This window comes from Microtus ochrogaster, chromosome 16, assembly GCF_000317375.1.
Source record: "Microtus ochrogaster isolate Prairie Vole_2 chromosome 16, MicOch1.0, whole genome shotgun sequence".
Classification (NCBI taxonomy): domain Eukaryota; kingdom Metazoa; phylum Chordata; class Mammalia; order Rodentia; family Cricetidae; genus Microtus; species Microtus ochrogaster.
The window spans coordinates 39,181,660-39,253,748 of record NC_022018.1 but is presented as its reverse complement, the minus strand read 5'-3'; the positions used below and the strand labels follow the sequence as shown (position 1 = coordinate 39,253,748).

At 46.4% G+C, this 72,089-nt stretch overlaps 1 protein-coding gene across 1 annotated transcript; it reads left to right on the top strand.

The window, feature by feature from the left end:
* Window positions 1–38,434: 38,434 nt before the first annotated feature.
* Pxdc1 (PX domain containing 1) lies at window positions 38,435–64,172 on the top strand. The gene is made up of 5 exons (XM_005355032.2): window positions 38,435–38,819; window positions 53,104–53,195; window positions 54,289–54,406; window positions 61,136–61,247; window positions 63,113–64,172. Exons 1-5 carry the CDS (start codon window positions 38,564–38,566, stop codon window positions 63,228–63,230), a joined length of 696 nt encoding a protein of 231 aa, XP_005355089.1. The 5' UTR covers window positions 38,435–38,563; the 3' UTR covers window positions 63,231–64,172.
* The last annotated feature ends 7,917 nt before the right edge of the window (window positions 64,173–72,089 follow it).

Genomic DNA, 72,089 nt, shown 5'->3' with positions numbered 1-72,089 from the left:
AAAGATGTTAGAAAATGTACTACCTAACAAGATAATAATGTGCCCCCATCTATTCATATAGCCACCCCCCACCCGGCAGTGGGGGAGGGGGGAGAACCTTAGTCATCAGAGAAAGGTACATTAAAACTACATTGAGATATTATTTTGACACAGCTATCAAATGTTGGTAAGGATTTGGGGCAAAGGTAATTGATGCGCACTGCTTGATGGGATGTAATTCAGTCCAGCCACTGTATAAACTGGCGTGGAGGGTTCTCAGAAGGCTTAAAATAGAATTACCATATGACCCAGCCTTACCACTGTTGTATGTCCCTGAAGGACTCTGAGTCAATGTAGCCCAGAGACACTTTCACATCCGTGTTTACTGTAGTGCTGTTCACAACAGCCAAGTTACAAAAACAGCCGAGCTGCCTTGATAGGTGGAGAAAATGTGATCTATAAAACAGTGAGGTTTTATTAAGCCCCAGAGAGGAATCAAATACCTTTATTAACTAGAAAACAGATGCAACCTGAGATTAACGTTAAACAGAATGCACCAGACGCAGACAAGTGTTGCAAGTTTTCTCTCTCTTTTTGGGGCACCTAGATTATATACAGCACATAGAATAATTTTTATATACATGACAAAAAGCAGAAGTAAGACTGTCTGGGGAAGGAAAGGACTAGCAGAAGGGGGAGAGAGTAAGGGGAGAGGGTGGAGGAAAAATATGATATGCTTGAAAGAAAAAGTCTTTATGAAAACCATCACTATACATAATACACAAAACATGTACCACTTTTTATATTAAATCTTGATGAAGACAAAATCAGTCAATTCCGGCTAGAAATCTGAGATCTCTCTCTTTGAAGCTAACTGCATTAATTTGTGAACAGCACACACACACACACACACACACACACACACACACACATACACGCTTGCTTGTTTAGCTTCTGTATTCCCAATGATTTGTAAACAGCACACACACACACACTTGCTTGTTTAGCTTCTGTATTCCCATTCATTTGTAAACAGCACACACATACACAGACACAGACACAGACACACACACACACACACACACACACACACACACACACACACACACACACTTGCTTGTTCAGCTTCTGTATTCACAGGGCCAAACCCAGAACATATTTTTAGCATCTTTCGCAGCAGCCACAGGCAAATGAGAACCCAACCAAAATACTGTACTTCAAGGGTAGATCTAACTATTAACCAGCTCATTCAGTTCAAACCTCTTGTCCCCACACTGGCAATCAGGAACAGGTAAGTGAGCCTAATTACAGGGAGGTCAAGAAGAGAGAAGAGTAATGAGAGAGAAGCCAGATGAATGTGACGTGTCCCCTTCCCTAGTGAGGCCCACACGTTGCCCTCAGCTGGAGAGTAATTGGGCTCCTCTCCTCAGCTCAGATCTCAGGATCATCTCACCTGCCTTGAGAGCTTATTGCAAGCACCGGTGCCTCCTCCCTGCCCATGGTTGGGTTTTCTTTCCTCTTCTCTTCAGTCCCTACACTGCCACATTTATCAATGTAAGCACTGGGGGTTCCAGAACAATGGCCCTTGCCTCCAAGAGTCATGCTTGCTCTCAGGAGGGTTTTTCTCTGTCTGCAAAGACACTCGGTCTTTCCAGCGCTCTGAGAAGAAACTGTCCCTGTCCTCTCCTTCCTTAGAGCCCTTTCTGATCACTCAGAAGTTGTCAGCCTCGGCCTACAACCCAACACAACCTAGCTTGTTCAGAGAATGTGCAACTAAGCTGTTCTCAAAAAACAAATAGAAAGAGCGGGAATTCCAGGAGGCCCATATTCCATCACAGTGCCATATTTCTCTGACAGTCTTTAATCTCTTTGTCTCAAGTGCTGTTTCTTGTCAAATTACTCAGCTTCTACTTTACTAAATTTTTATCTACTAATGATTAAATTATCTGATAGAGGCTTATTTTAGCTAAGTCTACTGATGATCATGACTTCTTTTTTGTTTGTTTTGTTTTGTTTTTTCAAGACAGGGTTTCCTTTGTGCCGAGTTGATGATCATGGTTATGAAAACATTTTTTTAAATAGATTTTTAACTTTCCAAGCTCAATACTGCTCTGTCCACTATGATTGACTGGATTCTTTTTGCTTCCTATGGCAGCACTGAATAAAGCAACTGACAATGTTCTAGTAAATTACTAAATCAGAAAGGAGGTTCTTTTGAGATGTATTGTCTCAGATTCCCTTGAAAAAATATTGCCTGAATATAGGAATGTTTGGGGCAGAAAGGTATAATGTGTGTTTTGGGTTCCATGACATCTTGGGTGAAGTATGAATTCAAGGTCTGCAGAAAAGGATAAGATGGCCTGGAAGCAGAGTTTCTACACTTTGGGTGTTATCCTCCCTCCTACCACTTTTCCAGGCCCCATCCCTGTCCTGTAGATTCCATTTCCTTAATTTCATCCAGCTGTCTCCTTATCTCTATCCCCACTGGCATCTCAGAATTGAGTCCACACCATCTCGCTGGACAAGAATATGGCAAAATCTTCTTCAGGTTCAGAACCTAAGTGCCATCAGATACCAAGGGATGACACTGGGGTCAATGATAGACCTCATCTATGATGGTGGTCCCGTACGATTATAATGAAGCTGACAACTCCTCTGGCCAAATGACATTGTAGGCATTCTTATAGAGCATAACCCATCATTCACATGTTGTGGTGACACGGGAATAAATATTTGTGTAAGCACCACAGCCATAAAAGCACAGCACGTGTAATTAATTATGCACAGTGGCTGGTACTTGAGAATGATAATAAATGACTCTGTTGCTGCTTTATGTATTTACTATACTATATTTTATCATTGTTTTAAGAGTGTTCCTTGGACTTATTAAAAAGCATTTGTTGCAAGCTTGGTGGTGGTGGCACATGTCTTTAATCCCGGCACTCAGGAGGCACAGGTAGGCGGATCTCTGTGAGTTCAAGGCCAGCCTGGTCTACAAGAGCTAGTTCTAGGATAGGCACCAAAGCTACATAGAGAAACCCTGTCTCAAAAAAAAAAAAAAAAAACCCTTTGCTGCAGAACAGTCTGTGTTTCTGTGTTTAGGCTTTGTGGATATATAATTTCTATTCGTCTTGCTTGTATCAACCCAGTTTATCAAACCATTAACATGAACAGTTGTGGCAATGGTCCATAACCCAGGGTTCAGGCTGGTCTGGGGCCTAAGGCTGTGGTTTGCCAGCTTTGGGTAGCAGTTTTCAACTACTCTATTCCCAATTCTTGGCTTGTGTTTTAATCTTTTTTATACCCTCAGGACTGTACAGAGTGTCTGGCACCTGTGAGATAGTCAATAAAAGTTTGTTGAAAGAACAGATGAGGCCCCAGCCCACGCATGCACACCGATGATATCATCCCATAATAAATCTGCCCACTACTGCTTCCAGTCTCATTAGCTTGAGATAAAAGAGTCCATACCCCTTTGAGATTTGCTAGAAATTAGGAATACATGTTGCTTCTTAATGCCACCGTCTTATTCGCTTATTGTTCTATGCACAGTTTGAGAAATGGACATGCCAGCACCTGGTAGTGTTGGCATTTTAAAACATTGATGGGGGTTCATGGGATAAGTCCCATTATGGCTTAAACAAGAAGTGTTTTGTTTTGTGTTTAAACAAGAGCATCTCAGACCTGGGCGAATGGTGCAAAGGCCTAGCAGCTGGCATCAGGAAAATCACTCCATTCAACTTGGTGTTTTGGTCAGACATACTTTGCATAGCTGTGGGGCTACTCATTCTTGGAAGGAAGTTCTTACCTTGTTGCTCTAAGTCACAGCCAACAGGCTTTGCTTTAAGGCTTGCTTTCATAAAGAAGGTGCCATGAGCTACCCAGCTTACCTCTGTCACATGTGGCTTGAAACAGACAGGATGCGTGCCCACAGGAACTAGCATAAAGCCCAGATATCAAACACTGATTGGGCACAGCTACAACCAGATGGAACCTCGGAGTCAGAATAAGATCTAGATAAATTATCCACTGGTCACTTCCACAAAATCTTCTAAAACACCTCCCTCTCAAATGTTTTCCTATCTTTTTATGCATGGTTGGGACTAGAGCCTGGGCTTTAAGACTTATTAGGCAAACACTTTAACCCTGAGCTAAACCCCAGCCCAACACTACTTTTAACAAACGGTGTCTCATAAAAACCAGGCACTAAAGAGGCAAACTGGGTTTGGGGCTAGACCCCTAATATACCCTACTGGTAGATGTGGGAGTTGACTTCGAATAGCCTATAAACGGCAAGTGTATCGTTTCTTCTCAGTGACTTCTCCCTGGTGACGTGAAATCAGAGAAGGAAAGTGTATACACAAGGGAAATGGACAAGTAATGGGAATTTGGTCTTTAGGCCCAGGGAGGTTGATGTTCAAGGTTTCCTGGCAACACCGCTGACTAACTCCCTTGTAACGTCAATTTTTCTCAGCCCCCAATCCTGAGATGAGAAGTTGAACCACTCCGCACTTGCTTTGTTGTCTAGGAAACAGGAGTTGCTACTGTTTTAATGCTCTCCCCAAAGCCCTGGTAAGAGTCTATCGTTATTGTGAGACCTTAGGAGATAGGACTCGGTGAGCTTCTTATGAGGTGATTCGGTTCTCAGGGCTTTTCCCTTGTAAAGGGTTCATTCACTCATGTGTCTGTGGATTGGCAACTGTTTTTGCAGTAGCTTTGGGACACCGTTGAGCTCTCTGTGGCACGCTGGCAGCATCTCAGTAAAAGCTGGCACCATGTTCTTGAGTTCTAGTCTCAGAACTACAGAAACATCTATATACTTTTAAAGATTTATCTTTAATTATGTGTATTTGTATCTCTCTCTCCAGATGTGTGTGTGTGTGTGTGTGTGTGTGTGTGTGTGTGTGTATGCATATAAATGCACTGGATCCCCTGAAACTAGAGTTACAGGTAATTGTGAGCCATCAGATGTAGGTGTTAAGAACCAAACTAGGGTTGTCTGCAAAAGCAGCAAGTGCTCTTAATGACTGAGCCATCCCCTAAAAACTTGTATTTTATAAATTACCCGTGGCATTCAGTTTACAGCAATAGCAAACAGGAGTGAAAAAAAAAAACCAACATCACAAGGGAGACAAGAGGATTAAATTAAATGTCAAAGAGCATCTCGCTTGTAACAATGATTGCATTCTTTAAAGGTGGCTGATATTATTATAGATAAACTAGAAAAAGAAAAGGAGGGGTAAGAAGAGTAGCAGGAAACTAAGATCTGAGGCAGTAACTTTAGAGACCATAGATGCCTGAAGGATCTCCATCAGGCATCTGATCTACTGATGAGGCCCAAACAGCATGAGGAGCTAGAATGGGGAAACTTGGCTCTGGGGCTGCTTTTCCCACACACCACTTGAGCCTGTGACTTCAGGCTTCTCTGACAGCCTTGCCAATCAAAGGGCTCAAAGCAGAATCAGGAGAGGGACAACTATTACTGAAGCTCTTCGGATGGCCCCAGTCAAGGCCTCAGGAACCTCCTCCAGCACAAGCTGATGTAAAGGAGGAAGGCGACAATGCGTGAGGCTTACAATAGAGTTGGTGTCCATGGAAGCAGGAAAGGATCATACGATGGCTGGAGAGCATTCTGAATTGGCTGGTTCTGCACCGTGCTTTAGCTACGGTAACTAGGTCACTGTGGGCATTCTGAGCAGCCACAAAGGACGAGCTAAGCTCTGGTTTCCTTCCAGGAAGGAGAAAAGACCGTTTCATGTCTGATCGCGGAGGTTTCCGTGTAATTGAGTTTCACTCAACAGAAGTTAGATGAACACGAGGGGCGATGTTCTGATGTCTTCACGTCCGTACTCAGTTGCTGTAACCACCCAGATGCTCAGAGGACAGCGAGTGGTGTGCTAACCATGGGCTTCTTTAGCCAGCTCTATCCATGTTGCCACTGGATGTTGATTTTTTTTTGTCAGTCACAAAGCAGCGATGCTATGGTTCAATGTCCTCTTCAAATTTCAGGTGTGGCCAGTGTGATACTGTGAAGAGGTGGAGCCATGAGGCAGGGACCTTAAGAGGTTCACACAGTGATGGGGATCTAGGCCTATGTAGAAGAGGCACTATGACACATTCAGTTAAGGCGTTCTCCCAGTGAGCACAGAACATTCCTCCCCTCTGGGGGATTTAGACTTTACCAGGCAGTTGATCTTGCCAGTGGTCTTAGAATCTGCAGCCTCCAGAACCATGGGAAATAAATCGCTATACTTCATAAACGACCTCAGCTCAGACATTTTGTTATGGCAACACAAACAGTCTGAGACAAATAGAAGACAATTAATTTTGCTAGTTTAATGAAGTGAGAATTTGCTTAAAGGAGCTCAAAAAGTCTTGGCTTAGAAGCTGCAGTCAGGGACCTTTCTCTGCCAACCACTCTAAGTAATGCCATCACTGTTGGATCAGGGCACTGCCACCTCCAGCCACACTGCTGACTTGGGGCATCTGTAGACTCCACATGCAGCTGCAAGTAGAATCACTGTCGCTGCTATTCGTGGAAGCTGAATGTCACCCCTGCCACCTTCGCTAGCATGGGTTCTGCACCAGCTGTTTCTACACACACCGACTTCTGCCTCCAAACTCTGCATGGGTGCCCATGCTTGGTAGAGCCAAGCTAATATGCCCATTCCCAAGTTCTCTGGATTCTGGCCTTTTCCAGCAATTGGCGTCTGGTGTTCTGCCACTTAAGGTGGAGATGCTGTAAATACAGGGAAAGGGTCTGGATACATGGGAATGATTGGGTGGTAAGTCACAGAATATCCAACTAGAAGTGACTTCAAGATGAAGCACTTATTTTTCTCATAAATGAGAAGTCCGAAAGGGAGTGGTTTCAATTTTGGGATGTTTATCCACAATGAATATTATAAAAGAAATAGACTTGGCCTGCTTCTGTGCACCACCACCCGCAGCCAACACCTTTCACCTCTAGATACTTATATTTACAAGATGGCAGCCATAAGTGACTCCTTTAAAAGCTCACAGCCATGTTTTAGTTGGGCACTACCCTTTTCCTCCGTGCCCCACTCCCGCTTAATGTCTGTGCTTCACTCTATATAAAACCTTTCTTAATAAATAGCTACTCACTTTCAAAACAAAATAGTGGTTGAGGTCAGAGATTACATCCCCACACAAGCAAGGCCCAACTGTATCCGCTATGTTTCTCTCTGCCCGTATCTTTTACCAGGAAAAAAATAAAATCATGACCAGGGGTCATGTAGGAAGCATCTCTTTATGTTTCCTTGGCCAGAGCTAGAAAAGGTGATGCTGTAACTGCAAAAGAGGCAGGGGATGGAAGTATTACGTGGATTCTCCGAGGAAGAGATAGGTGAGTAGCTGGTAAGCAGAAAACAAACAGGTATGCATGCCACCACCATCTTCCACAGAAAAGCTTCCTGCTGTCCAGGTTGCTCCTTGACCACACTTTTGTAGCCTGAATCCTTGGCCCAGAATAAATGTTCATTGTAAGCAATAACAGATAAAGTAGAAAAGCAGTTGTGAAGCGTTCCAAAGGCTTCTCCTGCTTCCTGCAGGGGAGCCTGCCCTTACCTCGCTCCCACAATACATTTTGCTCCTGACACACAGCAATATTTGGTGTAGTCTTACATGTTGCAGGATAAGAAGTAGCTTATTAATTTGGTCCTTCTTAGAGCATATAATTACAAAGAAAATTATTAAGAGCAAGCACTCATGACAGCCACAGCTATCTACAACAGCTAATGATAAGTAACACAATACAGTAAACGTTCTAAAGCATCGGAGTCTACATGTTATTACTGTAAGTTTCCTGAGTGACAACAGCCCTGGGAGTCAGTCAGTGTGGCTAATAACAGCAGCCAGCTCTATGGAGTGCCTCCAACCTTCCAGTCACCATGTTGTTTACACAATTCACCTTGCATTGATACCAAGATGACTACTGTTTTCCCATCTGTCGGATGAGAAACATTGACACCTAAAGAATTCAAGTAACTTTCCTAGGTCCATATTATTTTTGGTTGCTTATGGTAGGTTTTTTTGGTTTGTTTGTTTATGGAGATGGGGTCTTATATACAACCTATTTTGCCTAGAAATTAAGAAACCCTCCTGCCTCAGTCTCCTGAAATGCTGGGATAACAGATGGACGCCATCCCACCTAACATAAAGTCAAATTATTTATAAATGTTAGAACCTAGATTCAAATACACATCTGCTTCATCCTACAAAGCTAAGCTCTTACCCACTATTTCTAGCCTTCTTTATTGTTATTATTATAATTTTAGTGTTGGTATTACTCCTATATTGGTAAATTAAAGAAACTTGGCTGCTAAAGGGTAGAGTCACTTAAGATTTCTTAATTAATTAATCTTTCTGATTAGTCTCTAATCAGAAGGGTCCGGACAGAATGCAGGGCCACAGCTTTTGCAGAAGCTGTCAGAAGATGGGGTACAACTGATTGTCTAGTGCATGAGATGTTGTCCTTCATTAAAGTTCCTAGATGAAGTGCTGTATAACATAGCTAAAAGGAAATAATTGCTCTTAAAAGTGATACCTATGCCCAATCATGCTTTGCCATCTTTGCCATGCTCTGGTGTGATATTTCTTTTTTTGGTTTTTGGAGCCTGTCCTGGAACTAGGTCTTGTAGACCAGGCTGGCTTCGAACTCACAGAGATTCACCTGCCTCTGCCTCCCAAGTGCTGGGATTAAAGGCATGTACTACCACTGCCTGGCTTCATTTGTATTTTAATAAATAAATCTTGCCTGAAGATCAAAGAGTAAAACAGCCCACTGGTCAGCCTTACAGACCAGGCAGTGATAACACACACCTTTAATTCCATTAGCCACACTAGTTTGCCAGAGAAACCAGGTGATACATGCCTTTAATCCCAGTGGTGCATACCTTTAATTCCATCCCTAGAGAGGAATATAAGACAGGAGGAGACAGCTCACAGACAATTTCATTCTGAATTTTCTGGAGGCAGGATCATCATTTTGGACTAAGGTAGAGGTAAGAGCCAGTGGCTGGCTGTTTTACTTTTCTGACTTCCAGGCTGAACCCCATTCTGTCTCTGGGTTTTATTAACCGAGTTACAACACTCTACTCTGGGACTATTTCAGGGGCCAAAGAGTCCTTCTCATGATTTTTCCCGCATGGGGATTGACTAGAAGCCCTGGGTATTTTCACACTTTTGTAGCACATTCATCTTAGATACTTTGGGCTTTATGAAATGAAGATGGACTGCTAAAGACACCTTTGTCTTTGTGACTGCCATTGAATGGCAAGCCTGAAGGGTTTTATTCAGATCTGAAGTACTAGGGGAGCTCAGACCTAGCAGCTCACTTGGCAGATGGAGGCAAAAGGTATGAGCAGCTGTGTGTGAGCAGTCCATCACGCGGCTTGGAGACCAAGTCACTCTCCAGGCTCCAAGATCCTTAAAGACAAAGACATTGCAGCTTAATCTATTGTACCCAATAAATGGGGATGTTGCTGGTGGAGAGATAATGGATGGACAGACAGACAGATGAAAGGATGGTGGCCGGATGACTCAGCTCTCTCACGGGAGAAGAGTAAAGTAGACACCACATGCCCCTGTTGGTTTTTCTGTTTGTTTGTTTGTTTGTTTTCCAGAAAATTTCTCCCTCTAGTTACATAAACACTCGGGTAAAAAGAAAAACTGTATACAGGAAGTGAGGCGCTTGGATGACATTAGTCCTGACCACAGCCAGTCCTAGCAGAGGAGGGACTGTCCTGCTCTCTGCTGTGGGCCACAACCACAATGACAATAGGGCCACTTCAGCTTTCTGTGGGGCTCAACTCGTGCCCACAGTCTCCTGTCTAGGGTTAAGAAGGAAGTAGCTCTGGAAGCCATGAAACCTATTTTAGGCCAGTATCTTCTCACTGTACAGGAGTCCGAAGCATGAAATAAGAGCTCCCTCTGAGCCCTACAGCAGCGCTGAGCGATGGGGAGCTTCAGTTAAGAATGCTATAAGCTCCTGTAGTAGAAAGCTGCCCCAGGCATTTTAGTATCACTTCAGTGGGCTGCTGTGGACACTCATTTTCAAAAGGGGCACTAGGTACCACAACCAAGGCAGGCTGCTCTTCCAGGTATTTTCCCTCATCCTCACAATATTGCTCTAATGTCTTTGGGTTTTTGCAGTAAAAATCTATAATGATAGTTAACATTTTAACACAGATTAATAATTTTTAAGCACATCTTAGGTGGGAGTAAGTTAGGTTTTTAATCTTCATTCAAGGTAAATGAAGGAGCTGAGTGTTTGGGAAGGTCACATGACTCACCCAGATCAGTAAAGCAGAGACAATGAATTAAAATCCAACTCTAAAATAAAGTACTGAGTGAGACGTGTTCAAGTGTGTTATTAAAGCTCTTACTCGTGGTATGCTGGAGGAATCGGAATAAACTCTACACGAGCTGTAAGAAACAACTCAATGACCAATTCAACATCTGGATCTTGATTTACTGGGTCTGTAAATCATGTGCTGTGGGTTGTTTTTCTTTCCTCTGACAAGAGTTCCAGAATACTTACTGTTGCTGTTATTGCTTTTGCAGTGCTGGCGACTCAACCCAGGGCCTTACATGTGCTGGGCAAGTGTCCTGTTAATGAACTGTTAATGCATCTCTAGCTTTGGCTGTAACACTTAGCATTAGCATTTCCCAAACCTGCTCTGTGTAAGATACTTCTCCACCAATCATTATATTGTAGGAATCTAAAATGCTCCGCAGGGTGTTCCATTTCCTCTAAACACATTACTACAGACAAGGTATTGCAAGGGCATGTAATGTACAACATGCCCCAAACCCACTGAGCCCCGACTTACTCCATTGTGAGCTAGCTATACTTATGAATACATTCCAAAAGACTAGGAGCACAGCTTGAGAAAATCTTAATCAAAGGGATTTGGTTTTTTGCCTGCTCAGTCCTTAAAACCCATGTCTGCCTAGGCACCATGCCTACAATCCTAGAAGCTTTGGCTTTTTCCTTGATGCCCAGTGAAACTGTCTTCCTCTGGCTGTACGAACCTGTGCTGATTCACCTCTGAGCATTCAGACTCTGACTGGCATTTGGGGGTTTTGTTTCCTCCTACATTATTGCCGCACCTCAAATGGCAAACAATAGTACCCTTTCGTGCAGAGAGCCTCCTTTGCCCACATAATGGTCCACAGTTGGCCATTTCCCTTTTTGCTTTCTGTCAGAGCAGGAACCATCTGTTGCCCCTTCTCATTACCCCATTACCCATTGTGTTGATTGGAGTGGTTCTCGGGGAGTCACCCGCTGGGCTGCTGGGCTCCACAGCTGGGCAAGGCAGGCCCCTCTATCTTCAGCTCACTACCAGCAGAATCAAAGCACAAAGGGGAGGGTCTTTGATTGATAGAAGCTCGGAAATGGTACAAACAGGACTAGAACTCATGGCTCGGGAGCTCAAAGGTCTAGTAATCAGATCATTCTCTGATAGCCACATTGACAGAGGGCTCCAAACTGTCATTGAGCAGTATTTCTAATGGTCGAAAAAATGGGGTTTAAGTTGAACTGTGGAAAAAGAGCAAGTTGGTCTCGAATTTGAGTGAAGGTGGACATAAAATACCCCATAGGAGGAACACAAACCTCTCCGATATCATAAGACTACTTACTCACTTCCTCGTTTATGGGTTTGCTTGAGAAAAGGAGACCAATATACAGCCCATCTTCCTTTGAAGTTCCCATCCCCCTGCCTCCGCCTCCCAGCGCTAGGATGACAGGCACGTGCCACCACTGCCAACCTCAGAACACTGTCTCAGCATTCCTAAGGTCACTCATAGCAGGGATGAATGTGTGAACAAGCCAAATGATGAAGCCGCCTCTTCCAGGCTGTGTAAGTGCGAACAGGAAAGTAGAGTCCTCTTGCTGTCATCGACAAAGAATCACACATTTATGTGGCTCCTGCTCTGGCCTCCATGCCACAACTGCACCACAGCTCCAGCCTACTCTCCGGCCCTTGCCTGTTAAATTGGTCCAAGAGAGTCACTCCAGGAATGTGAGCTGCCTTTCAGAGTTGAGTCAGGTAAAATATTCCCTGTATGTCTACAGCCAAGACACAGCAAAGGGGAATCTTCAGACTTACTTTTGGCCAAATGGGTTATCTTTCCCTGCTTCCTTTGTCCAAGTTCCCAAGCTGGCCCATACAGCAGAGAAAATGGGCCCTACTGGCCTCACCCTGCTCCTGAACCAGCCCTGCCAGGTGGGATTAAAAGCTAGATCACAGTCCTGGCTAAAGTATCCATACAGCCAGCCGAGGTCCGAAAGCGGGAAAAGGCTTCTTTGTCTAAGTATTACTTTGATAAGATACTTTATCATGTACAAATCTAGAAACAGAACTGGGAGCAGATCTAAAGGAACATATTTATCCCACATCTTCATTTACCAAGGGCAGGAATGAAATGTAATTTGCACCAGTATCTGAGAAATGTCTTCCTGGAAGGACTCTTTCAACACATCTGCTCACCAGAGGAGAAAATCCCAACAAAGTCTCCTACCTCTGGTAATAACAGCTGGATGGGGGGGGGGGGGATCTGCAACACTTGCTAACTCTGGAGCATGTCTCATAGAAAGTGAAACTCCAAAGTCACACACACCAGTCATGGTATAGCGGACCTCGATCCTGAGAGCACAGGGATTACCTTCTCCTTTTACAGCTGGCCACACTGAGCTTGGCACTGTTGGCACAGCTGAGAAGCATTCCAGAGAGGCAACTGGGCTCAGGAGATGATCTGATCCAGGCTTCCTGCCTTTTATGAGAAGCAGTAAACCCAACAGTGGGGAGCAGGGGGACGTGTGGGTTCTGCACTAGGCCTCCAGACGGAATCCTGGCTCTCCAGGTACTTGTTGTGAGTGGTGCAAGCTGCTAGCAGAGCCTGGGATGTAGAAAGGGTTGTGGGAGTGAGTTCAGAGGGCAGTGTCCAGTTCAGGTGGCAAGCTGTATAAATGCTGTTCACAGTTCAGCTCTGCCTGAGTGGGGTGTCTACGCTGGCCCAGGTCCATAGGTTGCAGTATAGACCCAACGCCTGTTGGGAAGAGACTTGAACTCTCCTGGAGCCCATGTATCTTCCTCTGGATCATACTCCAAGTAACTTGGATCCAAAATTTCCTGCCCAAACTGCCACGTTCTCATTTTGTGGTCAATGCGGGTGGATTCTCAAGGGTCTGTCTTCCATGTGTTCAAATCCCTAGGCCAAGGGATGAAGACAGGTTCATGGGCTGTGGCTACCCAAACAAGCAGATAAGTGGGGAGCCTGTATCTATTCATGAGATTCCATTCCTTGCTAGAGTGAGGAGAGAGGCCAGGATGGTGGCCAAGAGCCATCTTGCCCTGTTCTGGATCCTATATATATGCTGTTGACACCCTAAGTGGCCAGAAATACTGACTTTGGGTCTGGTGTCGCTCAGACTGGTCTTAAGCTCATCCATGTACCTAAAGATGCCCTTGAACTCCTTTTCCTTCTGCAACCCCCACCTCCCAAGTGCTAGGATTACAGGATTTTGTCTTTAAGTATATTTCAAAGTCAGGAAGTTAAGAACCTTTCTCTTAGCAGTTTGACAAGTGATGTTTAAATCTGCAGAGGACCGTATGTGGACTTTGGTGCTCTTCTCTGAGGCCCCACAATGTTACAGGCAGAACTAGCCACAATAATCGTTTCTGTTTTTTATTGTGCCAAACACGCTATTTGAAGACCCCATAGAAATGTGTTCCCCATATTCAGGGTCCGTTCTGTTTTCAATTAATCCTCTCTGGATTTGCCCTCACCAGTGTGAGGCCTTCACCAATTTCCGAGGCGACTTCAGGAGTGGAATGCTGGGCCTAAGGACTCAGGGTCTTGCTCTATGACTGAGCTACACCCAGTCTTTGGGGTTTGAGGTACGACCTCTCTGTATAGTCTGGACTAGTCTCAAACTTCTCTTTCTCCTGGGTACTGGGTGTACCACCATGGTGGGTGTCCCTAAGTGATTCTCAGTCCAGTTAAGTTGATAATGAAGACTAACTAACTCTCAGTGTCCCAGGGACACTCTGAAGCAGCTGGCCTTTGGGCCATGGCTTATCATGTTCTGCCACAAACCTCTAACCTTTACTAATCGAAGCATGACCTTGGACCAGCAGCATCACCTAGGGTGTGATGGTCATGCAGTAACCCCATCCCCTTACTGAACCTGAGGAGCCAATCAGGTAGCCCTGGGGGGCAACTGGAGCACATACAAGTTTGAGAGGCACCCGTCCCCAAAGCTAGGATTCACAATATGCTGCTTGTCAGAGCCACATGGGGAGTTGTAAAAGTACTGTGGCCTGGACATGCTTATTCTCTTAGAACCCAGCAGCACCAAGCTGTTGTAATATGAGCGGCGGGGCTGCGTCCCCAGCACCCCACTGCCCACAAGGCTAGCTTTACTGTAAATAATTACACGGACACTGTATTCATTTAATCACTGCTTGGCCATTTCTATCTAGCCTCTTCTAGGCTAACTCTCTCACCTGGACTAGCCCATCTCTAATAATCTGCTGTAGCCCACAAGGTGGCTTACCAGGGAGATTCTAGCCTATGTCCATCCTGGGTCGGAGCTTCATCGCGTGTGGCTCAGAGAGCAGAGCTCTCGCCTCTGCCCGCAAGAGTGGAGCATCGTGTCTCTCTGAGGCGTCTGCCCCAGAGAGGAGAGCTGTCGAGTCTGACCTTACTTCCTCTTCCTCCCAGCATTCTGTTCTGTTTACTCCTCCCATCTATGTTTTATCCTATCAGGGCAAGCAGCTTCTTTATTTAATTAACCAATGACCTTCCTCCATCACCAAGCTACTGGGGGGGGTCTCAGAAAGCCTCCAGGTGATTTTAGTCTATGGTTGGATTAAAAACCTAGAGCTGGTCACCAGAATATGCTGAATTACAACACAGTAACATGAAGAAAAAAAAATCACTGGCTCTCAGAATGACAAGTGAAGCATTCTTTGTCCCTCGCTTCTTTTCGAGTGAGACCACACTTGGCAGTTTAGACCTAGGCTTCAAGCCGTGGGCAGATAACTGTGAGGACTTCTACCAAACAGGAACTTTGCCACCAGCTGATTCATAGTCTCCGAAGCTAGTTCCCTTGTGACTTTCACAGCCTGTCCTCAGAAGATACATGGTCCTCAGAGCCAAGTCCAGCCACACAGAGTAAGAGCCCTGGTGCTAAGGACAGCCATTCTCAACCTGTGGGTCACGACCTTTTCACAGAGGTCACACATCAGGTATCTTGCATATCAGATATTTACATTACAATTCGAAACAGTAGTAAAATTACAGTTTTGAAGTAGCAAAAATGAAACAATTTTATGGTTGGGGGTCTCCACAACATGATCTGCATTGAAGGGTCACAGTGTTAGGAAAGGTGAGAACCATTGCTCTAGGAGAACATGGAAATACTAGATGCCATCGGTCCAGAAAGGAGAGGGGAGTGTGAAGTCAGTACGAATCAGAAAAACCTAACACTTGATGGCATCACAGAACATGTTTATACAAAGAACCAACATAAAGATGCTAAACACCAGATGGATTCCTTTTGAAATTTCCTGAAGGGTGGGTGGGGGAGGGGAGGCATGCAGCAGATGCTGCAGCCCTTGGAACTGTTGAGGGGAGGCACCACAGGAGAGGCCTCCTGAGGCTCTAAAGAGTTTCTGAAGACAATGCTTTTTGTGTAGAACTTCTGATTGGCACAGGGCGGTAGTGTGACATTACAGCAATATGCAGACCTGTTCCTTAGAGTGAAGCCCTGTGGCATGTTGGCAGGGTTCAGATCAGGAATCCACTGTCAAGTCTCTGCAAACAGCCATGCGGGGTTGGGGATGTAGCTCAGTGTCTAGGCTTTGTCGGCCTCATGCTTGAGACCCTGGGGGCCATTCCCAGTAAAACACACACACACACACACACACACACAGATACACATACACACACACACACACGCACACAGAGATACACATACACACACAGAGATATACATACACACACACACACACACACACACACACACACACACACACCTACTCAAGGATGCACGTGAAGACATTTCTTGCTGTTGATGTAATAGTTTAGCTGCCTTCCTCAGCCCAGCATCTTCCTTGTTTGCAAACATGCTGGTTTGAGGCTCACTCAGATGAAACTTTGGGCCACTGAAATCAGAGGATCTGAAGCCTCTAACTAAGCTTGCTCAACCATGAAGTCTCACCCACAAATTTGACCTGTGCTTATTTTTGGAACCTGGCTTTGTTCTTCTACATGTCCACAGACTGCATGTTTGAGATTTCCGGCTGGTAGCATAATTAGCACAAAGTGAGGGCATGGGTGTGTTCACCTAGGGAGACATATCTGGCCTGTTATTTTCCAAGTCTGGGGATGAAAGGGCCTAGAGTCTTTGGTCAGGAAGTAAGTATTTTTTTGTCTCTGAAATTATGATGGGAAACTCCATTGGACCAAAAAGAGAGGCGACTGTGGGCTGTCTTGTCCAAACTGGGACTACAGGCACATTCTTGGGCTACTCTGGGCAATGGTGGTCTTTGAGAGACTGCTGTATGAGAGACATTTTCTGGGAAGATACAACACCTACACACATCTACTTACCCCTGAAGAAGACCCGTGACAGACCAAAGTAATGATTGCATCAACGTCCAGTTTAGTGATTACTGGTTTTTATTGAGGTTACTTACGGGAGTGTGGTGAGGGGTGACTTACAGAAGCAATGATGACTCAAAGGCAGCACTGAAAGCCCAGCCCAAACAAGTGACAGGCCCCAAAGACACAACTTTGGGTGCTGCAGGGAGCTGATGTCTCTTTTGGCCATGATGCTTTATCACAGCAATGAAAAATAAATGATACAGGCCTTGAAAATGTGCATAATCAAAATAAACTAAACAATAAAAGACAATACTGTAGATTCATTTGCAAGGGTCCCGGTGACAGGAAACACTGAAACAGAAAACAGCAAAGTGATTCCCAGAATCCTTAGAGCCTCCAGAAACCTACACAGAATGTAGGCTCTCCATAGAGTGAGCGGGTATCCTGTGTCGACACTTCAGAAACAGTCAACCCAATCACAGCCAGTGCTGTGATGATCATGTGTCACATAACCATGGGGACGCACTCTGAAAAATGCTATGTTAATATGTCTTCTGCTATATGAACTTACACAAACTTGGATTTCCTGGTCAATCGCTCACCATGGCTACAATACAGTCTACACATGCAATAGAAACAGGATGGATGAGATGGTTATGTGTGTCGCTCAGCAGACTGTTTTATAGCCATTTTTTTTTAATTTATTTATTTATTGAGGATTTCTGCCTCCTCCCCGCCACCGCCTCCCATTTCCCTCCCCCTCCCCCGATTAAGTCCCTCTCCCTCATCAGCTTGAAGAGCCATGAGGGTTCCCTGACCTGTGGGAAGTCCAAGGACCGCCCACCTCCATCCAGGTTTAGTAAGTTGAGCATCCAAACCGCCCAGGCCCCCCCAAAGCCAGCACGTGCAGTAGGATCAAAAACCCATTGCCCTTGTTCTTGAGTTCTCTGTAGTCCTCATTGTCCGCTATGTTCAGCAAGTCCAGTTTTATCCCACTCAGGACCGCGAGGGGTACACCCACATTCTGAGACAATGGGGATGTTCTTTCGGGAATTCACCAAGGCCAGCTGGCCTGAGTCTGAAAAAGCATGGGATAAAACCGGACTTGAATATAGCCATTTTTTAAAAAGATATAATAACAATACACAGAAAAGCATAGTGAATACGTAAACTTGTATCATAGATGGTTATTATTGCTATCGGGTACTGTGAGCCATACATAATTGTATGTGTTATACTCTACAAGACTGGCAGCATGGTAGATGTGTTGACACCAGCATCCCCAATAACCTATGAATAACGTGTTATTTTGCTGTGATGAAAGCTACAGTGTCATCAATGATAAGAAAATCTCAACTCCATTATAATCATATGGGGCCTTATATGTGGGTGGCCTCCTTTGCTCAAAACATCACTATGTAGTTTATGCTTTTGTTTTGTTGCAGAGTTCTACTGTGTGGCTAGTTGTGGGTAAGAGCACACAGAAGAGGAGAACCTATGTCTGGCTTACCCACTGAGTAAGGGTATGCTGGCCTGAACCTCCAGGCCCTTTCTCAACTATGAATCCACAGAGCTCCTGCAGGAGTTATCCTGAAAGGGTAACATAGCCCACACAACAAGAAAAAAGCATTGAGCTCAGGCTTCTGACCAAACAGCGCTCTCGAATCTGGGACAATTGGGAAGTAAGAGCATTGAGAAACTTCCTACTTAACACCCTCAGCATGCTCTGTCACATGACCTGGAGTCACACAAGCACATCCTGGAAAGAGTGTGCATCTGCCAAACCAAGAGACAGGTCACTGTCCCCACTAAGCAGGCTGAAAGGTGGGGCATGAGCCAAGGGCACCATTTTCTCTGGACCAAAGTTAGGGGTATTTTCCACACCAGGGCAGGAAGGATGGCTACTCATATCCCAAGGAAAGGAAATGTCTGAGATATCACTTCTGATTTAGACACCAGGGTAACTTCTGGCTGGTTTGTTCATGCAGGTTGAAACAGAGAAGAACAAGCCATTTGCAGGATTAATTAGGACATGAGTCAGTGCAATTTGTCAGATACTTTGATACTGACTTTCATGCTAATTTTTAAATGATGGAAATAATAGGATGGGAAATCAGTGTTCTGTGTCCCATTGCTGGGAGGGGGAGGAACTCACATTCACTCTAGTGGTTGATGTCATGGTCCATGAGAGATTGCACTTCTGGGGATTTTGTTGATGGATTGTCCGAATCTCACTAACTTTGCCAGTGCAGGGCTACTGATGTAATATCAGTAATATCTGAATGTAATATCTGAAACTGTAATATCAAGTCTAAGAGGTAAAGTTCCTTGGGCTGACTATAATGAAGCATACAACACACATTTTAGGAGACTCAAATTTCCTAATATATGAAATAATAAATTCATATGAATGTGGTTTTAGAATTACACATGGATTTCAATCATGGGCAAAGGAGGGGAAACAGAAATTTGCCAGCTGGGCTGGCTTAACTTAAACATACATTGCTTTTCTGGTCAGGAAGAAAGTGTCTTTTCATCCCAAGCAGGCAGCCTTATAGATGAGCTTATGCCTGGCACACACTCACTCATGCAAGTCCATACATATCCTTGCTGATTTCACTGCATTTTGTTTTCCTGGAAGGAATTCAAGCTGTTGCAGGAAAATTACAGTTAAGGGTGGGATAAACCAAACAACAGAAGTGCAGCTTTCTTGCCTAGCCCACAGCAAAGGGAGGGGGGGGCTGTGGGAGTCAGAAACCATTTCTTTCTGCTCTGCTGCCAATTGTCACTTACGGATCTATTTATTGGGAGCCGAAAAGAGCAGACACAAAAAGCTCTCTCAGGAATTCTGTGCACGGAACAAAGGGAACCCTGCAAGAAGTGGAATTTCATTAGAGGGCTGCCCGGTTTAGCAGACCGCCTCCTCGACCACCCTGATCCAGGCAAAGAAGCCACAGCAATCAGTTGCTGGAGTGTGCACAGCAAGTCGAGAAAGACCCATGATATGCTGTTCCCATGGGCTTGCTTCAGTTGCCCGGAGTTTGCATAGGCCTGGGAGAAACCCTTCACCAGGCTCCTCAGTCTGGAGGTTGTTCCGTATTGTCAACCCTTCCTGCCACTGAAATATTTCTTCCTTCTATCCTCTAAGACAGGATTTTAGCTAGTATTTCTATGGCACATTAAATAAATAGAAGTAAATTAAGTCTTAAGTTTCAAGTTACCATAAGCAAAAAACTTCACGGACTCAGACTTTAATTGAACCAAAATCCTGTCTTCCACCCGTTGTCTCCCGGAACCCTGTGCCTGGGTGAAAGGCACCATCTTGGTGGAAAGAAATCCAACAGCCCCCAATCTTCCCAACTTGCAATTAGCGAAGCCTTTTGGCTATGTTCTGCTCATACCCCTCTCTGTTTCCTCTGCTGCTGGAGTTCATAGCACTACCTGCTTTCCTATCCCATTCAAGACTGTTCCCAACAGGGCACACACTGCCTGGGGTCTTCAATAATGATCATAGGTTTCTCTCTGTCACACCACTGTCACCACAAAAGTTTGAGAATCCCCAAAACATACCTACTAGACACACACAGTGAATATATATACCTGGCAGACATATACATTCACACCCACCCACACTCAACATGGATACTCAACAGGCATATACATGCAGTCAACATTCCGAAAAGATACACTCAGCATACACTTAGCAGACATATACATACAATCAACCCACCCTTAACAAGCATATTCAACAGATGCATCTGACAGGCATTCAAATGTAACGTGTAGATATTCAATATGCATATACAATAGACACACCTAGCAGAAATCACACTTGACACGTACACACACATACACACTCAATGGATCCCTGAGCTCCCTGATCAGCCAGCTTAGCCTGGTGACAAGTCCTAGGCCAATGAGAGACCCTGTCTCACAAAATGCAAAATGGCAGGTCTCTACACACACACACACACACACACACACACACACACACACACACACAGAGAGAGAGAGAGAGAGAGAGAGAGAGAGAGAGAGAGAGAGAGAAGAGAACAGACAATTGGAAAAGGGAAAAGGATGCACACAATTAGTAATTTATTCACAGTGTCTCTTTTGCTGTCTCTTGCATTTTTTTTTACTGTACACAGGTACAAAGATCCCTTTAAGAGACAAGCTCCACCCACTCCCGATATCTCTCCCTCCACCTTCTCCCCTTCCTGAAGAGGCCAGCAGGCCTTTGCCTCTCTCCTTGCCTTTCTCCTTTGACCCCCCCTCTACCCTTTATCTCAATAAACGCCACACTCAAACTCTGTCTATATGGTATATTTGTCTGTCTCTCACCCCCTGCGGTTTGGACCCACCTGCCATGGGACCCACAGCTAAGGTCCCAACTCATGCTGCTGTATCATAACAGCCTAGACCGCTGTGGGACTAAGGGTTCTCTTACCTCCATTTCAAAGCTGGGATCACAGTTGCTACCACACCTGGGTTATTATTTTTTTCAGTAGAGCTAAGCAGGGTGGGGTTAAACCCAGGGTCTTGTGCACGACAGCCAAGTGCTCAACCACTGGCCAACTCTCTCATTGCACATTATTCTTAATCTTGTATTTGTGTGCTTTAATTTATACCCAGACTAGGCTATCAGCTAAGTAAACAAGGCACTTAAATGAAAGTGTCTGAAATATGACATAATTGATCTTCAAATAAACACCATTTTTACTGATTACCATCCACGAAGTCAAAGTTCTTAGAGGACATTGAATCAATCTTGTGTGAATGAGAAAGTAGTGACTGTCTGACTGCTTTTCCTTTACAAAAAGAAACATTTTCTCTTATCATTTTGAAACAAATATGAAAAACTGAAGACACTAAATCTCTGCTTGGCTTTCCAAGAACATGGTCCATCGGGAGCTCTTTTAACATTTGCTTTCCAAGACCCAGTACAATGTGACAGGACATTCTAAAATTATTTTGTCAATAAATTACAGCTTTTCACATTAAGTCAAAATGCTGAATAGCACTAGCCATTGAACAAGAAAAGGTAAAACTGCATCAAATCATGATCACTGCTAATATTACATCGGAAACAGTTTACAAATTATCCTTAGATAGTCTAAAGTAGATGACATTTCTTCAGTGCCATAGGTAGAAGGGCTTCATGGTTTGAAATCACATGTTCTCCTTAACTTGAATTATTATTTTGGGTTTTTTTTTGTTGTTGTTGTTCCTACAACAAAATACCTGAGGCTGGGTCTTTGAGAAGGAAGTTTATTTAGCTCACGGTTCTAGAGGTTTGAGAGTATCTCTCTAGCTTCTGTTCGGACACAAGGGACTCAGGCGCAGGAACTGCTGGCAGAGAGAGAAAGGACACATGGCTCTGCATGGTCATTCCCAGCAGCCAAAGGAGCCTAGGGACTGTTGTTGGGTCAGACTGGGATGTGTGGCTTCAACATTGAAAGGAAGTTTAGAATAATGTAGTTGAGTTATAGATTTTTATTAAAGATATTTCAGGGTAGAGGGGAAAAAGGCACTTTGAAGAAAACAAAACACATCGAAGCGCATGAGCCGAGAGCCTCAGAGAGTAAGGCTTACGTGTGAGGCTCCTTGAAGGACAGCCACAACAAATTGTTTTGGTATTATCTATAAGTACCATTTGGGTGGCTTTCAAGTTACATCATCAAAAGGATGCTTAAAACATTTTTCCTCCTTTTTCTCTTTTGTATGAGGGGTTCCTGAGACACTCTAGGTGGAATGATAGTCTGATAAGGAGTAAACCCTAGAGTCATTTTACTTGTTCAAGGGACTTAGGATATGTTCTTTTCTTTTAAATAGAAATTTTGTTGTGATTACTAAAAACACTATAGGCTTACAGCTGGGAAGAGAGAAACCCCTAGACAAATGTCAGACAATCAGGGGTTCTGAACCTTAGGAATCTTTTACCCCTACTTTTGCTACTATAAAAACCTAACCCCAGCTGAGAGGCTCTCTGATCATTCTAATATGTTGGGCACACGGAAAGTCTGAGCTTGTGAACTTGTGTAAGAATAAAGGCATTTTGCTTTTACACACAGGACTCAGTCTCCTTGTTGGTTTGGGTGTGTGTGGGGGGGAAGATTCTGTTATGTGGGTATAACAAGGGCAGATCTGCAGTTTTCACGTCCAGACCGCCTTTTCTCAAATACCCAGCAGCCACTTCCCAAATAATTCACTCGGATGCTTAATATGAATTATAAATGTTGGACCGATAACTCAGGCTTATTACTAACTAGCTCTTATATTTTAAGTTAACCCATATTTCTTATTTATGTTCTGCTACATGGCGATACCTTTATTAGCATAGCAAGCTCATTTCCTGTTACCTCTGCACCTGACTGATAACTCCTCTGGCTCTGCCTGTCTTCATCCCAGAATTCTCTGTTTCAGGCTGCCTTGCCCAATCTCTTCCTGCCCAGCTACTGGCCAATCAGCTTTTTATTAACGGTGAGAGCAATGCATAGTTACAGTGTACAAAGACTATTGCACAGCAGAGATCTGAGAGCTTGGCCCTGCCCTATATCATCCTAGAAAGTCTGCACAAAGGCAGAAGACTTGGAAGGCTCTCAAAACTAAAAAAAAAAAAAGAGTTTTATGTGGGTTAATTCATACTTGATGAGACAGATACAGTTCCATCCCTCAGACCTGTCTCCTGTGTGGAAAAGGTATTAAACATGGAGGCACATCAGCTGATCTCCCCATGGTGGCAAAACCATGGAACTAGCTAGGAACTGGCTAGGAACTGGTGATTCTGCCCAGGCTAAAGTGAGTTGTTTACATATTCCCTGCCATCTCACTCAGCGAGTGTTTCAGTAATGGAGCACTCTCTCTCTAAGCCTGAACATTCTTCTTCTTTGGGGTGATCAAGTTGAGCATCCACTGAATGGGGCTCATCAGTGCCGACGTGACATCATTTCTGCGAGGTTGTCTGGGTGAAGATGAACGCTCCGAGGAGGAGTTTTATAGCACCAGCCCCTGTCGAGCCTTGCTGTGATTTTTGATTTAATTCTCGCCAAAGGCATTCTTCTCTTTAACGTTTTTCAGCAATGAAAACATAATTGTTAGCGGGGCTTACAAACTGGAAGTACAATTCTGAAGACAGAGGAGTAAGTCACTGGGAGCACACTGACTGGTAATGAGGTTAGAGGCTCAAGCTTCAGTCATCGCCCAGAATAAAATGCATATTAAAATGCCTTCCTAAACCCTTAGGAAGCTGAGAATGAGCTCCCAGGACCACCAGGTAGCTGTTATGCAAATGCAGTGGGTATGTATTCATAACAAGCAATCTTTAGAGTTCTTTTTTCCTAAGAAAAAATAGTTTGGAATTGCTCCCTTGAGAGGACCCTTCACCTCCCCCCAAGCCCAGTTGGCTCTGCAGACTACAGAAGGGTTGAGCACACCAAACTGCTCAGCATAGAGGCTCTGAGATGCCTACGTGCCGCAATCCAAAGCGAAGGAGGGAAGCATGAACAGGCTATTTTCTTCTTTATCTGTTGTGGTTAGGCATGGTTTCTCTCCCCGTATTGTTTGAGTCGGTTGTGTTTTCATATCTCTACCTTCCTTGCAGACACAGTGCTCTGAACTGCTTAGAATGGTTAGCGCTCTTGTGATTAACATATTTATGATTAGCATATTTCAGCAGAAACTCGGACAGCAGAAGTATGCAACTCAGTGATAATGCTCTTTAGCAGAGAAATGTAATTGGAAGTTTAGGACACTCCTATACGTCCGGGGCTTCTTCTCTTGATGGCTTTTTCTTTAGAGGGTACAGAAATGACTGAAATCCAGGACAAGGAATCTATAAGTGAAATTTATAATAAGGAAGGACTGAAGAGATCTCCCTTGACAAATCCAATATGCCGTTTAAAATGCATTAGAAAGGCATCCCATGAAATGAACCTTGAATCGTGCGTTCAGTCTAAACGCAGCTTTCAAAGTGGATGGGAAAATAGGGGCAGAAATGAACTGTCTGCCTAGGAGTTGAGTTCAGTGACGCAGTGTGTGCTCCTTGTGTGCGGGGCCCTGGTTCGGTCCAATCACCAGCACCATTATAACAATAAAATAAAAAATTAAAAAAATAAAATGGCTAGCAGGCCACCTGGGGAGAATCCTAGCCTTACTTTCCTGGAAGCATCCTGCAGAAAGCACAGCAGCATGGCTGTGCTCTGAAGAGCTCACTTTGATTACCATTGGGGCGGGGGGACTATCGCTCTTATTACACTAGAAACTTCTTTGACTTTGAAAACACAGCCATGGTGAACTAAAATCTGATATATGAACATATTGGAGATATCAGACTATCAGCTTCTAGAATATCATCTTTCCATGCTTGTAGCTTCTGGGAACTAGGAAATTTGTATTCTCCCAGGCCAATGTGGTAGACAGCTTCCTATCGCCATTACAAACACTGGAAGCCATCACCATATAAAGAAGAAGGTCTTATTTTTGGCCCCCAGTTTTGGAGCTTTCAGACCATGACAAATTGGTCCTGTTGGTTTGAGCATGTGGTGATGCAGCACATATGGTGGGGAAAACTGCTCACCTCGGGCTTAGGGTTGAGGGGAGATAAATATCAGGACCCTGCAGTCCCCCCAGGAAGCGCATCTCCAATGACCTGAATACCTTCTACTATGACTCCTCTTTCTAATGACCATCTCTGTGCTGATTAGTCTATTGTCAATTTGGCACAAGCTAGAGCCATCTGGGAAGAGGGGTCCTCAATGGAGACAATCACAATGCCTCCATCACATTGGCTTGTAGGCAAGTCTAAAGGGGCTTTTTCTTGATTAATAATAGATGTGGGAGGACCCAGCTCATTGTGGGTGGTGCCACCCACCCCTGGACTCCTGGGGCTGAGAAAGTCACGGGAGCAAGCAGTAGGCGTGGCTTCTGCATCAGTTCCTAACTCCAGGTTCCTGCCTTGAGTTCCTGCCCCGACTTTCCTTAATGATGGGCTGCAGCTGTAGGTAAAACCAACTCTTGCCTTTGCTTTCAGTCATGGTGTTCACCACAGCAATAGAAAGCAAACTGGGACTCCCAAACAGCGCCACCCTGGGAACCCAGACCTTGTTACATGGGTCTTCATGGGGGATGGATCCAAATTACAGCAGAAAAAAAAAATCCAAATTTTAAAACAGCAAGGGATTGCCTTGTTCCTCCTCAGAGCTCTTGACTAATCATCTTTCATTAAGATACAGCCAATGTCACTGAAGATTTCTCCACTAACATGGGTGCTGTACCTTACGCTTTGCCCCCAGCAATGAAAACATGCTGGGTGGATAAACGAACAGCAGTGAAGGGTGAGAAAAACATGTGGACAAAGAGAATTTCAGAGGGCAGAACAATAGTTATGGATGAATACATAATTGAGGAAGATTAAATGAAAGAACAAAAATCTTTATACATGTAAAAAATTGCCTAATATTGGGAAATAGACCTAGGTTTCACATTTGAATTTAGAATTTATAACCATTAAACTGGAAAAAAAAAGCAGCTTCTTTCAAAATCACCAGTAAAATCATGGTGGCATTTGGGAGTTTCACTTCCCTAGGAAACGTGCCGGTCACACCATGTTACACAGAAACCTTTTTAAAGTGTTGGTTTCCGGCCATCTTGTTCCACTGAAGAACCATGCGCCGTGTGAAGAGAAAACAAGAACGCTCCCCACACCTGCACCCCCACCTTCCCGCCCGAACCAAGAGAACTGTGTTTCTTCCTTTGACATGAGTGATCCCAGAAGTGTGTTTGCTTTGAAACCTCAGACTGGTTCACATTGTTTGGAATTAAGACAGTGAGCAGGAAAAATCCACCTATTGAAGAATGATTGCTTTCTGATGCAGAAGGCGAGAGGAGGGCTTTAGGAGATGTTACACCATGGAAATGGTTGTTGCCACCATAGTAAAATGTATTTACTTTCTATTTATAATAAACAACCAACCAAGAGAATAACAATAGTCTTGTTGCTGTCATGTGTGTACGTGCAGTTTGGATGAGGATTCCCCCAGAATTGGTGTCATTTTCCCCTGACCTGCCACTCACCCTTACCTCTTACACTTCAGAAACTAACTTGAACAGCAACAGGAACAGGAAAGTAAAATTAATCAGATATGCTCAGAGTCTGCACAATATCCTCCAGTATAAGTTAATTTATCATTTGGCAGCTTTTTCTAATCCTTCTCGGAATGAAGTAGGTACAGACAGCTGACTCTCTCTATACTCCAGCTCCATAGTCCCGATTCAACCAACTAATCAAAGATCAAAGCCAGCCTGGGCAACTTAACAAAGACTGTTCCAAGATAAATGGAAAAGGCCTGGGGATGTATCTCAGTGATAGAGTGTTTATGTAGCGTGCACAAGGTTCTGGGTTCCGTTCCTGTAAAAATCAGATAAGGAGAATGAAGATAAAGGATATGGGTGTCTGTGCACAGATTCTAGGGAAGAACTGTCATTTTACAGACGCTGGGGCTCCTTGAGGCATCTTGGAATCCGTCCTCTGCAGGCACCAGGGCAACTGTACCATTCTGTGCGGTTATATTCTTAGAAGAACTGCATTTCTTCAAGTGTGGGATTCCCAATCATTGAGATTAATTCCTTTGCAAACACTCTCCTCAATTCCTTTTTCTCTTGATTGAAATATACTGACTACATGTCAGAACCTGTTGCCCTGAAAGTGGAGGAAAATTAATCACCAAGAGCTATTATCATCAAGGATAAAATTACATAAAGGCCTCTGAAGACGAGACAGAGCTTAACCTACACACAGGTGTGGTTATAAGTGAGACACGGCGGAGAGCCCCGGAGCCCTGGAGACCCGGTTGTTTGCCAACATAGGCCCACACAGCCAGGTTCCATCTACCAGCTATTTCTAGTGATTTTGAACAAAACCATCTTCTGGTATGGCGGGAAGGCCTATGGACTTCTCCAAGGCAGTGCTTGTTTCATGTGCCATTCAGAAGCAGGACACTGACGAGCCAAGGAGACAATTTAACTTGCTCTCACGCAGGAATCTGCTGATGTTGAACTTAGAGTGGGGTTCTAGAAGAAGTGTAATTAGAGTCCGAGGTGATGCCAGTTGAAAATAGGTTATTAACAAAGAGCGGCCTGCAGCTGCTTAGCTCCTAAACTGTGGCCACCGGGACTAAGACGACTTTCTAGACGGAACATTTTGTGGTGGGGCAAGAGAGTGGTGGCAACAGATACCACAGAACCCAAGCTTTTCACACTCGCATGCACACACACACACACACACACACACACACACACACACACGCACCTATGCACACCTGTGAACACATGCACAAATATTCACACTTGTACACACACATGCATATATGCGCACCTACAAACACAAGCACAATTATTCACACTTGTACATACACTTGCATATATGCACACACGCTTGCACACATGTATATACATGTACACATGTATGCACATACCCACGTTACTCACTCATACTTATAAGCATTATAAGTAGTTAATTTTTTTGTTCTTGTTGTTGTTTTGTTTTGTTTTTGAGACAGGGTTTCTCTGTGTAGCCCTAGCTGTCCTGGAACTCACTTTGTAGATCAGGCCTTGAACTCACAAAGATCCGCCTGCCTCTGCCTCCTGAATGCTGGGATTAAAGGTGTGTGCCACCCCCATCACCTGACAGCAGTTAAACTTTTATTAATAAGGAGGGAATGAGTGCCCTAGTTATTCCTAGTTTTTTTAAGTCATTGATCAAAATTAGGTGTTCAGTGGTTTTTCCTCATTAAATCTTTATTTACATATTTAAAAAAATCTTAGCCTATGACCCCCGTTATGCAGTATGGAGGCCAGATCTTTACCCACAAAACTGCATACAGACAACATGACATGGGGCATACACATATAAACAGCTACCAAAAAATCAAGCATCATGACAAAGACTCCTATACAACTCCTTAAACAATCATGACGGACCTCTGTCGTCTTTCGTTCCCTCACAGGAACAGAAGTTGCCCACCGGATACTAGCCCATTATGGTCTCAATGAGAAGTGTTCCCCACAGCCTCAGGTGTTTGAATACTTGGTTCCCTGCTGGCTGCTGTCTGAGAATGTTAAGGAACTTTGCTGGAGGAAGTGTGCCACTGGAACAGGCTTTGAGCATTTATTGCCTTGCCCTACCTCCAGTTTGGTCTCCCTGCTTATGGTTGAAGATGTGATTTCAGCTTCTTGCTCTGGCTACCATGCCTGCCACTTGCTGCCACGCCTCCCTGAAAGGATGGACTCTTGGCCCTCTGGAAGCGTAAACTCTTTCTGAGAAGGAGAAAAAGACAAGATCTCCTGAGTAAATTGGGAGTGTGGGGATCTTGGGAGAGGGTTGAAGGGGAGGGGAGAGGCAGGGAGGGGAGCAGAGAAAAATGTAGAGCTCAAAAAAAATTAATAAGAAAGAAAGAATACAGAAAAAAATAAATTCTTCTGTAAGTTGCTTTTTGTCATGCCATTTTTATCATAGCAGCAGAAAAATAACTAAGACACCCATGCCATATGACACACTAATGCACTCAGAACACTATTGCTGCCCCAGCGAGCTGGCATTATTCTATAATGGATGCTCACTACAGTCAAAAGACTGTAACCAGCCTTTTCAGTGGCCATGAGAAAAGATTCCATGAATGTGTAGTTGAATGTCTCCTTGGGGGTTTAGGTATAAAAAGCAATATTCTAGACCCAATTTGCTAAAGGCTCTTGGGCCTTTTGATAAGATTGGTATGCCTTAAACTTTGCCTTCCCAGGAATGAGGAAACTGTAAATACAGCAGCCACATCATTTTTACCTTTTGAACAACTCCAGGAAGTTGTCATACGTGCTCCATGGATGTGCTAGGAAATTGTCTCCCATAATCCATAAACACTCTGTGAAGCTGTCTCTCACATTCTGTAAAGACTCCGTGTAGTTATTAACACTCTGTGTGAACACTCCAAGGCTGTCTCACATGCTGCATGGGTCCTCTGTGAAATTACATTGCAAGTTCGTGACTCTGTGGACTTGATTTACTTACAAGACAACGTTGGATCTCCTTCCTTGACCCTTGAATCTATGAATAGCCACAAGCTTGAGAATAATTTTAATGGCCTCCATTACAGCTCAGGCCACTCCTGGGTTTACAGAACCCGAGCCTTTCTTATTTATTTTCTTAGCAGCAGTAGGAGAAAGGCAGATTATAGCACTGGTCCAAGGGGCTCATCAGGGCATCTGGGTAGAGGTGATCATCCTGCCTGTGCTCACAAAGGTGTTCACAGAGGACCATAGAGCAGCTCCTCGCACACTGGAATCCATCAGACATGACCCGTGAGAATATCAGGGGAAATACAGGCTCAGAAGCCAGAAAGTTTTCCTTTGTTCTTCTGTTCTGATGTATAATGCACCGGTTTGAAGCCATGTTTAGGTTATCTGGATACTGTAGGAAGCAGAAGTATGTTATTTTCCCTCTCCAGCTTTTTCTTGTGAAAGGGGGAAGTCTTACTAAAGTCTGCTTCTCTTAGGTTTGACAGTTTTTAATATTTTGCTCTATTTCCTTCATAAATTTGCTACCTGTCTGTCTATATGTATTATGCTTATATGTATTATTGTATGTATAGCAATTGCAGAGTAGTTTAAAGGTAGTTCTTTTCAAGCATAATTTAAATTCTTCAGGATATAAAACCAAAAAGGACACTTATATTACAAAGCACAAGAAGTATGCTTAGGAAAGTAAACACAAATTATAAAACATCATCTAATATTCTATTTATGTTAAAAATAATTTTCCAGTGGTCCAAAGCACTTGCCAGTTGCCAACCTGACTGTTGGACTCCCAGATTCCTCAATTATAATAATCTTTTGATCTTTATAAAGTACCAAGTCTCAGAAATATACTTGCAACAGCAGAAACCAGACAAGGTCACACAGTACAAAGAAGTGACGTGCAAGAGCATACCCATCCTGGGGGGAATTCACGGGTGACATTCTGAAGAGGTGCTAGGTTTCAACTGCAGTGAGGGAGGAGACATTTGAGGACCTGGGGAACAGTAGCATCCTGGAGTGGCTGCTGAACCTTAGCTGTCTATATCTGTAGAAGAATGGACCACCAGAGTTGTGAAAGTGTCTGGAAATGGGATGGAAGACAGGGGTGACAGAATGCAGAAGTCTGGAAACCAGGCGGAGGTTCTAGAATTTACTTCTGACACAGGAAGCCACTGGGGGGAAGCGACTGCACACCCACAGTGATCAAGTAAACTTCCGTGGACTACCTATCCGTGTATCAGTTTTCCTCAGCTCCTTATTTTTCTACATTTCCCTAAGCCTCAAATCCTAAATTTATGCAAGTTTCATTATAAATCAGTGTGAGCAAGTTATTGTAAATCCTCTGGGGGGAATCAAACACACCTGTACTGCGTTTATATATCATTGTCTCTACTCTAGACCCCTGTCAACTTATGTGGTAAAAATTTTAAAGTCATATTACTTGTTTTATAATAATTTTGCTGTTTGATGAGGCATTGCATTAGCTCAAACAGGTAAGGATGGCATTGAGGCTTGGGGACTTTGGCTTTATAAGGAAATGCTGAATCCTAGTAGGAAGGGTGATATCTGAACTTATCCAACTGCACAAAACACAGGCAGTCCCAGTATCACTATGACGAAGCAGCATGACGTCCCTGTCTCCAGTCACAGTGTTGACCCATAAACATTTCCAGCTTGACCCTTAGACTTTCCTTGTTTTCCCTACAGTTTCCACAAACAGACTCACTGGCTCACCTGCTCACAACAAGCTCAGGCAGCCCATGGAAAGTGGGTCAAGTAGATGCTTCCACCAGCTAAGAAACATGAACCCCAAAGATAACACTCATGTGCTCCTGCCAGTGAGGAAAAGGGTAAAGATGGTGGGGGAGGGGTGCCAACACTGCATGATGCAGGCTGTTTGTTCAATGATTTCACAGGCTAAGTATTAGGAAAAGTGCAAAACGCCAAGCAGCCCTTTTCAACGGGGTCACTCATGGCTACAAATAATCTCACAGTCTTGGACCTTGGGCCTCTTGCTTGTCAATCAAAAATTTCATTTTTGAACTCTATATTACCAACTTTTTGTTTACTTTCTGCATTGACAAAGGGTCTTTCAAAGCTGTCCATGTTGGTATTGAACTCACTCCAACTCAGAGAGGTCTTGGACTTCTTCCAACCTTCCTGCCTGAGTCTCCTGAGTAACTGGGATTATTGGCTTGAGCTACCAGGTCTGGCTAGTTTCACATGATCTTGAGTTTTCTTTGGATTGTAGCAATCTTAGTGCTCAAACGTGGGGATTTATTTACAAATTCTCACAATGGACAAAGCCAGATAATATAGCCAGACGTCCATATCCATAGATTCAACCAACCACAGAGGAAAAGAAGGATTTATTCTGAATATTTACAGACTTTTTTGTAATTTAGTATGTATATTTATTTAAACAACCTTATATTGTATCATCTAGACATGATTTAACTAGTATGGGAAGATTGCATATTTCTGTGCTCATGCTGTGCCATTTGGTTGAAGGGATCTGAGCATCATTGAGTATATCTTAGCTTTCTTTTGGTTGCCGTGATAAACACAATGCCCAAAGGCAACTTGGGGAGGAGCTGATGTCAGCTCATAGGTGTGATCCACCATGAAGAGAAGCCAGAGCAGGAACTGAAGTTGAGGCATGGACGAATGTTGTTTACTGATTTGTTCCTCATGGCTTGCCCAGCCTGCCTTCCTTACCCACTCCAGTACTACACACAGTGGGCTGTGCCCTTGCCCATCAACCGTTAATCAAGAAAAAGACTCACAGGCTTGCCTACAGCCCAATCACAATTGATGCTCCCTTTCTCCAGATGACTCTAGCTGTATCAAGTTGATAAAAAAACAAAACTAAAAGACTAATCAACATGGGGCATGGGAAGGGCATCTGTAGTGATAGAAAGAAAGGCAAACCACTGCCTCATACTAATGCCTCCAATTCAGATTGTAATCATGGGAACTTTACATCTTTGATTTTATATTTAATTTTCACAGAACATTTTGATTTTTCTTGACCACATTTAAAAAATATAAGGTCTTATTATGTAGCTCTGCCTGGCCTGGAACTTATTATCAGGCTGGCCTGGAACCCACATAGATCCTCTTGCTTCTCTCTCCTGAATGTTGGAATCAAAGGTGTTCACCACCACATCTGGTCAACCATAATTTTGTATTTGCTTTATTGTACCATACATAAATAAAAGTCTCAAAATAAAAACAGTCTATTAAAGTTATGTTAACACCTCTAAAGCAGCCAAAAAGCTAGGCCATGCTTAGCTACTTCTGTCCTCAGGAAAGGGGCAGGCAGGACAGTGTGCGGGTTGGTGAAAGAGTCAAGAAAGGCCCTGGGATTGCCTCATCTTGTGAGTGGTGAGGCTGAGATGGAACAGCAAATACAAATTCAAAGACAGAATCCTGGAGAAGTCACGCTCGGGACTGAGGTCACTTGTCGCCCATCCTCACTTTGTGGCTTTTATGGTTTGGATCTTAAGTGTCCCGCAAATCCCATATACTAAATGTTTGGCCATCACCTTGTGGCATTACTAGGAAGTGATAGAACTTTTAAGGGGTGGAACCTGGTGGGGGAGTTAGGTCATTGGAGTCAAGCTCCTGACGGGGTCCTGGGATCCTCAACCCCTTTTGTTCCCTTTGACCTGCTGGCTTCCAAAGTGAGCAGATCTTTGCCTTGTGCTTCTACCTTGATATGTGGCCTCTTCATAGGCCCAAAGCAACAGGACTAACTGACCGTAGACTGAAATCATGACTCAAATACACACTCTCCCCCTTTAAGCTGCCTTGTCTTGAGCATTTTGGTCTCAATGATGGAAAGTTGAGTTAAGTGAGCAGCAGAAACAGACGGTGACCACACTGTGGGTTCACCATCTGCAAAGGGGCAAAAAAAGAAAAGAAAATGTGATCACTGAGAGCAAAGAATTTGCTCAAATGAGCTTTGAAATTACTTTGCAATTATAGCAGCGAAGCCCTGGCTTTGTGTTAAATTTAGAAGACGCTACCGTTGCATAAAGGAAAGCCTCATGCTCTAAGACTCTACTCTTGAGGTACAGTAACCATGAACATTGTACTTTTGCAAGGTGGTTCAAACATAGGGCTAGCGTCTCCAGTAAAACTCGGGGCTGATGGTGGGTTGTGAAATGTTTCCCATGTCCCATTCAGGAAGGGGAAGGGTGGCAGTTTCCAGGCCAAGAACAGATTGTCCATCTATCTCATGCAGCTCTTCATGCCATTGGCTCACTCATTCAGGAGGTAGTCAGTGAGCATTTACCAGGTGCCTGACCCTGTACACTGGTAATACAAGCATGAAAGACATGGTTGAAGCAAGCCCTTGCTCTGTAAATATTTCATTTTAGCCAGATAAATCCGATGGCTAATTCATACGACCATGAAAACGCAGACACTGTGAAGTTAGACCATGGCATCTCCTGGCACCTTCTTGACTAAGTGTGGCTGTGCCATGCCCAGCTATGCTACTAACATAGAGAAGCTTCTAGATGACCAATACACTCTAGGTCCTCATCAGTAATACAGAAGCTTAAACTCCATGTAGACACACTGCATTGCAATTTGCTTTGCACTGACATTGACAGGCCCACTAGGTTTGAGAAGCACTGATGGGAAGACCAAGTAGGAATGTGCAGGCATTGCAGGAAGTTCATTCCACAATGAAAGCCTGCTGGTTCTACGCATGGCCCAGGCTGTGAAGATACTTGGTGTTTTGGAGCAATGAAGGAAGGCCAATATTCTGGCTGATGAGGAATTGTGCATGAGTAGTCTGCATTGAACAGGTCCTCAGAGGTCCTTGGTTTGGTGCTCAGTGTCTGCTCTGGAGGCCCCTGCCCCCAGCTTCCTCCTCTGTCATGGTGCAATGACCTTCTTCTTGTGCCCTTAGTCTGCTGAGACCCATACCTGTCAGTGTGCTTCAAACCTGTCCACAACGCTGTGGTCCTATTGCTGGTGCCTTGAGGAGAAACAGATGAGCCACTTGCTGCAGGATGTCCAACTGCACATCATCCTGCTGGCAGAGCAGCTGGTGAGGTCAAAACCTCCAGACTCCCCAAGTGAGGGATGAAATCAGGCTGCCTTCTGCTCCAACCTTGAATATTGGGAAGATGTGGGAGAGAGAAGTGGGTGTGGGAAAAACAGGGGGTTATGGGGAAGGTTACAAAGGATGGCACTACAGGGTCCCAGGTGTCCCCGGGACAAATCCTCTGACTCACCCTCACTCTCTGCTCTGGGCTGAGCACTCTGGCCTATTAGGAACTCTTTATGGGGTCTGTTGCCAAATACGTGGCTCACTCGGGTTTAGCTGCGGGAAAGTTTACCAATCTTTGTGTTTTCTTTCTCTTAACTTTGAAAGCTAAAGAAGAAAGGGGAAGCTTGAAGGAAAAAAAGAAATAAAAGCAAAATAATCACGAAAGAAATCAACTGAATATCCAAGCACCCCTCCCAAAACACAGGATTCGAATTTCACGCAGAGTTGAGTTCAAGCCTGCTATTTACTCCTATGGATCAGATCGAAGTATCTGGTTCCCCAAGCTCTTAACTGTGAGCAAAATTCTGCCTTGGATACAACTCGGTAATTATAAACCTGACTTGGATGTGGAGCAAGTGACCCAGAGAGCTCCTGTTTGCTCTCCGTTTTCACATTCTATTATGTAGCTCCCAGCACTGAGTCAGCCAACCGGCCTGACTTATAACCCAAAACCACCTCATGTCCTGTGTATCTGTTACCAACGTTTATGGAACTCAGGTCCTCAAAGGTGTTCACACTTAGCGCCATGTACCTTGCCACTGCCCTTAATACCGTGGAAGGCTTTTGAAATCTGACTTTAAATTCTTTTTTCTTCTTCTTTTTTTTCCTGTTTTTTTTCTTTCTCTCTTTTTTTCTTTTTTTTTCTCTTTTTCTTCTTCTTTTTTTCTCTTTTTGACTTTAAATTCTTAACTGAATTTGAGATGCTTTTCAAAACATTCCAGATTTTGGTGCATTTTGGATTTCAGATTAGGGACATTCAGCCTGTGAACGTATCTGGGAATGTATGTGTGCATATCTGGGAACCTGAAAGTCTCCAAAATCAGAAATACCTTTGATTCCAAGCACCGCGCTAAAGTGCCGGTAATCACAGCCCCTATGAACTGATGTGTGTGACGCTGGGCAATACGCAGAAGTTAGCATTCCATGGCTCCTCCCGACCCACCAACTTATCTTTCTGCTGCCTTTTCTGTGATGCTCTCTGAGCCTTAGATGTGGGGGTGGGAGTTGATGTAGATGACTCTTCCACAGCCCAGCACTCCCTAAGACGACTTAGGGGTTTCTGCATTAACCGTTACCCATTGCAAAAAGAAGCGTTTCTAACGAAAATTGAGAGCAACACAGATCTATAGGTGTGGGCATATTATTTAGAAAGCACTTTGACAACATGATGCTTAAGTGATACAATTATCATTTTTCCTAGGGCCTGTGATCTGCCCAGTAGTGGGCTTCTGACCATGTTTATAGACCAGTCATGAAATCCCTCCAATGGAGCAGGCCTCACATGCGCCCATACCCATGAAGCCACTATTTTATTAGTGGGTGCATCTTGCCAGACAAGTTGGTATCTCAGCATTCAGAGTTAGAGTTGGTTCATTTTTTCAGCCATATGGTAGTCCCTTATACTTACATGCCAGAGGTTTCTTCATTCCACTTTGGATGGGCATCTACCTTATCATTTCTCCCCTTACAAACAAGGCAACCACAGTTGCTTGGTATGTGCTATCTTAGCACACAGAGGCATTTTTCTAGAATTGGGAAATTGTTCCCCGGAGGGAGATGTTGGGACAATTTGAAATATGAAAAAGTTAATTCAAAGACCATTTGGGAATGGCACATGTACCCAATTTCCCAGAGAGTAAGGGGGCAGAGAGTAAAGGAGAAGGGTCAGAAGTGTGAGTTAGTCTGGGCTACAAAGTGAGACTTTATCTCAAAAAGAATTGACATGAAGGAACTTGGTGTTTATTTTTTTTTCTGAGGCACACATACACACACACTTGTGCGGTGAAATATAATATAAGGCGAAAATAATTTAGGCTTCTGGCCAGCTTCAGATCTTCCTGCACCTGCCTGGAATACTTGAATTATATATGTGAGCCACAATTCCAGCCCCATACAATCTTTTTATTTTTCTCTTTTAAGTATTAAAATGAAGGGACAGCCAGGATTGCACGGAGAAACCTTGAGAGAAATGGTTAATGTTCTACAGAACAAAAAAGATAATGTGTTCTAACCAGTGGCTTCCCTACAGTGACTATTTCTGCTCTGCCTTCTAGTTTTTTGGGTTTTTTTTTTTTTTTTTTTTTTTACCTCCAGACCCTTTAAGGAAGCCCCGCTAATATGAAAACACTTGTTTCAGCGCTCAGGAATGCTAGGCTCAAAGTGCAGGCCAGTCTCACCAAGCTAGGTCACTTGGGCAGTCAGGAACTGAAGACCTGATTGTTCCCAGCACACCCTCCCCCAAAGATGGGGTGCCTGGAGGTCCTGGGGATGATGCTGAGCGAGTAGACAGCTTCAGACGGAACCTGGGTCAGGGACCAGTAGGAGGAAACTATTAAGAAGTTATTAAGAGGACAGAGGCACTCTTCTGCCCAACAGGTTTCTGCAGTGAAAACTGCGATCGAAATAACCCTTTCCCCGGGGGTGAGGGGCAACGGACATCAGGGTCAAATGAAAGACCTGTTGCCAGCTTCCAATCAATGTCTCTGCTCCACATTGGACTTTAGAGACTTTCTAGAACACTGTAAAGGCTTAGTCTCTCTCCCCTGCTGTGGGCAGAAGAGCGTTTCTGGAACCCACTTACAAATCTGAATGCTAGACATTATCTGTTGACAACAGTCTAAGAAACGCACAGTGCATGTGTTTTCAGCGGGCAGTCCTACCAGCTGGACTTCCTAAGCTCCTCCGGAGTCATTCTTTACCGGGAGACCCTGTCCCTTACAATCCTGTCCCACATGCCCTTTTGGCAGACAACCCTTGGGGTGGCTGGTAGACCTCCTGGGGGCTCCTTCTCTGGTTGCTGTGTGGCCGCCGTCCCTGGCCTCCGCCAGGCTAAGGCACGACCGGAATGCGCTGGAGGACTCGGGGCGGAGACGCCGGTAACCGAGGGGACACAGTGCGGGCCTGCCTGAGTCCCGGTCCAGGCCACGCACAGGGCGGGCAGATCGAGGGGGCGCGGGGACCAGCACCAGGCCCACTGTCCGAATTGCAGCGCTATTTTGTCCCGCGTCCCTGCCCAGTGCGGCGCCGCCCGGGGACTCCAGACTCCAGAGACTTGCCGATCTCACCCGTGCGCGGCGCGGGCCGGGCAGAGTGCTCAACTCCGGGCTGGAGAATCCCGAGGATCGAAAGTAGTAGGAAAGAAAGTCTCCGTGGCAGCGCCGGGCCAGCCTCGCGTAGGAACCGGCAGACTGGGGAGGCAGCGCCGCGCGTGGAGCGCTCGGCCAGGACAGCCCTCGGCGGGGCCCGCGGCGGGTCAGCTGGAGGCGGGAGGGAGGCGCCGCAGCCCGGACTCGACGTAGACGCTCGCGCCGCCCGCGATGGGAAGTGCCTTATAAAGCCGCTGCTGGCGCGGCAGGACAGACTCCTGGCGGCGCCGCCCTGAGCGCGGACCGCACGCAGCCGCCCCAGAGAGTGCACGGAGCAGGGGCATATCTGCGGGGCACCAACCTCGCGCCACAAGGACTGTGGGGTTCGACGGCGTCCTAAGAAGGACCCCCCCTCCACCCCATCGCCACTTCCCGGAACCACTCTGCCCAGGCGGACCCCGGGTGGGGGCCGAGGGCGCCCCCGGCGGCAGGGGTATGCGCGGTCCGCGGCATGGCCTCGGCGGTGTTTGAGGGCACGTCGCTCGTGAACATGTTCGTGCGCGGCTGCTGGGTGAACGGGATCCGCCGGCTCATCGTCAGCCGGCGCGGCGACGAAGAGGAGTTCTTCGAGATCCGCACCGAGTGGTCGGACCGCAGCGTGCTCTACTTGCACCGCAGCTTCGCAGACTTGGGTCGCCTGTGCAAGCGCCTCCGCGACGCCTTCCCCGAGGACCGGCCCGAGCTGGCGCGCGCGCCGCTGCGGCAAGGTGCGGGGCTGCAGGACTGGGGGCTGTGGGACACCGGGGCTACGGGGCGCCGGGGGCTGCGGGCTGCGGGAGTGGCGCTGGGGGAGGAATCGAGCGAAGAGATCCTGTCAAAGTGCAATGAAGTCAGAGAGGGAAGAGTTACTTAAACTGAGACTGTTTCTTCCCTTGGCACCTGACATCTAGACCCCGGGTTTCCCGAAGAAGGGTACCTAGCTGTGGTTCAGGAAGGACTGGGAGCCGGCACACACTCGTGGAGGATAAATGAGATGGGTGGGAAAGGGGACGAGGTCACCAGGACTCTCACCCGACTGTCCCAAAGAATGAGTCTGAAGAAGGCAGAGTTTTGCGAGGCGACACCCGGGACTGACAGCTACCTACTGGGTTCCAGCCACCTTCCCCTCTATGGAGAACCAGTGGCGGCTCGAGTGGGTTTGCTGAAGAGAGTAGAGACAGTTATAGAGTGTCGGAATTGGGTGATTGCATTGAGTACGATCGCTGCCGGGGTCCTGCCTGGGAGAGCCCCGGACCCTATTTTGCCCCAGGACAGTTGAGCCTGAGCATGAAGTGCCACGCAGCAATTTTTCCCACCTCTCCTAGGAGGAGACCGCCCCGCCTGCATCTGTCGGGCCAACCCAGGGTCCCCACCCCTGAGCTGGGTCCGCATTCGGATTTGATTAGCCACGGCCGCCTCCTCCTCGGCCTTGTGACGGTCCTGGTTGGCTGTGACTCTTGTTTTCTCAAACAGCAGTGGCTTCCCCTTTCCTACTGCCAGCAAAGGGACTGGAGAGGGGAGGAAACCAGAGAGAGGCCTTGGTTGAGACCGGGAAGAATGAGGTGTGGGACACTTAGCTGCGGACAGGAGAGTTGGATGGTTTCTGAGTAGACTTCCGGCCAGTGTGTGTGGCCTCCCGGGGCTCCGAGATCCACGAACCTTTTTTTCAGAGTCCTCCAAGTAAGCAGCGATTCTGGGGCAGCTTGGAGCGACTTTACTCAAGGTTAGCCAGTACACACCTCCTCCGCCGCCTGTCTAGCTAAGGTCTGAGATAACCTCCGTTCCCCCTGGTGATATGCCCCACCCCGTGAGTGGATTTTGTGGATAATTAGCTCCATTCTCATGACACATCCCCTGGCAGACACATCATTTGCACAGATTGCCAAAGCCTGCTGCGAGTATGGAGGCCACACTGACAAGCCTGCCATTTCAAGACTGGACCTGTTTTTATTGTTTCAAATTTGCTATTTGTTAAATTTTCAATGAATGTCTGATCAGGAAAGCATAACAAAGGTTCTGTGGTTTACTCAGTGGCTTCTCCTGGAACAAAGCAGGCCATAAACTAGTTGAACTTCCAGGCAGTCCCTCTGACCTGGTCTCAGAACTCCGGTTACCCCAGGCAAACTGGAACCAGGTCTACTTCTACGAGAGTACCTATTGCCCTGGGGCTTTTGTGAGGAGTGAAAAGCAAAGCCCAGTAGTGTCTGTAGACAGTAAGTCTATACTACTTTACCATCAGGGCCAGCCTCTCTCTTCTGGCTAGGGTGGCTGGAACAGAGGGTGTGGGAAGGGGTGTGACCGCTGTGTGGAGTCACGGGTGGAGAGGCCTTCCCTAAGGCGGTCGGGAGGGAGGAAACCACGGCGCTTGTTCACCTGGTCTCTTTTGCATTTATACAAACTTCTGGAATCATTTATACAAACTACTGGAATCACAGGTGCTTGACTGTCCCCATGCAGTCTTCAAAGAGTAAAACGAGGCCTATGGGAGCTGCCTTCAAGTGTGTAAAGGGTAGGAGAGCACAGAAGTGGGGGTTAGATGGGGTGATGGAGTGGCAGGGGCAGCTGGGGTGAGTCCCCGTGACTGGAGGGAAGGGAGTCTCTGACAGCCTGCTATGTGACTATTAGAACTGTCCGCCACTGGTGGCTGTTCTTATCTGACGGAAACCTCTTCCAAGGGTCCAGCTAGTAGCGCCTAGACGGAATAAAGATGAATCCCGGGAGCAGTAGAGGAGTGACCAGGAATCATGCTCCGTTCTGATTCTTTTTTCTCCGCGTGATTCCTCCCTAGGACCACCCCAGTTCTGTTTCACAAAGCCAGGAAGGCCCCTTTCCTTTCTTTGATCCCTTCAAGTTCAGGGAAGTCTTATACCAAGCAAAACACCTCATCCCTAAGACAAAAGAAGATTCTACCTCGTTTCCATGCAAATTTCTTATTTGCATTAAAAAGATTGTCTGGATTTTCAAGCTTCAACCATGAAAGGTATGCAGCTGGTATTTGAATTCCAGTCGGTCAGATTCTCAAGTATTTATTAGATTGCTAGGCTGAGTTAGGTTTGTGTCCTCAGTTTATTAGAGAAGCTTCCCAAGGAAAGGGGTCTCTGGGTTGCCCCTGGCAGGCTGAGCTCCTGACACAGTGGCCAGCCATGGCTCCACCTTGTCTAGGCTGAGCTCCTGACACAGTGGGCCAGCCATGGTTCTACCTTGAACTTCTGAATCTTCATGCAGTTGAAGAGGTGCCAAGCCCTCAGCCTTGATTTCCCCAGAATTGCTGTGAGAGAGATTTTAGATGGGAAAATTGGACTTTTGTTGTCCCTCCGTGGTTTTATGCTTGATGGATATCCATGACCTTTTTATGTGTCCTGGTGACACAGGCAGAGATACGGTGCCACTGCATGGGGCGGAGACACAGTGCCCACTACCTTACCTTCCTGGCCTTCTGTTTACATGACCTAGAGTAGCGCTGATCTCAGGACCTGTCTTGCTTCTGTCATGTATCGCTTCTTCACCAAACCAAGTCTCTCCAGACCCTAACTCTCGGTAGGATGGTACCTCACAACCTAGGGCTGAAATAACCACCTCTTGCTGTGTTGCCCTCCAGCCCTGGGAGAGGAGGTGGCTGAGCTGCTTCCCGTGGACATTATGTTTGTGTTGCCACAGTGGTTCCCCCCTCTTACTTTTCTGCCCTTTCATCACGGAGCTGTGTCTTGTGTTTAAGTCCTCTGTCGTGTGTATCACCTACTGGTTCAGATTGTGAGAGTGAGAACTCCCGCTTTGTTTACTTCTCACACATAAGGTCTGCATTTGAGAGCAAAAACGTTCAAAACTTTCCTGTCGACCATTTGAGGTTCTTGGAGTATTTTGATCCTCTTTTTAGTAGCACCCATTGCAGATCTGTGACATCTGAGCTGGCCTGATTACCTCTGCTGCTGCAGATTCTATTTCAAGGTGGCCAGGTGAGCTTGAGTCTTGGGTAACTGCATTTTGGGTTGGCATTCATTTATGTGGTCACATATTGGCTGCCAGGCAGCGCACAGGTGCAGGGAAGAATAAAACGAGAAGACAACCACTAAAACCTTGTGACCTATCTCTTTGATTCTTACATTTTGGTTGGGAGAAATGCGTTAATAAATAAGATCGCCAAGTAATAAGGAGATCACTGGCTGGAGAGGGGCAGATGGTGATCAGTCATGGTCTCCATCATCACCGAGAGCTCTGGGCCAGGGAACTGATTTGATCTGAGTTGAGCTCTAGTTGATGCCACTGAGAAAGATGGAATAGAGCAAGGGAGAGCAAGAGGCAGGGCTGCTGGAGCCAGGCATAACAGGGCAGGTGCGAGAAGGAGATGACACTGATTGGCCTGGAAGAGAGAGCCATGGAGGCATTGCAAGTGTCTCACACTTGGTGTGTGGCACATAGCACAAGCCTAGAATTCTCACACAGGGCTTGCCCTGCGCTGCAGTGGGGCCACCTCAGGGGATAATTGAGCCGAAGATGCTGCCTGAGGCTGCCAGCCAGCCTGGAACCTGGCATTTAGTGGCACAGTTTGTAATGCGAACCTGTGCACAGCGTTTCTGTCCTTGCTGTATTTAATTTCATCACCAGTGATGAGCATCTTCAGTGTTCAGGACATGGCCTCTCCCTAGACGTGAAAGCCACAGCTGGGACTGTACCAGGAAGGGTTGGACACTGATATAGCACTTGACTCCCACGCCATAGACATGTGCTCAGTTCCCAAGGTCTACCCCAGGTCACCGTCACATTGCCCTCACCTGGACATCAGGGAGAAATTGGATGTTACTACCAAACAGGGAAAATGGTGCTTGATGGATGTGCCAACCGCCACCCAGAGGCACCCAGCTTGACTTTCTCAGCAAGTGTGCTCCATACAGGTGTGGAAGCAGAGCAGGGCATGGAGTTGCCACCTCTGCCTGGCCTTTGATGTTGGGGTGGTGTGATGCTGCCCCTGACCTTTGCTGCAGCCACAATGCCATGTAGAGCTTCCTCGGGGCCATCCTGCTGTCCTATCCGGGCACTTTTACTGCTCCTCTGACTCACTCACGTATTTTTGACTCTTCCATGTCTAGGACCCCTCATCCGTCCTCTCCTGGGTTACCTACTCCTCCTCTCTTCCTTGTTCTGTGTTTGCTCCCAGGTCCATGTCCTGCTACCCACACCAGGCTCCACTCTGATATCCTGGACTCTTTTCTTTTGTTCCTTCATTTCATCCTTCCTCCCTTTCTTTCTCCCCGCATCCCCCAGACAGGGTTTCTTTGTGTAGCCTTGGTTGTCCTGGAACTCACTCTGCAGACTGCTAGCCTTGAACCCACAGAGATCCACCTGCCTCTGCCTCCTGAGTGCTGGGATTAAAAGAGTGTGCCATAACCACCTGGCAGCTCTCTTCTTTTTTCATAAATGATTTCTTGGCTGTGCTTGGTTCCTGTTTCCCTGATTTCATGCCATAGATCTTGTACTATGCCTTGGATAACCATGACACCTGGGTTGTCTTCTCCATCTGTAGGTGGAACCAGTTAGAACTTAAGATAGCTGGTCCAGTGGCCTGCACCTATAGCTTTTCACCATGAGTTGCTGAAGGACATACTTGCCTCTATGTCTCTACTGGGCCTCACTGTAAGCCCATAGGCAAGGCACCCCCAACCCTGTGCCCCAAGGCTGCCCTCCAGGAACTTAGATCATTCCATTGCAAAAATCAGTGTGGGTCTGAGAGTTCTCTGCTGTCTGTTTTGGCAGAATGTTTGAGAAGTAAAAGGAAATCTGTTCATGCATTGTGCGTAGTTGGAAATAAGAGTAGTCATGGTACTCGTGGGCAGTGATACAGAGAGACTCAAAGATGAGGCCTGTGGTGCCTCTCCACAGAACTCAGCTTGCTGCAAATGAGGTGTGTGGGCTTGAACTTGGGAGGGTGCAAGGGGCTGGCAGGGAGGCACAAGTCAGCCTGTGTTTTGCTTGAGAATCTTCAAAGGTGAAAGTCTAGGCCATGGCGCCTTCTCCTGGGCCAGCAGCAGGCTGGGGACAGTAGACTGAAGGCACATACTGTCATGTGTTGGCACTGCCATTTCACAGCAAAACGGGTATCGTGTTTTTCTGTTTTGTGTTCCGGGGGTTGAACTCAAGACTGTGCATTCCAAGCACCCACTCTGCGCTATACTCCCAGCCCTGCTTTAATGCCGTTTTTGTTCGTCTTCGGCACGTTCAGGTCACACTGTGCGTCCACTGGCTGGTTTTAGTTGCCGTCACTTGAAGGGCTGTGTTTTGTCATTTCTCAGTCTGGAAGAGCTCCTGAGAGCCCTAGATCTGACTTTTGTCTCTGTTGGTGGGAAGAGGAGGGGCCAGAGTAGCCAGAGTCCTGAGCTCCATTCATCCCCAGCAGCTACAGCATCTCCTGAATGAGGCCGGGTCGCTGATATGTGAGCTCAGGTGCTGTTAACTGTGCTGATGACATTGAGGGCTGGTGCCTCATCCCACCCCCAACTAGGGTGAAGGTGGTCAGAGACCACATCTTGTAATGGATACATGCAAACTCCTTTTCCTGTTTGTCCGGAGAACCGAAGTCTCCTTCCCCTTCGCTGATGAGGAAACCATGTCTCAGTCCTTGGACAGAACAGGGCAAGGAAGGGAGTGAAAGGGATTTTGTCACATAGTGTCTGGTTCCCACCATTACCGTTCCTGTTTTCTGTTTGAGGACATTGGGGGCCTGGGAGATTGGGTGGCAAAGCAGGGGACACAGCCAGGTCACCATAGGAGGGCACCTCATTTGCTCCTAGACAGTATTGTGGGGGGGAGGGGAAGAGTTGCATGCTCTGTCACCTGCTGCTTGCCCCACGGCTTTCAGCCAATCTGCTTGATCCTCAAAGCTTGGTATTTCTGCCCCCCTTCTATTTAGCATACAAAGTAATAAGTTTCATGGTGGCAGTCCATGCAAATATTTTTTTCTAATTGGCCTTCCAAGCCACCCTCCCTGTTCTCCCCTTCTCTCCTTGCTGGTGGCTCATTCCTGCTAGACTAGCTACAAGAACATCTGTGAGACAAGGTGTGACTGAGCCCCACTGAGTAACAGCCACAAAGTGCCCGGCACCAAGCTAGACACGTGGAGTGCCTGGCTTTCTCCAGCTGTCTATCCTATGCCCTGAGTGATCCCAGTAACCCCAATAAAAGGCCTCTAGGTAGGAGAATGGAGGGGAGGGGCCTGGTGCCCAGCACCACCAGCGTCCTGCAAGGCTGATCCACCTAAGAGCCTACTCATGCTCCCAACAGTGCCCTTTGTAGGTGCGACCCCACCCGCCCAGTGACTCTGCCCTGACTGAGAGAGAGAGAGAGAATATAGCATTTACCTCAGTGGGACTGATTGGGCCTGTGGCTTCGTTGGTTCCCAAACTAGTATTTATTGCTTGGTGTGGGTCAGACTTGAGGAATCCTGGGTTAAGTGTGTGCGTCAGTCGCTCTAAGAAACAGAATTGCCAAGCCTGTGGGGTGCTTGCCGCCAGAACCTGCCTGGGAGGCCGTGGTCTCTTTTCTGCCCCTCAGCTCTTACCACTCCACCCCTCCCCAGCCTCGGCCTCTGGTGGGTCTCTATACTCCTTCCTCCCTCTGTCCCTCCCTCACCCTCAACATCTGCTCATCCTTCAGGCCTCCTCCCGCTAGGGTGAGTAGGTGCCTGCTCTGTGTTCTCCTGGGGCCAGCAATTGCCTCCTGACTGCCTGTGGCCAACACAAATGTCCAGGAGAGGCAGGGCTCCTACCACTGTTTTGGCCACATCATCACCTGACCTCTGGTCTGTGAACTTTAGACAGTGTGCCCTTCCTGTGTGGAGAGGTGAAAATGGGCAGGTCCCCTGTGCCTTTAAGACAGACTGTCAGGGGCGGGGAGTGGTAGGGTAGCTCAGTGGTAGAGCATATGCCTAGCATATTAAGGAGGCTTTGGGATTGTTCTCCAGCACAGGGGAAAGGAATGGCCAACTGAATGAGTTTTCTGTTTGTTTTGTTAAGATGGGGTCTCACCTTGTAGCCCAGGCTGGTGTCACATTTAATATCCTCCTGCCCCGGCTTGTTAAGCGCTGGAGTTACCGGCATGTGCCACCACGCCTGGCTCATGAATGGCTTCTGAAAACCGCCTGAGTTTTAGGAATGGAATTTTGCTTTAGCTGGGGAAGAATAATGAACAGAGAGGAGGGATTAAGAGAACAGGAAAAAATCAGCAAGCTTGGATTCAAATGCGTTTTTTTTCCTCCACTGAGAAAAACAAAACACTTGGTCCCTTTAGGAGGCCCCTGCAGGGAGCAGGAAGCCTTGGAACCAACCGGAAGGAAGAGCAGCTTCCTCTTGTGGGTTCCAGGGAAATTTCTTTCTGGCTCCACCTCTTCTGCTTCTTTCTCCTGTGTCCCCGGTCCAGCTTTTTATCTTGTGAGAGATGTGGAGGGACACCTCCACCTCTGTGGTCCCTGAATGGGACATCACTCCTCACCTCTACCTCTGTGATCCCTTCCCGTAAGCCTGGCTGTGCCCAGACCTATAGGACAGAAGGGAGGAGCATGCCCACCAGCCAGAGTCCACTGTGCTAGGGCTCCAGTGACCAGTTAGCTGGTGTGCAGGGCTTCTCTGCCCTGTGTCAACACACACACACACGTGTGCATGTGCGTGCCATGCACTTATGTTGTGCGACTGCGCTGAGCAAAGAGTCCCTGCTGTTTTCCAGGATTTGAGACCCTCCCACAGGAGCCTTGTTTAGAGGCTGGTGTTCCGGACAAGTAGAAGGAATTCTTGCCTGTGTGGTCAAGGCCTGGTTTATCCCTAGCAGGCCAGCCGACAAGCAAGAAGGAGGGTGGGAGGGAAGGAGGAAAAGAAAATAGATATTTAGAAATTGCTGATTTTTTTTTGAAGTATGTTGTCTCTAAAATACGTGTGTATTCAGGCTTTTAGTAACCCCCAGCCCCAAAGGATGCTGCTGAGAGCCCTGCACTTTTGTATGCAGTGTGTTGATGGGCACATTTGTTAAATGGGCAAAAAGCCATTTCAATGCAGCTTATTGTCTGGCCCCAAGAGAAAATTTCCCCCAGGGCTGTCCTTTGTGGGGGGAGTCAGAAAGCGTCTTCTCGCTGGAGAGAGGCTGGTGCTGTGGGCCGTGGACATTCCTTAATGGGCTTCTCTGTTGACCTCTGCCGCTTCTTGCTCTTGTGACCAGAATTCCTCTGCAGAAGCACTCGAGTTAGACGTGCACCCTCAGCCCCACTGCGCCCCATCCCCCACCTAGCACAAGTCTTCTGCAGAGGAAGCCTGAGGCAGTGTAGCAAGTGTGGAGACCAAGCTCTGTTTAACGGAAACCTGGGACCTCAGACTCAGGTTTCGGAGATTAGGAAGCAGATTTGTTTGTGCTTGCTTCATTCAGTTTGGGTTCCAGGAGTAAGTGTTTACTTCTGCCAAAAGCAGCCAATTATAAAACAGTCACAGATTGTTCTTTTCTTGTGAGGCCAAAGCCCTTTAGGAATAAAGCCACCTCCATGGCTGTGGGCAGGGGTGGGGTGGGGGTGGGAGCAGCTCTAGGCTGACTCTATGTAGTTCTAGCTGGCTTGGAATTCCCTGTGTAGACCAGGCCTGGCTCTGCTCCTGAATGTTAGGGTTAAAGTAATGTACCACTATGCTCAACCAGGTCAACATTTAGCCCCTGAGTTTTTATATATCATGTAAATTGCTTGCTGAAGTTTATATATCACATTGTTAATAATTTTTCAAGCTTTTAACTGTGCTAAACTTGGGTAAAATTCTTGTGTCACAAACTATGTGTTGGTAAATTTTAAAAGTTGAGCTTATATGAGTAATTAATTTTTCAGAAATCAGACAAATTTCAGGGATTGTGAAGCCTTCTGGGTCAATTTTTCCCCCATGTTGAATAGTGGGCAAGTGTAATTTCTGTGAGTTTGTGATTGAATTCCTTAGGCTTAGGCGGTGTGTTGTCACCCTCTGCTGGCTAATTATAGAACTACAGCCTCCTAATGTGGCTTTATGTTTTGAATGCATCTGTACACATTCACAATTATCTTGTCCACCTGAGGTACTGACCATTACAATCCCTACTAGCAAATCCATGTTAGACATGACTTGGAAAACAATTGTTTATGTTTGCTTCATTTAGCTTTGGTTCCAGGATGGAGCAGGTGTTTGCTTTTAATGAAATCAGTTAAGCACAAATTCTCGGTTCTTTCCTTGCAAGGCTAAAGCCCTTTAGGGGGAAGGGCCTCTGGGCAGCTTGAGGCTGACTTTTCTTAAACCACTAATAACACTTGGAGTATAAAACCCAGAAGTATCAGATACTGTAAAGCTATTGTATCTAAGCACATTAAAAAGTAAAGTTGAAATTGTGACTTACTAAACACACGTGAGATTTGGAAGAGCCGGCCTAAGACTTTAAGAGCCAGAGGACTTAAATTCCAAGGAAATAACTCAGCAGGTGCAATAGGAGAATATGCAAATATGAGCAGATAGTGTACTGTGCTAGTGCCACGCTGCTTAGACCCATGGCACTTGTCGCCTGTCCCTGAAGATCAAAGCAGAAACCCATAGGAAGACTTCTCTCAGAACTCCACCTTTCATAGATGGTGCTCGGAGAGTCTGATTATTATTACCATGGTGGCTGCAGGAGTTCTGGGAGCCCACCAGCTGTGAAACTAAGAAACCCCAGGAGAATGAAGCAAGAAGTTTCCAGGGGGATATTTATTTCATTTTCTGCGCTGAGGTCCCAGAGTGGAGGGAGGTGGGTGGGGGGGGGATGTGTGCATGTGTGCGTGAGCACACATATGTGTGTGTGCATGTGCGTATGTGTGTGTGTGTTTATTTCATGTGAAAATATTTTTTGATAGAAAAAACACTTTTAAAATGATTGAAGGGAAGGGCACTGTGAGCTTTGGGGTTTGTCTGACAGAAGCCAGGTAGTAACTCATCCATGCTTTGCTGGCTTCGGGGCTGATAAGGGTAAGGACAGGGTGCTGAACGGTGCCTCTTTCCTGCTTCTTGAGTTTGTGCTCTTTGACCCAGGGCTGTAACTGCAGCAATGGTCTTCAGGCTGTATTGCTGTGAGGAGAGTTTTGGCAAACACAGAGGAATCCACCATTTTGCAAAGCTGCTGCCGTATCATCTGGTTAAGGGGTCAGTGTTCCTTGTCACTCAAGCGAGAGTGGTTTTTGGAGACAGGATGAGGCACCTTAAGAAAGCCAACCTAATGCCAACTTGATCGTTCCTGGGGAGCCAGCCTGGGGAACTAACTGCCGAAAGACAGCTCCTGAGAGGATTGCCTGGCGTTTCGGAGCTTGCATGTGAGCCTCTCACAGGCTTTCCTTCCCCTTTCGATGTCTCTCCCTGTGACTTTTGCTAAGCACACCACTTGGTTCTCATTCAGAATCATAAAGACTGGTCTGAGGAAGCAGATGCAACTTAGCCTGAAGGGCTTTGTAGTCTGAATGCTACTGTGCCACTGACTGTGGCCGAGGCTGCCCTGTGGGCACTGGAGACTTGTTGGCCAGCAGGGCCCGTTTCTCAGTGTTAACCCATAGCTATGAGAACTGGCAAGGCATGGAATTGGTAAGGTGGGCTGGTGTCACAACCAGCAGGGCCAACGTGCTGGCAGCTGTTTCTAGAGGCCTGAAGGGTGCCTGTGCTTTTCTCTTCTGCAGCCAGGAAAATGGGTCATAGCAAAGACAGAGTGCAGGGCATGAAGGTCGTGTTTGACAGAGAGCAGGCCATCTTTTCAGTAGGCCAGCCTTTCTACTATGACGTTGCTCCTCATTTATCTGAAATTCACGGTTCACTGGGTGCTCTCTATTTTCCTTGTGCAATCTGGCTGCCCTGAAAGACTGATTGTATTAGCTGATCTCCTCTTGCTGTGATGAAACAGTGACCAAGGCATCTCATGGAAGGGAGAGCTTAGACGATATTTTAGCTCCAGAGCCCAAAATGGCTAGGGCAGCATGGCAGTGAGCGGTGGGCACGCAGCAGGAGCTGGGAGCTGAGAGCTCACATTTTGAGTCATAAGCAAGAAGAGAACGAGAAATGGTGCGGGTTTTTAAACTCTCAGGGCCTGCTTCTTGCGACATATTTCCCACAAGGCCATGCCTACTAACCCTCCCCAGTGTCACCAACTGAGAGATGAGTGTTCAAACATCTGAGCCTATCTGGGGGATTCTCATTCAAATCACTATGCTGGCTAGAGCAGAGTGTATTTGCCTCTCCGTTGGTGGTTGTAAATCCAACCAGGAGAAACAGATTTAACCAGGGCTCTGGCATCACAGCTAATGAGCTAGAATCAAGCTCCTTCATTGAGAATCCAGACGGATGCTTCTGCCTGTAAAGTGGTGTAGGCTGGCTGAACACTGGCTGTACAGGAGGATGGTCTCCTATGAACCACACTTTCAGAGAGTGGAAGTAGGTCTGTGTCAGTGCAACGGACTCCCGTCTAGGACTGCAGTTCTTGGAAACCAGAGGATGGCGTTGCTTCTTTGAAGAACCACACTCCCCTGCATTCTCATGTGCATGCACAGCCACAACCCCTGCACCCTCATCCTCATGTGCACACACAGCCACACATCCCTGCGTTCTCATCCTCATGTGCACACACAGCCACACCCCCTGCATCCTCATCCTCATGTGCACACACAGCCACACCCCCCACACCTTCATCCTCATGTGCTCACAGCCAAGCTCTCCTAATGATCGTGAGAAAGGAAAAAGGTATCATTGATTTCTGTCATTGTGTGAACATTGTGAGTACATAGACACCAGCTGTGCTGTTTCTAGGTGATGTCTCTTATAGAACCACTGTCATTCATGCTACACTGTGCCCCAAACACACCAGCATGCCTCTTATGACTCTCTATTTCTCTCTTTGAAGAGCCCAGAGCTTTGAGAAGACATTCAGGAACTCTGCCACCTGGTGTTTTCTGCTTTTCTTTTCCTTTCTTCAACAGACAGGGTTAGGGTGGGACTTGGGAAGTGGGGAGGGTGGCCCAGTCCCTTTCTCTGGTGATGTCCAGGGTGTTGTCCTTGAATGTGTGCAGATGCAGTGCATATGAAGCCTGAGGCTTTCCAGTGGAGCAGTCACAACCCACTCTGTCACCTTGGGTTTTCACATTCCATGACTGACCAACTATGGCGTGGGTGGCTGAGGACAGAGGGAGAGAGGGAGGGAGGGAGGGAGGGAGGGAGGAAGGGAGGAAGGGAGGGAGGGAGGAGAGAGACGATTAAAAATGCTATCAACAAGTAGCAGTACTTGCATACCTGGAGGGTCATGTGGCCATTAGGGATAGCCTAGGCTAGCCTTTCAGAAATGCCTTCTCCATTGTATCTGGTAGGAGCTCCCAGGAACTATGTGTTCTGGTGAAGTTATTTTGATCATGCTTGTTGATCTAGATGATCAGTTACCTGAAACCTTAACACTTTAACTTTTTTTGAACAAAACTAAACCAGAATCTGAGATAAACTTTCGGGGATTGGCCACAGTTCTGGGATCTAGGTCTCTGGGGTTCGGTTGCAGATTGTGGGGATTGTGCCATTCTGGTCATACAGAGTCTTGGACAAAGCTAGTGTACAAAGGAATCGTAATTCCATCCCTTCAAAGCTGTTGGGGGAAGCTAAAGTGGGAAGTCTTACGTTTGTATTGCTTATGGGAGACAGAAAACTCCACATCTCCCAAGTATGGCCTTGAGCTATAAGATTTTAAAAATAAAGTACCGCAAAGCCCCACATCCAGTCAGAGCCTGTGGTGCCCCCTCTGTGGTGCCCATAACAAGCACTGGTGCTTGGGTTCCTGGGGAGGGCCATGACTCATGCCCACATGGGCTTTCTTTGAGATCTTTTCCCCTTCTGAACATTGCATTTAGATGACTTGCCTAAATATGGGCTCCGTTTTCACAGGCCTTGTGGTCTGGGCAGCTGGCACTGGATGAGTGAGTCCTTGCCTGTGATATCAGGGCTGTTGGGTTCTGGGCCACCCACTTCTTGTGCAGCCGTCATGCTGATGGCAACCGAGGGGTCCCTGGCTTAGCTCTGGCTGTGTGCAGGCATTGGTGGTATGGCCCCAGAATGTCCCAGTGCAGGGGATCTTCCACCCTTGTCCTCCTTCCAATGTCATTTTGGAATGTGTGGCATCGGTAGCAGCAGAGTCACACGTCACACTGATGTGCACCGTGGGGAGGGGTAGGTAGTTCAGGACCTTAGAGGTTGGCACTTGGCACACACAAGGCTGAATGAGTACTGAGTCTCCACTTATGTGAGGCTTGGTTTTCTGTTCTTTTAGGCCAAAAGTTCTCAAAACAAACAGCTCCCAAGTTTCAAATCACATGCCACTATGAGTAGCATGCTGAATTAAGCCAGCCACCCTGACTCTCCTGAGATGAGAAGGGTCCCCCTGTCTCATGTCTGCACTCTGCATTTGCTACCCTGCCACCAATCAGTAGCAGCTGTCTTGGGATCTCAGTACTCAGGGTCCTATGCCCCCCTCCCGCATTTTGCTTAATGCTGGCCATAGAATGGGAGACTGGTGATGCTGGCCACTGGGGCACACAAAGAGAAGCAGCTACAAAGCCGCAAGAGAAGAGGTGAATAGTCTCACTTGCAAAAGGAGACCAAACCCAAAAGCAAACCCTACAAATGCAGGCTGAGGTAGCTAAGATCTACTGTAGAGGGCATTGCCTGTCTGTAAAATTATGGAGGTGAAATTCATGGTAGCTTTTCCATTTCACTTCAAACTGTGAAAGCAACAGCTATGGCTAGGCATGTGATTTGGGCTGAATTATGGTAGAATAAAACTTTTATCTTTTGGGGTCTGGGTCTATCTGTGGTTTTAAGAATCCATGGGAAACATTGAGACATTTCTATCATAGGAGCAGGACATTTTGCTGTGGAAGATGACCTAGGTGTCCTCATCATGGGACATACTTGTTGTGTATCTGGTTGCTTATTTCATCATTGGCTGCTCGCCTTTCTGACCTGGCCATTTCTGGCTCTGTTCTAGGACTGCTTGCCATCAAGGAAGCACAAGACATAGAGACCAGGCTCAACGAGGTTGAGAAACTGCTCGAGACAGTCATCAGCATGCCATGTAAGGTGAGCGAGGCATCTAGGTGGGGCAGGAAGGCCAGAGTGTCCCATCACCAACCAGACTTAAAGACAGGTCCCTGCATCTCACTCAGCGTATCATTCCCACTAGGTGTCCCGGCAGACAATCAAGGGAAGGAAGGCGTCTGTGAGCTCTACCGGGTTCTTTCGAATCCTGAGGTGTGAAGCAGGAGGAAACAGGACTTCTCTGGAAGCAGCCAGGAGCCCTTTCTTTCTTTCCTCACCTCAGACTTGCTTTTCTGTTAGGTTTAAAACGGGCACCAGGAAGCCAAGGACAGGGTCTGCATCTTTGGCAGCCGCAGTGTTCAGTTCTGTCTCCTTGGAACTCACGCACTGAGCCTGTGAGGCTGATGTGAAGAACTAAGAATCCATCTGAAGGGTCAGGCAGAACTCCTTAGCTCCTAAAGGTTCTACTTTCCCAACGGGAAAATGGTGGAAGTAGAAGCAACCAAGCTGAGTAGAAGCAACCAAGCTGATAGTACAGGAGGGAGCTGTGGTCTGGGAAGTCCTTCTGTATGTGTTTGCTTATATTGGTTAATGAATAAAGAAACTGTCGTGGGCCTGCACAGGGCAGAATATAGTTAAGCATGGAAAACTAAACTGAATGCTGGGAGAAAGGAGGTGGATTCAGGGAAATGCTATGTAGCTGCTGCTGGGAACAGACAAGCCAGAACCTTGCCCAATGGGTTAAATTAAGATGTAAGAGTTAGCCAATAAGAAGCTATAGCTAATAGACCAAGTAGTGATTTAATTAATACCGTTTCTATGTGGTTATTTCCAGTCTGAGCAGCAGGGAACGAACAAGCAGCCTCCTACAACAGAGCTGGGTATAATCCACCAGTTATATGCAAAGCCACCCACCCTAGCCAGAGGCTTGCCTGTTAGCCACTTGTAAACAAGAAACTACAGTGGTCCACTTACTGGGCACAGGCCATCAACCAGCCCCTGCACAGGCCCGGGATTGCCTTCTGAGCATCATATCAGTTGGGATTACCTCTGTGCACAAACCCCACCCCAGCACACACATGGGACCTACTGTGGAGAGCTTTTCATCTTTAGTAATGACTGTGTTTGTCCCCAGTATTCTAGGTCAGAGGTTGTACTCACCTTCTTTGAAAGATCGCCTCTGGATCAGGTGTTAAAAAATGATAATGTCCATAAAATTCAACCCAGCTTTCAAAGTCCTGTCAAAATATCAGGTAAGAGCCACAGTGAAGGCGTGGGAGAACCTGCTCTGGGTGGCTGTGGTGGTTGCAAGGTCTTTCCAGTGTGGCATTTTGGTGGGCGGGCTCAGCCTCCCCCTTTGGAACAACAGAGGGCATTCAGTGAGATGCTCAAAGCCACCTGTGAGAGGGGTAAGGGAAGGAGGGGAGACTGGCAGGGACAGAGTGACGGTGCAGTGGTGTCTTTACCACATAGGGATGCTAATGCCAGCTGTGTGCAGGGATGAGCTGGATGGGTGGGTTCTAGGACCTGGGGTGGGAGAGGTCTCCTAGATATGGCTGAGTGTACAGGGTGGGTGGTCCATCTGGGCTGTTTGGATTATCTTAAAGGACTGTGGACGGTGTGAGGGCCTAGGGGCCCCTTGGTAACTGGGACCTAACCTCTAAACCTTCTTTCCAGCTGATCGCAAGAGGTGAGGCTGTTTGTCCAGGTTGATGTCTGTCCTACAGGCTCCACAGGCTCTGACGTCTCACTGGCTGTCCAATGGGGCTCTGATTGCCTACCGTGGTGCATGGACAAGCTTCTGCTCTTGAGTCTGAGTGGGAACAGTGCAGAGTCCTAGGCCTGTGTGTTGTACCATTTCATCATTTGGGGCAAATGGGAAAGAGAACAGAAGAACCCTTAAAGGGGTGGGGCACGGCTTCAGGATGACCTGGAGGCAAGATGAGTTTCAGGCGCTGCCTCTGGAGGAGTCCCCTGTCCCCATCCTGCTTTATTTTATCATGTAATGATCATATCATGATGTCATGATTACATCACCATGTGTTTGTTCTGTAAGACTGAAAATAATGGGGTGGAATTAAAGGGATGAATGCAGATGCCACCTGGGGCTTTAAGTTTGTTTTTATGTGTTTTTTCAAGGACTGGTGAGGGGTCCTTGCTGCTGTGTGAGAACTCGCTAGTGACCTTTGCTCATGGCAGAGGTGCAGCGTCCAAGCCTACAAGGGCAGGGATCTTGTTCTTCTTGTGCACCTGGAGACAGCAGACCACGTGAGATGTTATGCCTGGCTCCAGAGACTCTGCAAAATGAGCTGCTGCCTCAGAAATGACCAGGGAGGGACAATGAGTAGGAAGAAATGAGGCAGGGGGATTGGGAATCTGCCCCTTAGGCACTGGTGGACCTGAATGGAAAGTGTTGGCTGGACACTGGTTTGGGAACCCTGGCTTGGCAAGAAGGGAATTTGTAAATGACCTGTAGCTGTGGGGTTGTTGCTATGTGAGGCGGCAGTCTGGGGGATAGCTTCCTGCTAAGTGAACTGTTTGGAATTCTTCTATGGGTTTCTTCCACTTCTGAGGCTCTCTACCCTTCAGTATTCCTAGCCTTCCTATTTTGGCTCCCAGAACAACCAGGCCTCCCTCGAGCCGGAGTTTCCTAATATGAACCGGAGGGCACGAATCTTACCTGGAGTGTATGAAGCGGGCAGCATCTGTCAGCTCTGTCTCCAGTGAGGGAGCAGACATATTCAACAAGCTGCAAAGGCTTCCACATTGATTTCCTTTTTTTATGACTTTTTTATATGTGTAAAAATTTGACCTACATATATGTCTATGCACCACATGCATGAGGTACTTATGGAGGCCAGAAGAGGGCACTGAATCCCTTGGAACTGTAATTATGGGTAGTTATGAGTCACCATGTGGGTGCTGGGACTCGAACCAGGTCCTCTGCAAGAGCAACAGTTGCTCTCAACTGCAGCTGATCCATCTGTCTCTTCAGTGCCTTCTCCCCACTCCCCTTACCCGCAACCACTGATTTCTATTGAAGTTCTTTGTTCAGAAGCACTGGAATCTTCTTGAGGAAACTAAACTGTTCCCTTGTGGGCACTTTATGTTTTTCAGTGCCTTTATGGATGGGTGTGTTCTGGGGGTGTGGCTCTCAGAAGGAGGCCCAGAGTCTGAGGAGTTCTGGCTTCCCAGGAACCCATGACCTTGACTCTCTATCTCTCCAGAGTTCACCCCATGTGCTTACAGGAGGACCCCCAAACTGTTTTTAGTGCTTTTCTCAAAGCCTCACCGGCAGAAGCAAGCCCAGGTTTCTCGTCATCTTAGACAGATTAAAGTCTGACTGGCGGATGAATCTTAATCTTATTGCATCATCTCCACACCCTGAGTCTCCTCCCTTGGACTCTGGTCATTGTTTGTACTGTGACCCTCAAAAGTCATCAGGCAAGCTCTGCCCATCCATGGCCATTCTAGTCAATTCTATCCATTTAGGAAATAAAAGTTGATGGTCAAGACGTCCCCTGACCCTTCTTCCCTTCTCTTAAGGGGTTTCTTCATGCATTCTGGCATTTGGGAGGTGGTGGGTGTTATAGAGTTGGAACAGATCTCCCCCCGCCCCTTGGGATGGTGATTTACTGAGCCAGGACCCTGTGCCTCCAGACTTTTCTCTTTGAATGTTGAGGCTGTAGGTAGTGAGGGCTCCACCAGATGGCACTAGATATTGGTTGTGTTGAAAAAAATTTTTAATATTCTGGGTCCTCCTCAAAGATGACCACTCAGACTTAAGCATTCCTCTCCTATGTTGATTTAAGTGTTTATTAAGCATGAGAGAGCACAGATCTTAAGTGTTCTGCAATGAGGCTGTGACTGCAGCTCCAAGGAAACAGAGGCCTCAGCTCCACCTAGTTAGGGCTAGTTCCCTGGATGCGATGAGGGACCCTGCATAAAGTGCTGACAGTAGGGGAGCCGCTGGGGGACATGTCTGAGCCCTGTCTATGTCCTCATGGCTTACCTGGATTACAAAATACAAACACAGAAATATTTTTATGGTCTGGAGTATGCCTCAGTGACAGAGCCATTGCCTAGCGTATTTGAGGCCTTGAGTTTGATTCTTTCATCAGGGTTGATGGAGTTAGGGATGTGACTTCAAAAATTAAACTACTTAGTGATTTGTTTTTTGTTGTGGGTTCTAAACTGACATGCAAGAAATTCATAAAGTTTGTTTGAAAATAGCCTGGGGGTCATGGTGCCCACCCCTAGTGACTCACTCCAGCCAGGCCCACTTCCGGAATGATTCCCAACCTTCCAAAGCAGCATGACCAGCTGAGGACTAAGTGTTCAAACACACAAACCTTTGGGGGGTCATTTCACATTCAAACTACAGCTTCACCCTCCCATGAAGACTGGCCCAAGAGTAACCGCCCCTTCAAGCCGTTGTTCAGTGGGTGGACAGTGCCTGGGGAGGGTGCCACTGAACAATTCTTAGCAAAGTGGTCACTTTAAACTGATGGCCCCTTCAATTAGATGCGTGTTAGGGTTAGACTGTCTTTGTTGTAAATTTTGAATAATTCCTCAGAAGTCATAGCTCTTCTCAAGACACTGTTTGTTAAGAGAATGGAGGAGATAAAAATATAAACTGTTTCAGAATCTTTGTTCCAGTTTTAGCTAGCACAGGTATAGGAGGGTCGCGTGTATCTGGCGAGGTTTGGAGCCTGCTGTGGTACCTGTTTTTGTGTTATTGTTTCTCAGTGAGCCATCCCCTCTCCGAGCCTGCCTGGGATGGCTGCATTAAAGGAGTACAGATGCTGTGTGTTGAGAGGCCTGAGGGCTGATGGCTCAGAGTGATGAAGGTGAAGTTGGGGATCCAAGAGGGACCAAGAGCTTCTCCGGGATTATCTTTTGTGAAATACTAGTAATTTGAGCAGGATCCCTTTGTGACCTGGGGGCGGGACTCTGAGGGACTGGAGGCCAATATACTTATTGTCCTCAGAGCCCAACTGGCCTTGGGAGCTTTAGATCTCATTTATGTTCCCAAAGGCTCTTTGTCATAGACAGCTGAGGAGTGACTTGTTCCAAATCTATTCTGGAGGGACCAGCATAGACTGTACTTCCTGGACTCTGCAGTATACATTAGACATGCCAATAGCTCCAGGAGTATGTACAGAAGTACAGACGTGACTTGCATGAGTGACATCTATCTGAACTTCCAGGATCCCTTCCCCAGCCCAGATTCCCTTGGCAAAGGGGTGGGAGAAGGAGACCTAGGCTGTCAGTCAGCGGTGTGGAGGCTGCACAGGGGCTGCCTGCACTTCCTCAGACAGACAGATTTGGGTCAGAGTTAATCAGAACAATAAAGAAAGTGGCTCACTGCTGCCTCACCCTTTGAGTGGGGAGGCTAGGAATCGGAACTCCTGTGGGGTTCCCTGGTTTTCAGTCTGACAGCTCATTGGCTAAGCATCTTCCCTTTGTTCTTCATACAAAGAAATATAGCTGGCCCAAGTTCCCAGACCCACCCCTTAGTGGTTTGTAGCGTCTTTCCCAGGTGGAAGAGAGAGGAAGAAGGCAGGGGAAGAAGCCAGAAATGGATAGTGCCCCCCTCACCAGTGTGACTGACTGGGAAGTGCTACAGGAGACACGGCACACGTTAGCTCCTTCTCCAGAAAGCCCCACGTCCTTTTCAGCGAGGACTTGGGAAACTGACTGAACGATAATTTTGTGATAGGAGGAAAACAAGTTTTCTTTATTCTTTTTGGTTCCCTGACTCTCCACATATGGAGGGGAGTTTGCAGAATGGAACACCGAGTGCCTAGAAAGGTTAAAAATAAATAAACAGGAAGTAATAATTTCTTCATGGAAAAGCCAATTTCTATACTCAGGAATAATTTAGACCATGGTCAGGTGGAGAGAGGACTAAGATAATCCTTTAGAAACAAAGGCATCTGATGTCCCCTAACCCTTAAGACGGGAGAGATATTCTTGTTGGCTGTGTGTGCCAGGAGGAGAGGAGGGGCTAAAGGCAGCTGTGTCCCCAGTGTGAGGATACGACCTTGTAAACTAAGCATACCCATTCTCTGGAGTATGTGTTAAGCATGTATTTTAGGGTGAGAGCCTGGCTTGAGAGAACCAACAGAGGTGGTCCTGAGAATGAAGCTCAGCTGCTTAAGAGTCAAGGACCAGAGATGAGCAAGTCTCACAGAGAGGGGAAGAGCCAAGGCCAAGATGGCACCTAGTCCCTTCTGAAGAGTCAAGGCTGTAGTAGATAAAAGAGAGAGAGCCAAGCCTTTCTGGGTTTTGCATGGTAAGCTCTCTGCCTCTGTGGGTCCAGAATCTGTGGAGTCAACCAAGCGTAAGCCAAAATACTAGGGAAAAATACTATGTCTACCGATCGAGCATAGTCCTTTCTCCTCGGTCATTATAATAGTGATTTACATATCATTTACATTACCAGGTATTATACACGATCTAAAGATGATTTAAAGCCTGGAGGGAGGATGGGTGCAGAGTCCAGAAACTCTTTCCCATTTTGCGTTAGAGATTTGAACATCATAAGCTTTGCTATTCAAAGAGAGTGTGTCTAGCTAAATGGATGCTTGTTTGCCATGATGGGGTCCAGGGCATCATGGGATACTAGATAGAGTTAGGTAAATCCTTAGAGGTTCTCAAATGCAATCTTGGAGGTGTCCCGTGGAGAAGAAGAATTTCAAGGCCATGAGGCTGCAGGCTAAACCTCCAGCTTAGGGACTGCCACCAACCCTTCACTTCAGCCCTTCCAGGCATAGGAGAGCCCCTGTAACCTAACAGTTGGTGTAGAAACAGGAAGTCACTTTTGTTTGTTGATGTTTCTAAAGAACCCACATCTGCGAATACGGGAGAAATCTTAATGTATATATACGATTTTATCAAGCAAAGCCAGCAGGTCGCTCTCATCTGATGCTTAGGATTAACCAGGATGTGGATGTTGCCAACCCTGTCTCAGCTAGGGCTGAGGTCAGACAGGTCAGGAAAACGGTGATGTCACACGTCACAGTGATATATAGATCCTGCCTCCAGCTTGAGCCCTCTACCCACTTCCCATCATCCTCCACTGTAAACCCAGAGGGACAGGCATGTGGGAAGGTGCTCGGAAAGCCAGAGGATCTTCCTTCAGGGAGACACACACTGCCCCTTTGGGCACAGGTGTCAGCACCTTAGTCTGTCTGTCTGAACCCTAGAAGGATTCTCCGGGCAGTGGGAGGGAGAACTAGGGACATTGGGTGATGGGGGAGGGGGAGATTGATGTGAACTTCAATTCTAAAGTTTTATTTCACAGTTTCACACACACGCACACACATGTGCTGTATGGTCCCCTCACCCAATATTCTCTCTTGTCACCCAATATTCTCTCCCTTCCACTCAGAACCCCTTCTCTTTACAGTTCCCCCTCCTATTTTCATGACGTTTTTTTAAAATGACACGTTCTATTTAATTAGAGTTGCTGGCATGAGCATGGGTGGGAGGTTGTTTATTGAGCAAGAGCAACTTGACACCTCTGAGGACTATCACTTTTCCTTCCATGGTTCTCGTTACTAACTCCCTGCAGTTGCTCAGGAAGGGGCGGGACCTTTGGAGTCCCTCTCCCACCCAAGACAGGTGTTGATGGATCCAGTCTTGGACAGGTAGCCTCTGTTGTTGTGAGTTCCTGGGTGCAACAGTTATAGAAGACAGCATGGCATCGCCCTTCTCCCCATCCTCCAACTCTTACAGTCTTTCTTTCCCCTCTCCCTGAGCCTTGGAGAGGGTGCTATAGATGTCCTCTTGGGGACAGGCACTTAGCATCTCTTATTCTGTGATAAATTATGAGTTTGCATTAACATTCGCTCACTGCGGAAAGAAACTTCTCTGGCCAAGGCTGAGAGCCGTCAATCTATGATAAGTCCTGAAATTCTAAACCTCAAGTGCTGATCTCTCCTGAATACTTACCTTATTATGGCTTTGGTTTTCAGAAATCATGAGGTCCAATGGATTTTGTTTGGCAAACACAGAGACAATAGTCATTGACCACAGCATACCCAACGGGAAGGACCAGCTCCTGGACGCAGACTCCACAGAGCATCTGTGAGTACATAGCTTCTGATGCGCTTTCATACTTGGAGTTGGAAGCTGGTGGCCTGTGCAGTGCTCTACGGGGAGGAATGGACACAGCCCATTCCAATACGGACATAGCCGCAGACTCTGCCAGTTTGGGGGTTCCTATTTTAAAAGCTTGCCTCATATTCTGGTGAGAGTTTGCTTAACTGATCTAGGGAGAGACTAGTCACCCAGTCACGAGACATGAGGGGAGTTTTGAAGACGTTGCAAAGCTCCAGCATCTAGTTCATGCTGACTCTGAGATATGAAACCCTATCTTCTGGTCCAGGATCCAGGATCCTCATGCCTTTACACTTCCTGGGCTAGGGCTGTGCCACACATGTGGTCTCATATGTTTATGAGTGCTTCATTAGAGCCTTATTCTAGAGAGGAGCCTTGATTTCTGAGAGCTGGACAACCAAAAGCCACTTACGGTTGCCTGCATTCCCCACCTCCGCAATGAGCTCCTCCCTAGAATGTGCTGTGGAGAGCCTGCCACCTAGTGGCCAGCAGGAACAGCCACCTGCAAGCTTGGCTCCTGACAGTCAGCTCCCTGGTGAATCACTGGGGTAGCAGAGTCCTCAGACAGGGTGACAGGAGAACTGGCTTTGTTTCTGGGTGTCCCTGGGAATTCTGTGGAGGCAGACCTAGGCCCTGTAGCAGCTGGTGGTGTGACAAGGTCTCCAACTGACTTCTCTGCCACGACAGTCCCTGACCAGCACCTCGTTACACAAAGCTGAAAGACTTCTATTAACACTCATTCAGTGTGCACCATCCCTGACAGCCAGAGGTCTCCAAGGAACTGCATGTGATGGGTGCAGCATCCCGTGGTATCTTGGCCAGGCATGCCTAGTAGCTAGGCAGGTCAGGGGATTACTCTGTCAACACAGTTTCTCACCACATTCTCAGGCAAGCTTCTGAGATCACACCCTCTGTCAAATTCTTCAGCATTCCCAGTAACTGCTCCAGAACATGCATCAATCTCTTAGAAGTAGGCTGGTGAACCCCCGGAGGTTGGAAGGCTGGTGGCACTTGGTGCTCATCATGTGGCCCTGGGCTGTGAGTAGGGGCTGCCATTCAGTGGAGTCTCTGCAGAGAGTGTGCTAATTTGACCCAGAAGGAAGGTGGGCACCAGTGAGTGAGCACTGAGGGCGTGATGTGCCTGATGGAGGTGGGACAGGAGAAGCAGCAGGGCCCTTGGCAGTGCTGGTCCCGAGCCATTTTGGCAGTTCCTCAAGCGTCCCTTCTTTCCTCCCGTCTTCAGGACATCCTTTGGTCTGAGGAGGGTGATGAAGGGAGAGCAGGCGGTGGGAAGTTCAGGATGGTGCTGTACACACACAGTGTAAGCTCCCCATATCCACACGATTTTCATCCTTCCGAGCCTGAGTCAGCCTAGATCACACTAGGCTTGGCCACCAGGTAGAGTTTCCCTCCATGACCATAGGAAGCCACCTGTCTTGTCCCTTCCTGGTGTCCTTGCAAGCTCCTGTTCCCTGAGGACGTATCGCTGACATCTGCCCATCCCCCTGCTGCTCTCCAAGCTGACACGGGCCTGACACAGAACAGGAGCTGGAATGTCACCACAAAGGAAGAATGAGAACCCCACTGACCCACTGAAACAAATGGGAACAGTAATTGCAAGGGCACCAAAGCTCAGAAGCTCTTCCTGTGCGATGTCACCTGTGTTTTCCAGTCTGTATATCCAGGGTTCTTCCCTTGCGTCTGCTGCGTGTCTGGGAAGGACCTCATCTCACTGATCCCCTTGTGCCCTTCCACAGAGCCTAGATCCCCCAGTGTCCTTGACTCTAGCTGCGGTCCTGTAAGGTGGCCTTCACCTCTGTCATCTGTTTCAGGTTTGAGAACGGCGGCGAGTTCACCACAGAGCTGGAGGATGGCGATGACCCGGCTGCTTATGTCACCAACTTGTCCTATTACCACCTGGTTCCATTTGAGACAGACATTTTGGACTGAGCCTCTCCACTGGGCCATCTCTGCCTCAATCCTTGACTGCATGTCCTCATGCTGTCCACTGTGTGGCCCCAAGGGCCAAAGCTGCTGCTCAGCCTGGGCCTCCCAGGGTCCTGAAGTTCACCAGGCCTGGATGTCCTGAAAGTGGAGGCACAGGGGGCTTTTGATGTCCACAGGCTATCCCTAGGCTGATTCCAGCGACAGGAGACCACATATCCTGTAGCTCTGAGAGGCCTTCTACCTGCCCTCAGCCCGCCAGCTTGCCTCTTCTCCTGGGACACACTGTTCCTGCAGGTCTTGTTCTCATTGCCTACTTGAGGGGAGCATTCCACTTGGTCACATGGTTCTGACTTCCCACGTTTCTCTCATGTGTCAAAAGGCACAAAGCATTTCAAAAGGATTTTTGATAAGTCACCAAGATCTGGACCACAAGGGCAGGGGATATTAAGTGACTCAGGGCTTCCCTGAGATGTGTGGCTTTTGTTTGTTTGCTTCACATCTCCTCCCTGGAAACGGGGTTTGGGGTCATCTGGAAGGAGTGTTCGCAAAGGGTCAACCCTGAAGGGGAGGGGGCACCGGCTTCAGGGAGGGGGGAGCATGCACTGTAAAGTGCATATGAACCCAGCGTAAAGTTTTCCTCCAGAGAAGAGTTCCCTCTCTGCCAGCACCCGAGTTCTTCTGCCAGGCTATGATACTGTTACCACCACCGAGGGTGCTTGAAGTTCCTCCCCTGGTGCATTCAGAGGCATAATTGCCCTAATGAATCAGGAAGGATGGGATGGGAGGAAGGGAAGCTTACAGCTTGGACCACAGGAAGGTCTGGGTCCTGCGAGCTCGCCTCCTCACTGTGTCTACTAACGACCAGCATTTGCTAATGTAAATAATAGTAAATTATTGAAAATTCTAATTCTTTTACACAGTCTGTTTTTAATCTATTTTAATTAAATAAACTCTATTGTTCTACTTTGATTGAGTGGGGTTGTTTGTGTAAAACGATGTAGTTCATTTTGTCCCTTGCCTAGGGACAAGAAAGAAGGCAAAAGCTGACATCCAGCCCCCACCCCACCTCCACCCTGAGACCTGACCCTAGCACTCACTCTTCCTGACACACTAATATTTAGGAAATGTGTTCTCTCCCTGGGGAGTGATCTATTCAAACCAGATAATGAACAAACAGCTTGGGGTGGCTTTCATTTTGACTTAGGGGTTTCCCCTTCTCTGCTTTCCTCTTTGGCAGTCACAGGAAGCTTCTCTGGTGACCCAGCTACAATACAAATGGTATTTCCATGAATTTTTCCTTCCAGCTGTGTTCAACTTATAATGCATCCTGCTTTTCATATATGCTACTGAGGGACTGACTGGGGTCGACCAGTTATCTTTGTTGTCTTACTGTCAAATTAAGATCAATACAAAAAAAGTTTCCCTTAGTGATTAACATCGACACCAATAAAACCAGGCATGGTACATATGTCTTCCATCTCTACTTTAGGGTAATAGAAGCAAGAGGACCAGTTTAAGGTCTTCTTTGGCTATATATGGAATTCAGAGACACCCTGTGATAAATGAGACTCTGTCTCAACTCTCTTCTATTACCCCCGTCCCAGGAAGAGAAAAAGTGAAGTACAGACAAACAGGTTGTTTGTTGTTGATTGTTTTGAGGCAAGTTCTGACTGGCATGAATTCCTTCCTCAGACTCCTGAGTGCTGGGATTGCAGATGGATATTCCTTACAGTGTAAGGTGTGGTTACTGACACTCAGCATCCTCATGAAGGGTATAGGCTGATGGATCTGTGGTAGACAAAGAGCTTGTCCAACACCCAGGAAGCCACTGCTGCTGTTTATGGGGGCTGCTATGGTCAGATAGATTCCAATACAGAGAAAAACTCTGACTTGTTAGGTGAAAGATCCCAGTTATGAGTGTGGGCATAAAACAAGCACAGGAAACTTGGCCAAGTAAGAGAATCATGAGCTTGCAGCCTTGTTGTAGAAAATTATTTTAAGGTGTGTCACTTTTGTTTCTGCTACATTTAACTCTGTAAAGCTGTGGTTCTTTGTTTAAAACACCTGATGGTCTAATAAAGAGGAGCAAGGATAGTTGGGACTGGCAGGCAAAGAGAATCTATAGGGGGAGAAACCGGGAGGAGGAGAAGCGGCAGCAAGAGAATACGAAGAGGAAGACGTCAGGGCCCAGTCACCCAGCCGCACAGCCAGCCATGGAATAAGAAGGAAAATAAGATATACAGAAGTAACAAAGATAAAAGCCCAGAGGGAAAAGGAAAATGGGATAATTTAAGTTAAGGAAAGCAGGCAGAAAACAAACCAAGCTAGCCCAGGCATTCATAAGTAATAATAAGCCTCCATGTGGTGACATATTGGGAGCTCATGGCGGCCCCCCCTCCCACAAAATCAAACTCATACAACACAGCCTCTAAATGGTCAGTTCTAAGAATTGACAGGGGCGCAGCAGGTTCAAGTGTGAGTTGCACACACCTGTCATCCCTTCATCCAGAGACCTGCTTCTCCCTTTGCATGGTAAGTGACCACATCCCTCATACTGTTCCGGCAGTCAAAAGACCATGCTGATCTAGGCATTCACTTTTGTTACTTGAGCTTGCGTTCTTTCTGCTCTTCACAATGGACAAACAGCTCCTAAGTAGTATGTCATTAAAGACTTTGGGCCAATAAAATAACTTAAGTCAACTAAGTTGGAAAAGAACGTCTGGCACATGCTATTCACAGGCCAAAGGATCCTTCCTTTTCTGTTTTAAATAAATGCTAGTCTTCTCCTGTGAGGCTTACATAAAGTAAAAATGCAAAATATGATCATCAACAAACTGGAAGTGCTCTCTGGTCACTGCACACAATTCACATACTCTGTAGTCCACGTCCTCCTTGTAGACCAGGCATGTGTACATACCACCTGGTCATTCAGTGGACCGTGGTTCATCCTAAGCATGCAGTTCTCACCTACAGAGCACTTGGTAGACATTCTTGTAGGGGTATTGGTGGCCACCCTGCCCTGAGCCATGTATCCTAACCTTCTTATGAGGAGAGGTGATATTCTTGGCTTTTACTTAAAGGGGACATTTTGTCCCATCTCCAGCAATGACTTTTTTTTTTGCTGTTGTCTCATATCTATATGGCTAATGTACCGCTTCATATCAGCATTATATGCTTATTGTACTTTTAAATGTAGATTTTGTGTTGGTAAGACCAGGCCAATAGATCAGGAGGTAACAATCACTCCAGGGATCCATTCCTAAACACCGCATTAGGGACTTCAAACACTAGAGCCCAAATCATACCATTGTTTAAGGCTTTTGCTAATAAGAGCCCATGATCCTTTAGACACGTTTAATTTTTCCAGACTTCTGGGTAAAATTGGGTTTTCTGCTATTGGCTCCTATTTTTTGGTAGTAGTGGGGGGGGGTCAGAGAATGGTCAGATTGCCACAGGCTAAGGACTGCTGACAGCCTTACAGATGGTAAATTTGAATGCCAATCTTATGTGAATACACCATATTAAACTATCTTTTGGGGGGTTGGTTTTTTTTGAGATAGGGTTTCTCTTTGTAACAGATCTAGCTGTCTTGGAACTTGATTTGTAGACAAGGCTGGTCTCAAAAACAGAGCTCTGCCTGTCTCTGCCTCCTGAGTACTGGGACTAAAGGTGAATGCCACCACGCCCGTCTCATATTGGACTTTTTTGAACCACACAGCCAAACGCATAATGGACGGCTCAGAAAACAGAACTCTTAGAATTCATGAATGACTAGTGTGTTCACCTACTTACTACAAGGAGGAACAGTCAAACTGATATAAAAGCTACAGGAATTTGAATAGAGAGAATTAATTAGATCAATGCCACTGAAAGCATCATCAGTACCAATGCTTTGGAATTTTCTTTGAAGACATCTCTTATACCTAAGACCCAGTAAATAAGTGGTATAAGAAAATTGCTCCACTGAGGTGGCTACAGCATGTAGAAGCCCTTGTGCATGGGCCTCGCAACCTGAGTTGGGTCCCTGGATCCCACAACGTGGCAGCTAAGAACCTAAGCCTGAGTGTTATCCTCTGCTCTCCACTAGTGAGCAAAAATTTGATATATATAAGCAAAGAATTTATCAGAAGCTATGAGGCAAATGAAGAGACAAAAGCGGTAGTGTCACCAATGGGAAGGTGAACTCCAGTTTCTCCACATATACATGGCCTTGCTTAGGCAGATGTGACTGAAAGGGTCAGGAAAGGGGATTTGAGGGAGGACCCTCTTCCTTGTCCTGGAGCACCCTTAGTCATCATGAAGATGCTTCTCCAGGAGGAGTGTGTCTGTGGGGCAGTGGAGGGGGACATGTTTCATGTTCTAACCACGTTCTTGTGGATGGAGTAGCTGATGTGGTTATATTGGTCAAGTTGGTGTTTGATAGCACTGAACAACTTTCACTGTGGCTGACTGCCCTTCCTGAGTACTTATTTTATTTTATATATATACATATATATACACTATACATATATACATACATATGTATGTATATATGTATAGTGTATAGTGTGTGTGTGCATGCACACATGCTTGTAAAAGTCAGAGACAGTTTGCAGAAGTCAATTCTCTCCTGTTACCATGTGGACCCCAGGTATTGAACTAGGCGACAAACACATTCACCTGCTGAGCCATCTTGCCAGCCCCTGAGCCATTTCTTTTCTCGACATTTAAGTATGTTCCGATGGGTCCTGCAGCCAAGTATTGGGATGAAGTCTTCCTATTCGAAGAGTATGCAAGTCATGGCTAATCAATTGAGTGTTCATTTGGGAATTGCTAATCATGGACGCTGCTCTTTTCTTAGGAATTTATTTTAAATTTTAAATCAATAGATATTGTTTGCACATGGCACAACATTCAAAAGTAAAGTGTTGCCCGTTGAGATGCTAGTTCCTGCTAACCCTTGCTGCCTAGCCACTCAGTTTCCCTATGTAGGAACAGCTGTCATCACCAGTTTCCTGGGTAACACCCGAAAAGTGTATAATTTTGTTAAAAGCTAGCATAACCATTTATGCACCTGCATCTTTCACTTCATGATTTGGATGCATCTTCTCAGGAGAGCTGTTCCTTTCTTTCTACTGACATCTGTTTATTTGGCTAGGCTACGCTCTTCCTTTCTTATATTTCCCCATGAAACTTCCTGTTCCCTTTCTCTTTTAATTAAAACCTGAAAATCAATAACCACATACTTCAGAATATTATCCATTTACTCAAACTCCATTAATTCAACAGATAGGTACAAGGTGTCATCTGCAAGAACACAGGCTGCTCTAGCACAAGGAGTGTACCAATGAATAGTGACATTCATTTCTAGCAGATGGGGGATGCATAGACTAGTTAACAGGATAATGAATGTGAAGGGAATGGGTACGGTTTGAAATGCAATGACTACGTAGGTTTGAAAAAATACTAGGTGTTGCAGGAGCTTGTCCTTTGAGAGCCTTGAGGACCTTGGAACCATCATAGACTTTAGCTTTGTTTTGAGTGAGATGGAAACTGTTAGGGTTCTGTATGTAAGTACCAGTCTTGGTTTGAGGTAGAGAAAAGATTTGAGGGGGTGAGGCTGGAAGTAGGGAGTCTATTGTCAGGCCATTTGGGATGCTAAAGCAAAATGCCTTCAACTTGGTCATTTATGAACAACAGAAACCCATCCTTCACAGTTCTGGACTAGAAAGTCCAAGATGAAGAAGCCAGTAGAGCTGAGTCTGTTGGGAGTCCATCACCTTGTATGTGTTTCCTCATTGCAGACAGAGCAAATAGGGTCCCTCCAGCCTCTCTCATAAGAGAACTAATCCCATTCATGAAGCTGGCACCCTCATGGCTAGTCATGCTCCAAAGGCCCTCTTGTTTATTGACCAAACGTTTTATGATGTTACTTTTGAAGTGCCACAGAGTCCAGAAACATGAACTAGAATGACAGCGGAACCACAGCCAGAGTCATGAGAGAGCTGAGTGGAGCTGGGGATGGTTGAAGGATAGGTGGTACTTATTTTGGAAGAGAGAAGTTTGGGGGTTGTGGTCCTGCCATTCAAGAGGAATGGGATGATTTTGTCTTATTCTTAGTAAACAAACAAAAACTAGCAGTAAAGAAATGAAAATTTCTGGTGCTACATTAATATAATATATGTGAAATTTCTGGAGATGAAAAATCAGCTTTACTGGAAAGAGAAACTTTCAAAGAAAAATGAGATCAGTGATTCTCAAAGTGGCATCCCTGAACTGTCAGCACTGGAATCACTTGAAATATTTTATGGCTGATTATAGGCATAATTGCAATGAAAACAATCAGTAGAAATAACACAATTAAACCAAACTTACTTCATTTGTATTAAGTGTTAAGAGAAGTTATTTTCAAATCAAGATAGGTTTTGATCAATTAATATTAATGTCCAATAGATTATACAACAAGAAACTGATACTTTGCATCCTAGCATAGTTATTTTAGTTTAAACCCTTTGATTTGAAGTTATTCCTATTATAAATTTAAGTTTGTCTCTTAAAATGAGTGGGAACTTTTTCAAATAGAAATACTCCTAATGAAAAGACAGCCGTATCAGTAGCAGAACATGGTAATGAGTTAAGAAAACTTGCTGGATTTAAAACCATTCATAGCAAACTACTAGGAGGGAAACCAAGGGTAGCCGGTAGACAAATTGTCCTGGTTTGTTTGCTTGCTTGCTTGCTTGTTTTGTGAACCACTGAGTTCAATTAGGGTTAATCACAGGAACATGGGCAACTTGCCAGTGGCTACACCACCGATGAAAATTTCTTTCCCCCCCTCTCCACAGGGAACGGAAAGATGGGGAGACAGAAAAGGACTTTTATAGAGTCCCAAACACTATGAAAGAACCCTGTTCAAGAGTGTGTAAGATGCTGTCTCTGTCCTCTAAAGAGAGAGGATAGCATGTTAAAAACCATAGAGCAGCACGGCTTGAAAGAGAAGGAGGGGAAAGGGATGAGATATGGAAGGAAAAGGAGAGTAAAAAGCTTGCACTTACAGTAACAGGCGTGAGCAAGGAGTTGTGCTAAGACAGCTACCAGGTCATCTAGAGAGTTTCTTTAGCGTTGTAGAGACAGGACCCCATGATGCCATCCTCTGGTCAGCCTCACCAAGGCAGTCCACTCAGGAGCACACACACGTTTAGTCCATCGCTGGCCATAGGGCTGAGCTCCACAAGTTTTGCAGTGTTTGCCTTTATCCGGCCCACACTCCAGGCTCAGATTGAGCTTAGAACCAAGTTTCTTGCAGAGCCCACCTTTTTGGGAATGTGACTGGCAACCAGATAAAAAACAGCTTGAAAGGCTCTTAACTCGTCAGTAATGCTTAGCCCTGATGAAGTGAGATCTAACAACCATGCTCACCCCACCCAGCCCCACTTCCAGACCTTGGAAATGGTGTCTTGTGTGAGAGAAGGGCTGGACAGCCATGTCGGAAGAAGCATATTGTAGGGCCTCAACAGCACTTTCCCCTACAACACCTTCAGGCCTTCCAGGAGGCCTTGTTTTCCTGGTAATCCAGTTCAACTTGATCCTCAGTAGTCTCTGGGGAACTTGTGACCCCTGGCCCCCAACACACACCGGGAATAATGTCTTACTACAAAGGAAACACCAAAGAATAAAGGTAGGGTGGCCTGCTTGTGCACTCCAGAGCTGGCTCATCTACTAAAGGAATACCAGAAGCTGACAGAACCCTGGAGGCTTGGAAAATCCCAGCTTGGTCTACAGATGGCAGCCACACACCCTCCATAGGCTTTGGCAGAGGGACTGTGAGCTTGGGTGTCCTTGGTCTTGACATGCTGGCCCAGTGGGGAGGCAGGCCTTACATCTGGGTTTGCTGGAATGGTCAGGCACCTGACAAGGTGAGCACTCTAGAGGATGTGCTTGCACATGGGGTCCCCTTCTTCATGCACTATTCCCCCGAATCCACACTGAGATTGACAGCCATCTCCAACCTCGGGAACCACAGAGCTAATGTTCCTGCCACCACTGACCAAGACATTGCATCTCAGTAGTGTTCCTGATGGGATGTAGATTTACTATCTCATGTGTTTTTGTTACCCACACTGCTACAAGCACCCCCTCCACCCTGACCAGAGTCCACAGTCAAGTAGAAGTCTGTTTTGGAGATGAATTCACTTGAGCATCTTTAACGTTGATGAACTTATAAACATCCAGCAGGATTGACTAGACTTCATCATCGCCTAGATAACCAACTGGGAATGCTGACTTTGAACTGGGCCTAGCTGATGCCGGTGCAGGTGAGCTGGTGAGCTGCTACCCCATCCTCCCTCAGGATTAGCTTTTCCCCTTCCAGGCTGCCCTTCGAAACCATAGCTCACTACTTGACTGTCCTTCAGTGTTAACTTGGACAGACTCCAGGTTCTTCTGTTGTTACTCACTGCTGATAACTGTCATCACACCTCAGTGGTGAAGAGGTTGTAGGCACATTCTTTCTTTTCTTGTATCAGTAGCATCACCATTGTTAGCCCAATCATGAGGCTGTAGTGCTCAGACTGATCTGGGTTCATATGCTGGTTCTATCCTAAACAGCCCTGTAACTTTGTTTTATTTAAAATTAATTTAACTACGACAATTCTCCCTTTTTTCTCCCTCCAATGATCCCCTAACATACCCCTTCCCGGCTGTCCTTCAAATTCATGGCCTCTTTATTCACGAACTCCTTATTGTATGCATATATGTATTTACATAGTCATATATATTTCTTTTTTTTTTTTTTTTTGGTTTTTCAAGACAGGGTTTCTCTGTGGTTTTGGAGCCTGTCCTGGGACTAGCTCTTGTAGACCAGGCTGGTCTCGAACTAACAGA

Bases quoted from the DNA above. Each gene is read 5' to 3' on its own strand.
- Pxdc1 (XM_005355032.2), top strand. From the start codon at position 38,564: ATGGCCTCGGCGGTGTTTGAGGGCACGTCGCTCGTGAACATGTTCGTG. The intron at 53,196-54,288 runs GTGAGCGAGGCA...GTTTGTCCCCAG, and splicing joins TCATCAGCATGCCATGTAAG to TATTCTAGGTCAGAGGTTGT. The intron at 61,248-63,112 runs GTGAGTACATAG...CATCTGTTTCAG, and splicing joins GCAGACTCCACAGAGCATCT to GTTTGAGAACGGCGGCGAGT.